The sequence below is a fragment of the Panicum virgatum genome, chromosome 5N, assembly GCF_016808335.1.
Source record: "Panicum virgatum strain AP13 chromosome 5N, P.virgatum_v5, whole genome shotgun sequence".
NCBI classification, from domain to species: Eukaryota; Viridiplantae; Streptophyta; class Magnoliopsida; order Poales; family Poaceae; genus Panicum; species Panicum virgatum.
The window spans coordinates 16,233,078-16,294,412 of record NC_053149.1 but is presented as its reverse complement, the minus strand read 5'-3'; the positions used below and the strand labels follow the sequence as shown (position 1 = coordinate 16,294,412).

General features: G+C 44.8%; 2 protein-coding genes, 1 long non-coding RNA gene, 1 other non-coding gene and 1 pseudogene across 18 annotated transcripts; 1 reads left to right on the top strand and 4 right to left on the bottom strand.

Moving 5' to 3' along the window:
* Positions 1 to 3,696: 3,696 nt before the first annotated feature.
* Positions 3,697 to 3,769, bottom strand: TRNAR-ACG. Its single transcript has one exon. It is a non-coding gene; the product is annotated as a tRNA-Arg (tRNA).
* Positions 3,770 to 6,702: 2,933 nt separating this feature from the next.
* LOC120676315 (tubulin beta-5 chain) lies at positions 6,703 to 11,111 on the bottom strand. Its single transcript, XM_039957551.1, has 4 exons — positions 10,981 to 11,111; positions 9,954 to 10,369; positions 8,179 to 8,448; positions 6,703 to 7,632 (listed from the first exon to the last, which is right to left on the bottom strand). Exons 2-4 carry the CDS (start codon positions 10,345 to 10,347, stop codon positions 6,959 to 6,961), a joined length of 1,338 nt encoding a protein of 445 aa, XP_039813485.1. The 5' UTR covers positions 10,348 to 10,369; positions 10,981 to 11,111; the 3' UTR covers positions 6,703 to 6,958.
* Positions 11,112 to 16,180: 5,069 nt separating this feature from the next.
* LOC120674608 lies at positions 16,181 to 28,548 on the bottom strand (annotated as a pseudogene).
* Positions 28,549 to 37,229: 8,681 nt separating this feature from the next.
* LOC120672706 lies at positions 37,230 to 47,709 on the bottom strand. Of its 5 annotated transcripts, XR_005674256.1 has the most exons (9): positions 47,049 to 47,704; positions 46,493 to 46,624; positions 46,164 to 46,206; positions 45,840 to 45,925; positions 45,711 to 45,755; positions 45,567 to 45,615; positions 45,340 to 45,497; positions 39,616 to 39,899; positions 37,230 to 37,489 (listed from the first exon to the last, which is right to left on the bottom strand). XR_005674256.1 is itself a non-coding variant. In XM_039953245.1 (7 exons), the coding sequence occupies exons 1-7, from the start codon at positions 47,219 to 47,221 to the stop codon at positions 45,414 to 45,416; spliced, it is 612 nt and encodes a 203-aa protein (XP_039809179.1). In that variant the 5' UTR covers positions 47,222 to 47,452; the 3' UTR covers positions 44,927 to 45,413. The 5 variants fall into 5 exon arrangements, 2 of the variants coding, with proteins under 2 accessions (XP_039809179.1, XP_039809178.1); XR_005674255.1 differs by having other exon boundaries at positions 37,230 to 39,899; XR_005674257.1 differs by lacking the exons at positions 37,230 to 37,489; positions 39,616 to 39,899 and adding an exon at positions 42,375 to 42,607.
* Positions 47,710 to 49,800: 2,091 nt separating this feature from the next.
* On the top strand, positions 49,801 to 59,256 carry LOC120676081. Of its 11 annotated transcripts, XR_005675651.1 has the most exons (12): positions 49,813 to 50,113; positions 50,206 to 50,262; positions 50,353 to 50,386; positions 50,501 to 50,534; positions 51,051 to 51,115; positions 51,624 to 51,717; positions 51,824 to 51,863; positions 51,952 to 52,019; positions 54,011 to 54,383; positions 54,465 to 54,706; positions 58,693 to 58,802; positions 58,989 to 59,256. It is a non-coding gene; the product is annotated as an uncharacterized LOC120676081 (long non-coding RNA). The 11 variants fall into 11 exon arrangements; XR_005675653.1 differs by having other exon boundaries at positions 49,804 to 50,113; positions 50,504 to 50,534; positions 51,051 to 51,717; XR_005675649.1 differs by having other exon boundaries at positions 49,805 to 50,113; positions 51,051 to 51,717.
* The last annotated feature ends 2,079 nt before the right edge of the window (positions 59,257 to 61,335 follow it).

Genomic DNA, 61,335 nt, shown 5'->3' with positions numbered 1-61,335 from the left:
CTTTTCCCCCTGTCTTCTCCCTCCTCTTCTCTCCTTTTTCCCCCTGTCTTCTCCCTCCTCTTCTCTCTCGAGTCCTTCTCCCTCCCTTCTCTCCTCTCTGTATCTCTCGAGGAAGCGGCCGCCAGCGGCCCGTCGTGTGGTACCCTCGGCGCGTGGCGCCCCTGGCCGGCCGCGGCAACGCTGCGGGCTGGTGCCGCTTGGCCACGGCGGCCGAGACGCTCGTGCCTCGCGGGCTCAGCCACGGCGGTGGAGATCCGCGCGGGCATGGCAGCCAGGATGCAGCGACGGCCCGATGGAGACGTGCGGCGGATGCGGCCCGGCCCCGGCGGCGGAGGCGTGCGCGGGCGGCGACCTAGCTGTTGATGGAGGATCTCTCGGATCTTGGCAGCCGCGGCCACCCGGGTGCTGCAAGGCCGACGCCGCCGGCGCCGGGGGCTTCGTTGCCGTCCTCTTCTAAAGTCTCCGTGCAAGTCTACACCGTCCGGAGCTCAGCTTCCGGTGGTGGATCTCGAGCTCATGTTGTTGCCCCGGCGATACTGCACGAGTCTAGCGGCAAGCTCGTTCATGTGATTGTAATTATTTTGTGATTTTTGTGGTTCATGTATTCTTGTGAAATCTGTAACTGGTTCATTGATTCATGTGATTGTGAATTTTTTGTGATTCATGTGATTGTGATTTTTTTTGTAATTCTTGTGATTGTGGCATGCGCCTTGTGGAAAAGAAAATGAGAAAAGGGGGGGAGCTACGGGTGATGCGGTGAGGGAGGAGTTTGTACTGGTCGGTGTTATCGACCGGTACAGACACTCCATTTAGTACCAGTCGCTCCGATCGGTACTAAATGTTTGTGTATTTAGTACCGATGGATGGGTACCGGGTGAGCGACCCGTACTAACCAGAGGTTCCTACCCGGTACTAGTGTGGATTTTTCTAGCATTGGAAATTAAGTCTGAGTATACCCTTCCTTGGAGAATCAAGATTCAAGAATGATGTGACTGTGATGCTCATGGTACCGTGATGTGCATATCATGTTGCAGTACGAGAAAGCCGCGTCCATCCTGCGCAATCATGACCCACCGATCCTTCTGGCTAAGATTGATGCCAGCGACGGGAAAAATAAGGATTTCATTACAGAAGTACCGCATTTCTGGGTACCCAACTATCAAGCTCCTAAGGAACAAAGGGAGCAGGATGCAATTATATTTAGGCGCGAGGGATGCAGAGACCATAGTGAAGTATCTGAAGAATCGAGTGGGCCCAGCGTCTGCTGAAATCAAGCCGGCAGATGATGCTCCGAGTTCCATAACTGATAACCATGGCAAGGGCAAGGCTACTGCAAGTTCTCCTCGGCATCCCAAGCCCTCCTAGGCTGTTCCTACACCTCCATTTTGGCTCATATATTACTTCCCTCAAACTCAAATTTGAGCTGACTCGTGAACTGTTGTTTGGAATCTCGTTGGGCAGGCAATTCTTTTCCTGAGATCCCCTGATGATAGAATTAGAGAGTTCAAGGATCAAATTTATCAAGCTATAAAGCAATATAGTCAAAAGAACATTGGTTTTACAATGGTGGATGTTTCTGGCCCACAAGTCGCTCTCCAGGTTTTCTTAAAAAAACTTGAACTGATTATTCTTCTTACTTCCTACAGTTTATTCATCTAGTTACTTTCCTAATTCAAAACATAATCCAATTAATGTATATGGTGCATATATTGCAGTATTTTAAGCTTAAGGAAAGTGAAGTGCCCCTCATCTATTATCTTATTATTTGGTCAACAAACGGAGCCTCCACGTTCACTCTCAAGGCCTAGAAATTCCCACGTTAATCAGAGAAAATAGAAAAATAAAATTACTCACCACTGTCATTATAATAAAAATTAGCCTAAAATACCCCTGTGCCTAATTAATAATCACCCGCCAATGCCATTATGAAAAATTAAATATAAAATACCATTTAGCTACATATCAGTTACAAACATATATTATTAATAAAAACTAAAGCTAACAACAATCAATCAAAATAAAATGAAAACAAGTATAATTATATGCATATTATTAAAGCTCGACAAATCAAGTAGATCATATTTGAATTGTTTTAACCAAAAATAATACATAATTTACGATAATGAACATGGTGATATATGATAAAAAAATAGTATAATCTTTAAGTAAGGATACAATGACATGCAAATTTTTGAATTTTCAATACTAGCCGCGCAAATGCGCAGACTATACGCCTAATTTTCATAAAAGCATCTACCGCAACATACATGAAACCAAATGTTGAGCCTGATCAAATCTTACCCTGGTTCAAAGAGTATATGGTAAGACCTAGTCCTTGAATGATGCCGTGCCCACTTCCTGCTGTTATCATCATTTCTATGGAGCATCAAAAGTAATTACTCCATGTGGGAATTTACCTGACCTTGACATGTGCCCCTTTTTTATGTAGGATGGTACCTTGGAACCATATCATACGTCGGCTCCAGTTCCAGAAGCTACTGATCAACCTGTTGAGAAAGTTGCTGACAATAATCTTAATGATGTTATTTTCAATTATGCTAACAAAGGTTCGCTCCTCATACTACAATTGGTTGTTTAAAGAAATTTTAGTCTCACACATAATATTCTATTGCAGTTCTGCTTGAGTTGAGGGAAAGGATGAAGTGGACATGCAAGACCCTGGTAGCAACGATTATGGAGGTCTTTACTAAGCATGGGTGAAATCTACTAACAAGCCTTGTGCTTGAGTCTAATTTTCCGCCGTGTTTGCTTTCGCTTAATTGAGCCATTTGTTGGCACTTTTTCTACAATCTATTGCTGAGTGTTGTAGTAATGAATGATCGACTGCATGCTTTATGAAAAGACTGGAATAATTTTCCTTTATGTTAAAAAGGTTCTGCTTGAGTCCTATACACCTTTGTCTTGTGTGAGGTCTATTGCTGGCTCCAATCTCGGACAAAGCTGCAACTTCGTTGCAAAAGGATGAATATGTGATCGTAGCAAATATGGTAGTTCTACTTTATAAAAGCGGTTCACAAATTACAGTAAACATGGAGTGAATGTATGCTCTGCAGTTAATCTTCTACAGCGAGCCTACCAGGAGTCGATATCAAATAAGGTTGGCATAAGGGTTAATAGTATACAAATAACAAATGTGTTTCTTTATGTTCAGGATTTTGACAAACATGCACTAGAAAAGTTTTTTAGAGCTTGTGGTTACCCAACGCCCTTGGAGGCTTGGACACTTATACCACCAATAAATAAATATCTCACACCGCAAGAGTGCTGCTATCAAAGTGAAATTCACATAATCACATGTGGCATTTATATAACCGTTTCTATCATATTAAAGGAATTGAAATTCCTCTAATTTTTACACTGTAAGAATGTTTGATTATTTTTATCATATGAGTGTTTTTTATATTATTTTTTCAGATCAATTATGTGTACCTCTAGTATCTTTTAAGGGATCATTCTATTATATGAAGCTAAGGACTAAAAAAAAGCAGGGTTATCTTGTTGTGCATGCTTTCCAGGGTTATTAGGATAAAAAAAACTTTAACTATCCTCTCTTGTAACTTCCTAGATTATTGACCTAATCACTGTCAGTTGCAATTGTTCAAATTGTAGGGAAAATGAAAAAAAAATGTTCAAATTGTGGGGAAAATGAAAAAAAAATAAAGGGAAAAAATATAACGACTCCGCTGGGGATCGAACCCAGAATCTCTGGTTCCGTAGACCAGCGCCTTATCCATTGGGCCACGGAGTCAACTGTACATTTTAATTACCAGGGCCATATAGAGTTAATCAGGCCCATAACCAGGATAGGACGCATGGGCATATGGCAGTATTTTTGCCATGTCGCCCCACTACCTGACGAAACCTTTGGGCGCGAACGTCGACGAATGCAGGTAATAATGTAAGTCTTTTTCTCTGTCTGTAAAAAAGAAAATTACATGCTAAGGATTGCGAAGTTGCTACAGTGTTTGCACCGTTGTAGTTGAATCTGCTTGGGTTTAGAACTATATATTGTCATTTTTCTAGTGGAGGTTTTTGTTTTTGCATGTTACTAGCAAAGATGCTCCAATTAACTCTGCATCCCAGAATTAGCTATTACAATGTCAAATTTGTTTTTCTCAAATATGTAGGAGAGTTGCGTATCTTTGTATTAAGAAGAGAAGTCATGAAATACAAAACGACGCGTGGTCAAAGCTCACGCCAACTCACGCAGACACATTAGCACCTTAGTGCAAAGAGAAAACAAAAGCCCATTCCAGATCAACACCGTACCCAAGTGGATTGCTCCCGCCTTAGACAACCTAAACACCCAGCGTCGGCCTCAATGTCGCAGATAAACACCGAGTGGATTTATGTCAAATTGAACTTCAAGGTCATCACTCCAGTAGCAGATAACATTGCATCCCAAATTAGCTATCGCAATGTCGAATGGGACTTCATGCGGTCGTTGCTCGAGTAAAAATTATCTAGCAACCTCTGCAACCAGCTAATTAATAGATACATTAACAAACTCATACACAATGACAAGTAAACGGCATTGACCTTAGTTGTTGGATGTAAATAATTGTGACATTGCATAATTGTGCCAATAGACTCTCGGTTCTCGTACAATTGTTAAAAGAGGTAAAGAACATGTTGCCATGCTATGCCCCGAGCGTAGCAAAAAAAAAAACAATCGTTAACATTTTGCACCACTCCATTCGTCACAATACCCCAATTTTCACGGCTCATGCACATAAAGTCCACATTCCTCTACTTTCCACGCCGGAATTTCTAGCTCCCTAATATTTGTTATGGTCCTTGAGACTTAGTATCAATTTAATTAGGATAAAACTGGGCCAAGCCCAACTAAATCTACAGAAAGTGATCGATTGAAGCCATCTGTGTATCGATAATTACATGAACTGATTGGAGCACATTTTAAGATGTATTTGATTCCACCTCAAAGAAAAACGTATTAGAATCCACAGCGTTCCACTCAAAAAAAAGAAAGAATCCACTTCTTTTCATTTATTTCTAGAAGTTGTCCCGTATTTTGATAATTCAGATTAGATTTCCTGCCGTTCTCGGAATATAAAAACGGGATTTTGAAAATAAAATTTGGAACTCGGAATCACTAATACGCTTCCCAGCCGTCACCGTCTCGAACGCCGGAGTGGAGTTCGACCCGGATTCGAGTCGTCGAGCGAGGCCCCGATATAGTTGGATCCCCCCGACTCCAACCTTCCCTGTCTGGCCGTCTCCCAGTCCCACTCTCCCGGCATCCCAGAAAACCGTAGCCTCGCGGGCACTCGCGTGACCGCGTCGCCGTCGCATCCACTGCAATCGCGATCCCCTCCGATCTTGATCTCGCCACCGACGAAGATGGCCGCTGACTGGACCCCGCTCCTGCGCGCCTTCGCCTTAACGATCGACGGCGCCATCGCCGCCTTGGCGGCGCACGACGGCCCCGTGGAGGAGCGCGGGCGCGGGCGCGGGCGCGACGCGGCGAAGAGGGAGGAGGCCGACGCGGCGCGCGGGTGGTCGTCCGCGGTTGCGGAGCGCGGCCTCGCCCTGCGCCGCCGGGGAGGCTCCACGTCCTGCTCCCGCCCCCACGCCGGCTTGGTCGTGCGCGAAGAGGCCGCCGCGCCTGGTGCGGCGCTCGGAGCCGGAGCGAAAGCCGCTGTGGCGGCGGCGGAGAAGCCACTGGTTGATCCGGGCGTCGCGTTCTTCTGCCTCACCGTCCTCTAGTTAGGCTGTGCCATGTTTGTGTCTGGACAAAAGTGTCACTCGGTTGCAGAGACTCCGAGTTCTGATTCTTTTATCTTTTTTAGATTTATTATGGAGCCAGATTATGGGCGAGTGATTCATACTTATGTACTTGGTAGGTTCGTCATTGTCTACTTGAAATTTAGTGGTTGTAATCGGTTCATGCGACAGATAAGTCAAAGCAATGGAGCGAAGTTTATAGTATATTTCAGCTGTGACCTTGTCTAATATTATGTATCGGAATTTGTTATTGCAAACCATCAATTTTGTAGATGGAAGTGGAACAAGAGAAACCATCTATTCCAACATCTTAAAGTACCTTGAACATTGCAACACGAAGATTGGATAAACATGTCCTCGTAATTCAGTTGATGCAACATCCACAAAATCACCAGCTGCATACCCACAAGCAGTCGAATCTGTCATATTTCCAATGTTTTGAATAACGAAGTCGTATTGATTCATGTATCCCATTCCAATCTGAGATATGCATCAAAACCTGATTTTAGGTCTGGTAACCATGTTATTGTTGTGAGAAAAGTTCACGTTCCAAAAGGTAGGAAATCTGCAGTGATTGGATAGTCCAGGAGTGTGCGATACAAGGTACGCAGTGGAACAGAAAGAATATGCTTTAGTTCTTAAGTCAGGGTATCACTTCTAAGCTCCACTCTCAAGGCGTGCATAGATTTGTAGCAAGGCAACATGCAATCGGAAGCTTCCCAGTCCACACGGCGCAACGGCTGTCTGCCATTACGGTGCCCATAGCTTACGCAGCCAAGAGATAATAATCAAGAGCAGGCAGGTCCAAACGATGGGATTGAGGTTCCCGAACCTGCCAGCCGTTCATTGGCCCGGCCAGTATTGTCCGGGCACAAGCTCCATATCTGTTCTTGGCTTCGTATCACACAAACAAGCGAAGGAATGGGAAGACCCATAAAACAAACAAGCAAGCAGATACAACAATCCAATACTCCTCCCATATACGCGATGGCATATCAAGCAGTGCAGGCGAACATGTCTTTCTGGTGGTGAAAGAGAATAAGCGGTAGCATGCAGCATGCTACCACCACGGAGGTACTTACTACATACTCAGCATAACATACGCAAATAACAGTAACCAAACATAGGCAAGCTCCAGCTTAAAGCAAACCAGGATCTGGTGGGTACAACATGGGGCAGGGTCCAGACCACCTTACTCGTCCTGGATCACCTCCTCGTCCTCATAGTCGCCCTCCTCGTCCGCAGTGGCGTCCTGGTACTGCTGGTACTCGGACACCAGGTCATTCATGTTGCTCTCAGCCTCAGTGAACTCCATCTCATCCATGCCCTCACCGGTGTACCAATGCAAGAAAGCCTTCCTCCTGAACATAGCAGTGAACTGCTCGCTCACACGGCGGAACATCTCCTGGATGGAGGTGGAGTTGCCGATGAAGGTGGAGGCCATGGAGAGGCCACACGGTGGGATGTCACAGACGCTGGACTTGACATTGTTTGGGATCCACTCCACGAAGTAGGAAGAGTTCTTGTTCTGGACATTGATCATCTGCTCGTCCACCTCCTTGGTGCTCATCTTGCCACGGAACATGGCAGAGGCTGTGAGGTAGCGGCCATGGCGCGGGTCAGCAGCACACATCATGTTCTTGGCATCCCACATCTGCTGGGTCAGCTCAGGGACAGTGAGGGCACGGTACTGCTGCGAGCCACGCGAGGTGAGTGGCGCAAAGCCGACCATGAAGAAGTGGAGACGAGGGAAGGGAATCAAGTTGACTGCAAGCTTGCGAAGGTCAGAGTTCAGCTGTCCTGGGAACCGGAGGCAGCAAGTGACACCGCTCATTGTCGCACTGATCAAGTGATTCAGGTCTCCAACTGTTCAGAAACAAAGCAAGTCAGAAAAAGGAACAATAACTTCAACATAACAGCTAATATATGTTCCAAAAAGACCAGAATGACTCTTGAAGGGCACAAATATAATCACAAAACAAGTAATGGCATGTGTCTAAACAGGTGTAAAGACATATTATCTGACAAGCACCATTAACTATATACTTAAGATCTTATTCTATCAGTGTAGAAACACTGTTAGATTAAGCTGTATGCCAAGGTACTATCTATAATTTGACAAACAAGTACATGATTTCTATGTGAGAAAGATATCAAAGATGAAGTAATGAGTTGGCATATGACAAGTGCGAGACACATTAACTGAACATCAACTTTTCTTTTTGTACGGGCGGCCATATTTATCAATCTGCTAATCAGGCACATAACACAGTAACATCAACAGATCTACCAGTACAAAATACAAGAGCTAATTTGAGTTACCAAGTACAACTACATCAAAAGCACAAAACTATCTAACAAGGCTAGCACATTTTGGATCAGATAATTAAGCTTGAGTATAAATCAACTTACAGCTAGGAGTGGTTAGCTTCAGAGTGCGGAAACAAATGTCATAAAGAGCCTCATTGTCAAGAACCATGCACTCATCCGCATTCTCCACCAACTGATGCACAGACAATGTTGCATTGTATGGCTCAACAACAGTATCTGACACCTTAGGCGAAGGGAAGACAGAAAATGTGAGCATCATCCTATCAGGGTACTCCTCCCTGATCTTTGAGATAAGAAGAGTGCCCATTCCAGATCCAGTGCCTCCTCCAAGGGAATGGCACACTTGGAAGCCTGATCAAAGCAAATCAAAGAAATCCATGAGTTGCAACATTCACAGTCTAGATGCAAATAAACTACACAATCAAGATGCAAACAAACTACAAATTCTAGATGCAAATATAGTTATACTGAAAGCTTCAGGCAATCAAATTTTATCTTCTTTTATCTCAATCAAAGAAGAGGAATGTGTGGAACAATATACTGCAGACACCAATCACCCATATCTAAACCATTAAACAGTCATTAAAATACAAAAGAAACCAAACCACAAACATCAGTAAAACCACATCAAGTAATATGTATATAAAAACACTAGGCAAACACCATGCTACTCCATGGAACTTCACTTAATTTTGCAGTTAAACCCCAAAATTAACATTAAGGAAGAGGCTCATGTGACCGCACTTAACAGTACTAGACTATATCAATGATGGGTAACAGTAAAAATAGATCATGCAAAACATAAGGCTGAATACTAGATGTACCATACTTTACAATACAGACAAAAGAGGCGTGTAAACAATTGGAATCAACATTATATAAGAATACTACAGCTCATCAGATGCAAAAACGCACTAGGCAATAAAAAAGAACTAATCAGGTTGGCGCGCTACGCGCGCCTATATCAAAAACGTGGACCTAAAATATTAATAGAAAGATATTATCCGTTACTATGTTCGAAGCAACATCATATCGATGTATTGAGTTAGATCTAAAAATTAAAAATTACAGTAAAGCGGCATAGTAGTTTTGTGTCTGAGAGCGCGCCAATCTCAAGCATTGTAGTACAGAGGTACAGGTAATTTTTCCTTAGGAATTTTTTTTGTGCCAGTAGGTATAGTTTAATTACTTTAGTAGGAAAAAAAAGTAAGATTAGAAATGAATGAACATTTTAATTATATTTTGTGGATTTACGGAGGGAAATCAAAACCCAAGAAGAAATACAACTACCACATGTAAATGTAGTATAGAAAATTTAGTTATTATTTTTGTATGTAGAAAATAGTTAAATATATTTTGTATTGTCAAATAATGGAAAAAAAATATTTTTTATAATAAAGAGACTAACTTAATAGAATCGTGGGTCCCACGTGGGTCCCGCATAAATAGGATATGGGCCCCACATGGATCCCGCATGAATAGTACGTGGGCCTCACATGGGGTCCCGCCTGAATAGTCACGTGGGTCCCACGTGAATAGCATGTGGGACCCGCATGAACAGTGCTCAGGCCCCACGTGGGGCCACGACTCATGAGGAGGCCCCAAATCTTGGCCCTTTATTATATGTACTTAATAAAAAAGAATATACAGTACTACATATAGAAAGCCAGAATACTTAAAAGCTAAATGATCACATAATCACGCCTTCCAAAAAGCAACAAACAGCATCGAACCTAAAAGTGCTCCCATCAGATCTAACAAGCATCAATGCAAATTACACAGGCATAATTAACAGTGAGATTTCAGGTCAAAAGGTAATAGCAGTAAGCATTCCACTATGCTGAAAAGAGATTAACCTTGGAGACAATCGCAGTTCTCAGCCTCCTTCCTCACGACGTCAAGCACGGAGTCGATAAGCTCAGCTCCCTCAGTGTAGTGGCCCTTGGCCCAGTTGTTCCCAGCACCAGACTGACCGAAGACGAAGTTGTCGGGGCGGAAGATCTGGCCGTAGGGCCCGGTGCGGACGCTGTCCATGGTACCGGGCTCGAGGTCCATGAGCACGGCGCGCGGCACGAAGCGGCCGCATGAGGCCTCATTGTAGTAGACGTTGACGCGCTCGAGCTGGAGATCGGAGGTGCCGACGTAGCGGCCGGTGGGGTCGATGCCGTGCTCGTCGCACACCACCTCCCAGAACTTGGAGCCGATCTGGTTGCCGCACTGGCCGCCCTGGATGTGGAGGATCTCCCTCATGGCTGGATCTCAAGGTAGGTAGCTGCAGGTGGGAGGGGAGCAGAGGGATATGTGGTTAGTGGCGAGAAAACGATGGAGACATTACTCCGAAATGAGACTGGAGGACCAGATCTGAAGACCAATCACTAGCTCAAGCACCAAATCAAACAGATCCGGCCGCAAAATGCGATGAAATTGAAAAAAAAATAAAACAAATCTTGAGTCGCAGAAACTTCAAACCCCTATCGATAGCATCTCAGAGCAAGTGCAGAGCAGACTTAGATCTATCAGAAATTTCAAGGTAATATCTCAGCGAAGCACCTCCCTATGAGCAAAGCCCCTAAAAAATCCCAAGTAAGAATCGAGAACTTAAATCCCCATCCGAGAGATATATGATTCAAAAACCAAACGTCAAAACAAATCTGGAGCGCTGCAGATCTATGCAAAAGTAGCCGCTCCAGCCGCGAAGCGAACCGCAAAACCCACCAAAATCCAGCCCCCAAATTCAAACGCGCACCAAAATGGAATCTACAGATATCCCCAAATCTGCTACCACCAGCCAGAAAAACCCACGGGAACACTGACAACAACCCGATATCTCACAGAAATCCGGCGCTCGGAACAAAAAATGGGCAAGGATTTCGAAGCATTTACCAGACCGAAGCGAGGGGGCCGTCCGGGATGGGGGGGGGGGGGGTGGCGAGGGGTGTGGTAAATGAAATGGGCCTGTAGCCTAGAAAGGGAGCGGTTTTATAGTGGGCGCGGGGGATAGGGCGGCGGATCGGACGGCCCAGCCGCGTTCACTCCAACGCCGCGCCTCGGCCGCTCAGGGCCGTCCGATCGCTTCCATCAACGGCCGGCCGCGTCGGGTTCGAAAACGGCCCGTTGGGCGCTTGTATTTTGAAAATTTTCGGGTGTCCGCCTGCGGGCCGGTTGAAATGACGCGGTTGCCCCCCGGGGACGGAACGGAGGTTGCGGTGTGACGTAACTGCCCCGGGTGCGTCTCGGCGTTTGTTTGCATTTTGAATTTGCGGCATCTATCCAGGATTGCACCGTTTGGAATAACAGTTTCGCTACGGGGCACAAGAATGGTTGTGTGTGTGTCTAGGATTTGAAATGGCTTATATCAATCATTTCAAATTATGGCTCTGAGTTATTTTTATATATTAAGTTTGACACTGAAAATAATATGAATAGATGTGTCTTGAAATAAAGTTAAGTATAAGAATATGCTTTTATTTTGTTTCAAAAAATAATTAAAAATACTAGTTAAACTTATATTTTGGAGACCATGTCAGTGTGCAATGAGTATATTTTAACTTACTGACATTTGAAAATCCAACTACATTTTTATCACTACTGTACTCATGCTAATTTCCTCATAATGTATTGAGTTCCATATCTTAGCTTACTTTTTAGCTAAAAATCAACCATATTAGGACACACTTAATTGCAAATTTATAGCATGCCAATGTACACATAAAGTTTTAGAGCGTTGAATCCACAAACAACTGTAGCATCACTGTAGCAAATTATGCATTAATTAGGTTCATTAGATTCGTCTCGCGAAAAAACACCCAGCTGTCAAAAAATATTTATAAACAGATTTTATTTAATACTATAAAATAGTAAGATTTCTTTTGATGTGACAGAGAGTTCTGAAAAAAGTTTGGTTCCAAAACACCCCTTTATATCCGCGCCGCAGCATGCAGCCTTTTGGCCGGAGAGATGCTCGCCATCCGGTGCGTGGACGGAACGTACGTACGTATCGTATGCCGCTGCTGCGGGCAGTGGATGTGTATCGTGATTCGTGCGGCAGTAGTACTCTACTGGCGTGTGATCCTGCACGACGCGCCGTGCCGCCTCTACCGTACCTGGCCGTAGCCGCCGGGTGCCTCTGCCGCCACGGCGCATGCATGCACGGGAAGCCAGCCCCACGCCGTCCCGCCCGGAGCGTCCTGCCACGCATGTGACTCGGGTCATCATGCCCACTGCGCACGTACGTCCAGGCTCCGGCCGCGCGCTGCCACTGCTCCGGTCGCGGTCGCGGCTCTCAGGTCTCGCTCGAGCAGCGAACAAACCGCCGGGTGGGGTGGGGAGGAACAGCCCCTGAGGTTGGGAGGGGCATGCTCCGTGGTCGTGGTGTGGTTGGAGGAGCAGAGAAGGTCGAGCGGGCACCCAAAGTCCCAAATGCGGATCGGGATGACAGGGGCGAGCCACCAACCGGGGTCGCGTGAGCATCTCTGAACAAGCTGTATAACGTTCTTGCTCTTCGATTTTTCTGGTCGTCTATGGGCCTCGGCCTTTTATGGAGAAGCTTCCAAATCCCACGAGGCTGCGTTCTTGAGAGCTTGCGTTCGTGTGTTGTGAAGTGGAGGGGATTTGAGTGCTCGATGTTGCAGCTCGCGTCCCCGCGGGCGAGCTCCGCTGCCGCGGCGCACCCCCGTGCGGGCCGGCGGAGTGGGCATGCGTGGCCGGCCGGGGCAGAGCTTCCACGGGGCGGCGGCGCACCCCGACGCAGACCGCGCGGAGCAGCCAAACGAGAATGCACGGACGGCAGTGACGACGTCTCGGCACGACTGGGGGCGAAGCTCGCCTTCGCGGCCAAGGTGGCGGAGCTTCCTTGCGCCGGAGGCCGGAGCGCTCGAACACGCGGAGAGGAGATTGGGAGGTGACCGCTCACCGCAAGCAGGAAGAGGTGATGCTACTTTAGGAAACCAAGCAACCAAACACAAACTTGTATAAACCAAGCTTATCTAAGTCATGCAACCAAACACGGCACATTGCATCCTCAAAGCCAGGCTTGAGCTAGCCAGATTTAAAATTGTAGCCAGGCTAGAGTTAGTTCGATGACCAAACAGACCCTAAGCGCACAGCTCTCGATGCTAATCTAATCCAAAGTAGGTGGTGTGGTGGGGCGATTAAGAACCCGCTGATGGGGATTTTTCTCGCTCCCTGATGGCACCGTTCGGTAGACCTAATTAGTTGCCTCGTCCTTTTCCCCTGAAGAAGATGAGACCGACAGATTCTTTTTTCTTGTTGGCGGAAAAACAACCTCCCACCAGCCGTCGCAAAAGGGACCTGCGTTCCAACAATCTGAAACTGAGTGTGTGAATGTGATGCCCGCCGCCGGCGATGCATGGGGCACTTCGGCATTTATAAATAAGGTGATCAATGAGGCATCGGAAAAGCATCGCTGGTTTGTTCCGATGGTCCTGATTGATCTGTTGTTAGACAGTCGGGAGAGGGGACCCTATATATCTCTCGGCGATGCTCCGATGGAGATCCGGGATCCGGATGCACGCACCGGAGTGGAAGCACATGTCCCCGGTGCCTGCTTGCCTTTGCTTATCCTGTGTGTGGGTTGGGTTGGGACTTGAGATGCCACCTAACACGAGCTTACTAGTATGCAAGAAGCGGGCAAGCAGGCCAAGGATTGGCCACCTGAACATGATTGAACTGCAAATTGTTGCTCCATCCCTTCAGAGTTTACGCCAACTTGAAGCCGCAGAGGCACAGAGCAGGCACCACACGGCCACACCCACACCACACTCAGGACAGGCAGGATGCCGGTATCCCGACCTGAAAGGATACGATTTTTACGCCGTCGCATGCGAAGGTGCGGCGGCGCATCCAGGGCAATCCGCGCGTCATTTTCCTGGGGTTCCGTCCTGTCGCAGGCTCGCAGCTGCATCCTTTCTTGTGCTCAAAGTTGGATCCCCACGCACCCTGTTCAAGTGGGAGGAAATCGTGCTGCTAAGAAACGCCCGGCGCCAAACTCTGGTTGGGAAACCTCCTCAGCGCACACCTGCAGAGCTGCTATTGCATAATCGTCGCTGGTTCTTCTATGATCAATCTGCCGGAATCGCTCAGCCTCTTTCCAGCTGGGTTTTCTTTCTTTCTTTACCCGGCAGAGGTTGCTTCTGCCAGTGAAAATGTGCACGCACCAAAGCCACCAACCACATCTGCCGCAGTTTCTTCAGGCACCCGTAAACCCCGCAAAAAAAAAGTTGAATCCAATATTTCGATATATGTATAGAGTATTAAATGAAGTCTATTTATAAAACTTTTTACATAGATGGGCTGTAAATCGCGAGACGAATCTAATGAGCCTACTTAATCCATGATTTTGCAACAGTGATGCTACAGTAATCATCCGCTAATTATGAATTAATCATGGATTAATTAACATCATTAGATTTGTCTCGCGATTTACAGCCCATCTGTACAAAAAATTTGTAAATAGATTTCATTTAGTACTTCAAATTAGCAAGATTCCATCACAAAATTTTTTTACAAAAACATTTAAACACGGCCTGAGACACACTCAAGACTTACACTTTCTACATCTGTCCCGTAGGAGAGGCATCGCGTGCTCTGGATCCGGTTGCAATACCATTGCTCTGAACATATCTCAAAACAAAAAAGAAGACGTTAAATTTTGCGTCTGAATTCTGAACTATACAGGAAAACTCTAGTCACACGGGCCAAAAGAAAACCCACACATTAGCTATATGCATACCTGACAGCTTTTCTTGTTGCAGCTGTTCATGATTACTTTGTGCCTTGGAGGCTTGGACTTAATGAGTACGGTCCTGTTTAATTCAAGCGCAAAATTTTTTTGCGTTGGAATTTTACTAATTTGAAGTATTAAATGAAGTCTATTTATAAAACTTTTTGCATAGATGAGTTGTAAATCGCAAAACGAATATAATGATGCTAATTAATTCATAATTAGCGGATGGTTACTGTAGCATCACTGTTGCAAATTATGGATTAAGTAGGCTCATTAGATTCGTCTCGCGATTTATAGCCCATCTATGCAAAAGATTTTGTAAATAGACTTCATTTAGTACTCTATGCATGTGTCAAAACATTCGATGTGATGGTTTTTTTGTGTTTACGGGGTTTATGTGGTGGGAACTAAACAGGACAAACATTGAATTGCTACCGAATTAAATAGTACGAAAAATATTCAATTGCTACAGAATTAGAGAGTACAGACTAGGGCGCGTTTAGTTCCCAAAAATTTTCACCTCCCCTTTAAACACATGTATGAAGCACTAAATGTAATTAAATAACAAAACTAATTACACAGTTTGAATGTACATGACGAGACGAATCTTTTAAGCCTAATTAGTGTATGATTAGCCATAAGTGCTACAGTAACCAATATGTGCTAATGATGCGGTCAAAGGCCTCAAAAGATTCGCCTCGCGGTTTCCAAGTGAGTTCTGAAATTAGTTTTTTAATTAGTGTCCGAAAAATCCTCCCGACATCTGGTCAAAGGGATGATGTGACAATCAAAAATTTTTGGTTTTGCAACTAAACGCACCCTAATGAGTACTCGTACTTCGGACAAAAAGAATCATACCGGTTTCAGCCTCCCATGATTTAGTGTCTGCAGGGATCGTAGTTGGGGCATTGCTATCGACGTGGTCCACAGCATCGATGGCATATCCAAAACTATCCCCATGAGCTGAATGCTTAGCCAACTAAATACTTTCCCCTCACCAAACCAATAAAACATCCAGGTATACAAGACCTTAAAGTTATAGCTTGTTCGGCACATAGTTCATGACAGAAGCAGAACTCCAAAATGGTTATCTACTTATCTTCAGTGGCATAACCTACTGCAGTCAACAACAGACACATTTGACTACACAGCTTCAAGGTCACATAATCTATACAAAAGATCACACAATGGCTGATCCTGACGCATCCTAAGATAAATGTCATCACATGTTTTGCAAAGTAGGAGCAAATCATCCTGTTTCCTTGGACCCCTTTGACCGCTTTGAGGACGCATCAATCTTTACTGGGAAAAAAAAGTAATGTGCCAAAACAACAAAGGCTACCTCTGCTTTTGGTGACAAACAACAGCACTACAAGACGAATCTGAGTCAACTAACCATAAATCCATATTTTTCAAGTTGCTTTTGAACTGAATTTGAAGCCATACTGTGAGCCCAGAAAAGTACATTACTTTGACCTTCTGATGTAAATTTACTTGAGGTATTAGGCCCTAATTCAATAACTCTGATCCCCTCATCCAGTTTTCTCAGTCTAGCACGAACACTGCTTGCCAACACTTCAGTCAGTATACGAACAAAACTCTTCTGTTTCAGGGAAGCAGAAAAATCACTAGAAGTACACATCATTTCAAATCTTAACATAGTAGTTCACACCATGCTTTTTTCGACTCTAGTTAGCTCCTTATAAATGTTAAGTGTAGTAATGTATATAGTAGTACATAGTATCTTTATATTTAGTCCATCAGGCCCATGGCCCAAGTGTCATGCTGTACACATAGATATGTATACTAGAATTCCATATTAAATAGAGTCGAGAATGATATTCGCATCCTCCAGATCTTTCTAGCATGGTATCATAGCTAGGTCTTCCGCTGTCGCCGCCGCCGCCGTCACCATCGCCGTCATAGTCCTGGCCGCCGGCGTGTGTCTTCTGCATCGCTGTTTTCTACGTATCATTTTTTCGCCCCCAGCTCTTCTGCATCCGGAAGCCGTCATCCCACCCTGCCGACATTGCGGCTGCCCATCCCAGTTGCCGTCGCGGCTTTTGCCTTGCATCCTAGTTGTCGTCGCGTCCATTCTTCTGGGCGCATCTCAGCCTCTCCTGCGGGCAGCCTCTCAGGCTCCCCTAGCGGGTACTCTGCTGCTCCATAATCAGAGTTTTTTTTGGAATTGCATCCATATCTATTTGGGGGAAAACAGAGACATTAGCTGCTGCTTTAAGTTCTGAATATGGGTTCAACTCCTGCTGCATCTAGCTCTACTATGCCACCAATTACTTTTGCTGCACCAGTGCTGGATATCAAATTGAGTGGTCAGAACTATCGTGAATGGGCTTATTCTTTTAAAATGCTTCTTCGTGGGTTACCTACCACTGCTGATTTAGCTTCACATCTTACTGATCCTCCACCAAATGCTACTGATCCAGAAGCAAAAGATTGGAGGTTTGCTGATGATCGTATAATGGCTATCATGGCTATGAGTGTTGATCCCACCATCAGGTTTTGTCTTGAGGATCTCACAACAGCCAAAGAAATGTGGGATTTTCTCAAAGAGAGATATCAGCAAAGCAGCTCTGCTCTCCGCTACTCCACTCTAAAACAACTCCATCATCTGCAACAACAAGATATGTCAGTTGAGTATCATGCTGCATTCATTAAGTTATCAAGCCAGTTGGATTCCATGGTGCCGAAATCTAATCCAGCATGCAAGGATTGTGTTGCTAGGGATAAGTATGAGCAGCAGAATAAGATGTTTCATTTTGTGATGGGCCTTCGCTCAGAGTTTGAACCTATTCATGCTCGGCTTCTTGGGCGTTCTACTTTACCTACAATGACTGAGGCACTTTCAGCTGTAATTGCTGAGGAAACACGTCTTCGCACTATAGATGCTCCTTCCTTTGTTCCTCAGCACTCGGTCCTAGCAACACCCAATCAATATGTTGTTATGGACAACTCTCTTATCTCAAAAGAGAAGGCTAAATGCAAGCATTGTGGTGGCAAAACTCACTCCGAAGAGCGTTGTTTCAAGAAATATCCTCATCTCTTGAAGGAGTTTCGAGCAAAACGTGTATCTCTAGAACCCATAATCCTTTCGATCTTGTTCATTCTGATGTGTGGGATCCTGCTCCTTTTGCTTCAAAAGGTGGTCATAGATATTATGTTATATTTATTGATGACTACTCTCGCTATACATGGATCTACTTTATGAAGCATCGATCACAGTTATTATCTATATATCAATCCTTTATTCGTATGATTCATACTAAATTTTCGTCTACTATTCGGATTTTTCGTTCTGATTCAGGGGGGAATACTTGTCAAATTCTTTTCGTCAACTACTTGCATCTGAAGGCACTCTTGCCCAATTATCATGTCTTGGTGCTCATGCATAAAATGGTGTCGCTAAGCGGAAACATCGTCATATTATTGAAACAGCTCGTACTCTTTTGATTTCATCATTTGTGCCCCCTCACTTTTGGGCAGAGGCTATCTCTACTGCAGTCTATTTAATCAATCTTCAATCCTCATCTCATCTTCAAGGCAAGTGTCCTGGAGAAGTTCTCCATGGGTCCCATGCTGCTTATGATCATCTTCGTGTTTTTGGCTGCACATGCTATGTTCTTCTTCCTTCTCATGAGCGCACCAAACTAACTGCCCAGTTAGTTGAATGTGTTTTTCTGGGATATAGTCTTGAGCATAAGGGGTACCATTGTTATGATCCTTCTGCTCGTCGTATTCGTATTTCTCGTGATGTCACCTTTGTTGAGTCTCGTCCTTATTTTTACTCATCCATCTCAAAGTCACCACCTTCCAATGAGTCTCTTTATTTTCTTTCTTTACCTGCTATCTACATAGATTCAACAAACTTTTCACCACCTACTCCATCTATGGATTCTATCACACCTTCACCAAACATTCAAGCTTCCTCCGATCTTCCTGCTTCTTCACAACCTATTCCTCCACGTCCTCCTATTCATTTTCATTATAGTTGTCGTCTTCGTGTTCCTTCAAATAGTGAGCCATCTTCCACTCTTCCTAATTCTCAGGCCAGTACCATTGATCCCCTCGCTCCTAGTTCTCTATCCAATCCAGTCCCACATTACAATCTTAGAAACCGAGCAACAATTCATGCACCCAACAGGTTTGGTTTTCTCACTACTGGTGCTATTATTAGTGAACCATCTTCTTATAAATAGGCTGTTGGTATTCCAGCTTGGGAGCAGACTATGTCTGAAGAGCTTGTAGCTTTGCAACGCACTGGTACTTGGGAGCTTGTTCCCTTACCTGCACATGTTGTTCCTATCATATGTAAATGGGTGTACAAAATTAAAACCAAAGCTGATGGTTCAATTGAACAATACAAAGCTCGCCTAGTTGCTCGAGGTTTTCAGCAGTCCTATGGACGTGATTATGAGGAGACTTTTGCTCCAGTTGCTCATATGACTACTGGCCGAGCTCTCATTGCTGTGGCTGCTATCCACTCATGGATTATCTCTCAACTAGATGTCAAGAATGCCTTTCTTCATGGCGATTTACATAAAGAAGTTTATATGCAGCCACCCCCAGGTGTTACAGTACCTGATGGATATGTCTGTTGCCTTCGCCGCGCTCTTTATGGCTTAAAGCAGGCACCTCGAGCTTGGTTTGAACGATTTGCTTTGGTTGTTAAGGCAGCTGGTTTTACTCCCAGTGATCATGATCCTGCTCTATTTGTACATGTTTCTAAGCATGGACGTACATTACTCCTACTTTATGTCGATGATATGCTGATCACTGGTGATGACACTGAATATATTGCCTTTGTAAGGATCACCGGGGTGTCCGACCCTAGAGGGGGAGGGGTGAATAGGGTCGCTAATCGCTTTTTAACCTAGGGCTCAAACTACTTGCATAAGATAAACCTAACACGTCCTATACATGCTAGTTATAACTAAGGTTTATCTTTGCTACTCTCTACTTACCCCAAAATACTTGCAACCTATAGCCAATCCTAAACAAACTAACTAGGAAAGTAAAGGTACGCAAGATAAAGTAAATGCGGAAACGTAATATGGTAAGTAAAGAGGTAAGTGCAAGAGGGATGCAAACTCCCAAGTAGACACGGTCATGTAACGTGGTTCGGCACAAACGCCTACGTCCACGGGACACCGAGGCTCTTCCGATCACCGTCTTGCACTACGCCACCAAGGCGATGCCGGCAAGCAAAGGCAAGTGCCCACAAGACACCGAGTCTCGTGCACCGCCACCGTCTCTCTCGGTCACCCAGCCGAAAACCACTACGGAGCTTCTCCACCAAGGAGGGGGTCTCCTCTTCCCCCGCACAAAGTGTCGTTGCCACTTCACACCAAGTCGGAGGGTCACACGACGGATCACAAGGATTGCTTGCCGCAGCAAGACTTCTCTCAAGGGAGCTCTCGCAAGAACTAATCCTTATTACAAGCACTAAACACTCTCACAAGTGTGCTTAAGCCTATATGATGTACAATGAAGCTCTAAGGTGGTTGGAGATGATCTTTCGCTCTTGTATACTTCCTTGGTCTCCAGCAACCTCAAATGAGCCGTGAGGTGGCATATATATAGCCCACACACCACAAACTAGCCGTTGGAAAAAGGCTGACAAAAAGCGCTATCACCGGTTAAACCGATGCTCCCGTTTTTGTCATCACCGGTTTAACCGGTGAGTGCATTTTCCAACTAGCCGTTATACTTCAACGGCTACCTCAATCAACCGACGTAATCAACCGATGCAGCGTCGGTTTAACCGGTGAGTGTAGTTGCTGAAAAACTAACTCTCTGGACAACTGCACCGACGTTCACCAATATCTTCAGCGTCGGTTCAACCGGTGTAAAACCCTAGCCTGGTGTGCTCCAAGTCAATGCACCGACGTATGCAATTTCTTCAGCGCCGGTTCAACTGGTGTAAAACCCTAGCCCGCAGGCCTTCTCTGTGATTGCACCGGTGAGTTCATTTTGCCCTACGTCGGTTCAACCGGTGATAGCAAAATGCCTCTGTTTTGATTTCTTTGACTTGTATTTCTTCACGGTCTCTTCCATTCTTGTCCTTTGGACCGAAGAGGTTTCAGGGCGCTGCCCTGAGACCCGCGAGGGGCGGCTCCCCCTCGACCCTCGTCCGCTAATCGGTTGAACCTAAAAGATGTCATCTTAGCCTAAAAGCCTGAGAATGGTCATCTTAACAATCATATTAGTCCAAGTGTTGTGTTGTTTATATCAATCACCAAAACATTATATTGAAATATGGCATGAGTGGCCATTTTCGCTAGTCTTTGTAAAGGAACGCCTTAGTGAGCAGTTCATGATGTCAGATTTGGGTCCCTTGAGCTACTTCCTTGGCATAGAAGTCACATCGACTTCTCGTGGCTTTTATCTATCCCAGCACAAATATCTCCAAGATTTGATAGTTCGTTCTGGTTTGACTGATACTTAGACTGCAGCAACACCTATGGAGCTTAATCTTCAGCTACGATTAAATGATGGTACACCACTTCCTGATCCTTCTAGATATCGTCACATAATTGGCAGTCTTGTCTATCTTACTATCACAAGACCAGATATTGCTCATGTTGTACATATTCTTAGCCAATTTGTTAGTGCGCCCACCTCAGTTCATTATGTGCATTTGCTTCGTGTTCTGAGGTATTTGCGGGGGACAACATCACAATGGCTATTCTATGCAAAATCCAGTCCAGTTCAGCTGCATGCTTATTCTGATTCCACATGGGTAAGTGATCCTATGGATCGCCGCTCTATCACTGGTTACTGCATCTTCATTGGTACTTCTCCCATTGCATGGAAATCAAAGAAACAAAGTGCAGTATCACGTTCTAGTGCTGAAGCAGAGCTTAGGGCTCTTGCTAGTACAACTGCTGAGGTAATTTGGATTAGATGGTTGCTGGCTGATCATGGAGTTTCATGTGATGCCTCTACACCACTTATGTGTGATAACACCAGTGCTATTCATATAGCAAATAATCCAGTCAAGCATGAGCTGACCAAGCATATTGGTGTTGATGCAGCTTTTATTCGTTCTCATTGCCAAAATTCCACTATAGATCTCAAATATGTTCCATCAGAACTTCAAGTGGCAGATTTTTTCACCAAGGCTCAAACAAAGGAACAACATCGTTTCTACATTTCCAAACTCAATGTATCTGATTTTTAATATATTTCACCTTGAGTTTGAGGGGGGGGTGTTAAGTGTAGTAATGTATATAGTAGTACATAGTATCTTTATATTTAGTCCATCAGGCCCATGGCCCAAGTGTCCTATTGTACACATAGATATGTATACTAGAATTCCATCTGAATAGAGTTGAGAATGATATTCGCATCTTCCAGATCTTTCTAGCAATAAATACCAACCCTACATCTGCGGTAAAGAAGTCAGCTGATTGATCTGATGGTTCGATCAACGTAGTGCCAAGTGAAATCATAGTCCTGTTTAGCAGCCATAGATTATAGCCTAGGTCCAAGCAAGCTTTTATCACATAAGATTTAATCGATGTTTGCTTAGCAAAATCATCAGAGCCCACAAAACCACTCATTTTGATGCTCTGAAGAAATCCAGCACCATTAATGATGGGATATCCTCTATGAGCAATATCATCCAGAAACTCTGAATCATCACCAAGGAAAATGTACTTCTGTATGTCTACCTTGTCAAGATGGCAAATCAAGTTTCTTGCAAATCTCTCTTCTACTGAGTACAAACTTATAAGTACAACAATACTTTTTAGTTGCACCGATTTGAGCACAGAAACAAGTTCACTAAATTTTCTAACAACTCTTCCTGGAAGAACTTCATCAAAGCAAAAGTCATACCACCTTCGCTTCTTTAGAGGATGCAATTCCCATACATTGAAATCAAGATTCTTCCCGTCCAACAAAGTAGAATCTGGCCAAACACTTTTCCCATAGTTCACAACTGCATCCCTATGAGAGACTGTAAGCATCTAGGCCATCTAGGTTTGTTTCGGTGATTAATGACAATCATTATTGTGACTAATGAGTTTGTGCAGCTTAATAGATCATTATCGCTCATTTGGTCATATGTCAAAAGAGGCCCCTAAATTTCGTTATTCAAAAAGGCGATCTCGGTATTCAACTCAAATATATAACAAGACTAAGGATCTTTCTAGTCCTAAGTGTCGTAAGGTTGAGAAGGACACTTAGGTTAGTATATGTTTTATAGTTTTGTAGTGATCGCACTATTAAGAGGGGTTAAGGTCAAGTAACTTGAGCATGGACATGGTCATTTGAAAATGGATGCACACTATGGTCACTCAGGTTCCTAGAAGTTCAAATAAGTGGTTTTCAACTTATATCTCAAGAATATTTGGATTTCACTCAAGACTCAAATCAGAAAAGGCAAAATCAGAAAAAGTCTATACACCGGTTTAACCGACGCTTCCACTTTTCTATACGTCGGTTTAAACGCAGTCAGCAGAGTCTGGACAGGTTCTACACACCGGTTAAACCGATGTTGTTTGAATTAACGTCGGTGCATTAGTCCAGAGTTGGTTTTTCCAGGGCATTTCAAGTTCAATACACCGGTTAAACCGACGCTGTTTGAAATGAGACGTCGGTGCAATTGACCAGTGAGATGGTTTTTCCAGGGATTTCAGAAGTTGTACTCACCGGTTAAACCGACGATGGATTTGAGTTAACGTCGGTGCAGTTGTCCAGAGACTTGGTTTTTCAGTTGATCAGTGGACAACTACACTCACCGGTTAAACCGATGATACGTCGGTTAATCTGCCTAAGTTGTAACGGCTAGTTTTCAGAATGGACAGTTTACATTCATCGGTTAAACCGACGCTGAATTTTGGAGGTACGTCGGATTAACCGGCGCTACGCAGTTTTCTGGCAGCTTTTCTCCAACGGCTCTATTCGTGTGAGCTGCCTATATATACCCCTCCAATGGGTCATTTTGCACTCTCTTGACACCAGGCAACATTCATACACTCATATATTGTTGAGAGCCATCTTGAGCTTCATCTTCCACACATTTGTTCATTCAATCATTCAAGAAGCAAGACTAAGGACTTGAGTAGAGAGAAGCTTGTGTGCATCCGTTCTTGGTGATCGGTTCTTGCTCAAGTGAAGGCCCTAGCTTGTTACTCTTGGTGATTGGCAGCACCTAGGCGATCTTGGTGATTGAAGGTGTTTTCTTCTGGAGCTTGCCAACGATTGTGGGAGCCCGAAGAAGTTTGTACGTGGCTTGAGCTCCACCACGCCGGGATGGTGAACGGAGACTCTTAGTGAGCGCCCTTGTCTCGGTGACTTGGGAGGTGACAAGACTCTTAGTGAGTGTCACAACGTGGATTAGGGGTGTGTGCCAACACATCAACACCATGGGAAAAAATCCGGTTGTCTCTTGCCCACTCTTTACTTTCAAGCACTTACTTTCATGCAATTATTTATGTGCTTGACCTTAGAGATCATAGCTTAGCTCTACCTTGCTTAGTTTCTTATCTAGTTGTATCTTCATAAGCTTGTGTAGTTTGCTTAGCTAGCCGGTTGGTGAATTGAGCCTTACTAGTATTGCATAGGTTAAGGTTGCTTTACTTTGTTTTAGAAATTTGAAAAAGGCCCAATTCACCCCCCTCTTGGTCCATCGATCCTTACAGAGACACTGAGGGCCCTTTCCTTCAAGAAGTTTGTGTAGATATCTATACCTATTACTAAAGCGAATAAGGTTTCCACCTAATTTTTTGGTTTGATGCGTTGGTTTGATCCGTCTATGTTATTGACAGGTGGGCCTTAGTCCATCTCGTATGCGAGTCGGACCAACCCCCTCCGTCCACGACTCGATCACGTAGATTCCTACAAATTAACACATGAACACCAATATGTATCCAATACTTATACCAACATTGTCCGTAGCAACGCACGGGCATAATTACCTATTGAAGTATATCCACGTGAGTGCACAAATTTGATGAACCAAGGGATTCTCTCACGCATCCTTTTATATAATCCTGTAGTTTTCTGCAAAGGTTGGAGTGAATAACAGCATCAGTCAAGCTAACAAATCTGGACACAACAAGAACTTCACATAACATCTAAGCGAGAAACATGCTAAGACTTCTCTTACTTACGCACACTAAAAAGTTGACGAGTTACATAAATCATTCCATTACCACCAACTGAAGAAGCACATAGACATTACATAAGAAAAAAAAGAAAGCTTCCATGCCTTGAAGAAGTCTCGAGCCTTCGGCTTTGTGTTCATCGTACCATAGTCGAAATTCTTTCCACGATTTTGGAAAGAGAAGTTGGCCCCAGGTACCTACCATTTGAGGATCAATGGTGGTCACCCTAGAATGATGAGTGATTGAGAACATCGTGTAAATTTAATGTCTCTTGGCTCATGATGTGCAGGCAAAGGATGCGACGTGGCGGTCGACGGATGCGGTCAAGGGAGCGAAGGGATCCATGTGTTATCCACATCCCTCCACACTTACTCTCTCCCTCTCTCATTGACGAGTGGGCCCCACTTGTCATCATTTTCTTCATCCCACACTGCTCTCTCTCTCTCTCTCAGGTGCGCAGTGTGGCGGCAGCGGCCCGCCCGCGGCGGACCTCGCATTCGTAATGAAGGCTTATAGCAGCGGCGGTGGCTCGCCCGCGTTGGGAGCCCCTGAGTGTGGCGGTACGCGTGGTCCCAGCCGAGCGAGCTCCCAACGGGGAGGCCATGGTGCAGTGGCAAACGCGTGGCCCCGACGGGGAGGCCATGGAGCGGCGGCGGCGCTCGGCCTCGTTGGGGAGGCCTCGGCGCGGCCCTAACGGGGAGCCTCGCATGGCCCTGGCAGATGTGGTGGCGAAGGAGGAGAATTGCGGCAGAGGAGAACGTGGTGGAGGAGCCAGCGGTGGAGCAGAGGAGAACGTAGGAGAAGGGAGGGTGGAGAAGGGGAAAAGAAGAAAGAACAAAACGGTACGCTCCATAATTGATTGCAGACAGATAATTTTCGCGAACTTACCGATATCATTGTTGATGCAAATCTCGGTCAAAACACGAGAGCACTCGAACGTGCGAGTCGCAAATGGACCGAAGAGCGGCAAGGCCACACAGACCGGTTAGACCTGTTTCTAGGGTTTCGCTGGAATCGGTCGTCTCGAGGGATAAGTATCACACTTACGTGGTGAAGAGCAGCAAGGTTTACGAGCAAACCAGCAAAGGATAACCAACGCGCTTACGTGATGAAGAACGACTAGTTTATGAGCAAACTAGCAAAGGTCGTCGAAGCTCTCGCCTGGGAGGGACCCAGTCAGGGCGTGAACATCGCCGGACGTGCCCTAGGTCAACCAGCAAGCTTAGGACGCCATCAATGGCCGTGGAGATCACGATGGACAGCAAGAGAGATTGGAAAAGACTAGGGTTTAGAGGTAAAAAGTAGATGCATAATGTTTTGTTCGATTGGGTGTGTCTCGGCCATAGCCCTTTATATTTATAGGGTGGAAAGGTCTGTACCCGTGGGAGGTCAAAAATATGTTACAAACCGACCTAAAATCAAATTACAACTCTAATTCAGACTAATCTGCTAAAAACCGGTCAGACCGGTCACCAAATCCGGTCAGGCTGGACTCCTCGTGCTGCACAGCAGCCAAGAACGGTCAGACCGGTCCCCAAATCCGGTCAGACCGGTTTTGCCCAGATAGGCGAACTTTCTGGCGCCATAACTCCTACACCCGGACTCCGAATTAGGCAATCCATATATCCGTTTTGATCGTCTCGATGAGGGCTTCGTCTTGGTGCATTAAAACCCATGATTTGACCTCATCTTGATGCCTTTTTGTGCCCATCTTTGTCTCATTGATGAAATTATATCCAGAATACCCCAAAACGATCTCCATATCCTGCACAATGGTCATATATGCCAAACTTGCAAAATAATAAGAGTTAATATTGAATTGGCTATTTTGGCCTTTATCTTGCCTACTTCAGGTCATGCCAATTTTAAGTGTCAACATATGCCCCCCTGTTTCTTGGTAAAGTTTGCGTACCAAGAAACATCTCTTTTGGCCAAAATCATAGAAGACCGATGACTAATACTAGTACATCATCTATGTTTTTATTCTAAAACCAATAAAACTTCATCGGCCATGTTACTTGGTACTAACCAGGATAACTATATCATCTTTGCTGTTTTCATTTGCACATGATGAGTGAGATACAAGCCCGAGTACACACCACCTCGGCTATGAATACTTGATGCAATGGCTAGAACCATCTTCACCACATATGCCTAAATCGTCCAAATCATTATGAAAACAATCGGTCTTTGCAATGCTCCTCAACTTAGCATAAAGTAACCCAACATAACACCTTCGGCATCTTGATGGCATAACTCATCATCAAAATATAATTGAATGTAAAATGCCAAACTTTCAGCTAGAACTCTGTAGATAATCAATAAAAGATTTTCTCCAAACACTAACCTCGGCTGCATTATGATTTTGGGCCACCATAGCCGACTTAGTGTTTTCCACAGGAAAAATTGGCTAAACCGGTTCCACAAGCGGTCAGACCGGTCATGGAATCCGGTCAGATCGGTCTCAAAAACCGGTTGGACCGGTTTGTCCAGAGAGTGCACCTTGGTATCAACAAACATCGGACTTTTGATGTGAAATTGATCTTTTCTAATCATATAGCTAGATGTTTGATGTGTCAAAATATTTGCTCCGTTATCAACATGTCTAGGTATATGGTAAATGACAAATTCATCAAAGCAAGATATCACATCTAGACATTCTCATGATAATCCTTTTGTGATCCAAATAAGCATCAGTTCAGCTTAAGTACTTGCTGCATCCATCAATATTGAATCACCAAACGCTTTTGCCTATTTCACACCTATGGATCACAAGATTTCTAGCTCGAATACAAAACTTCATATTCGGCCTAAATATTGGTGTAAAATGTTTAAATCGGCTATACGTCTCAAAATAGCATCTTTGATGAAACAAAAACAGCACCAGTGCCTTGAGAACTCTTTCAAGCCGATCCAAAAAAAGTACCAAATCCATAGGGGAAAATGCTCATTTTAGTAATACCTTGCCCCCCGAGCATTAAAACAATTAAGTGATATCTTATCGGGAAGCTTAACACTTTAGAACGATGATCAAAGACATTCATCGGCCGTATGTGTTGCCAAGGATGATACAAATTATCGTCCACAGTAAATTCATCCATAAGAATATGTATAGCTGAAATAGTGTAGAGAGACATATAAAATCCAGAATAAAAACCATCTCCAGGAACTAAATATTTCGGCTTTTGAAATTAATCAATAGGCATAACAATTTGGTGATAACCCTCCTTGATATAAAGATCCACATGGCGTCCAAGGATCAAAATAAGAGCATGAGGGATAACCAAACATATTCATGGATGAATTCCAATACACAGGCGTATATGGCATTTGTGAATCAAATGGATAATGTACTGACCTTATATTTGAAGATTGTCTCTTGGACCTTCTATTCTTCTTTAATTGCATTGCACCTTCTGTGCAAACATCATCTTCGTCTTGAGTTTGAATGTTTCCTTTAGGAACCCACACCATGCCTTTTTCTTTCAGCTCCTGGGCACTAAGTCTCTGGAGCTTCTTCTTTTGCCAACCTGATGAGCCGAGTAAATACCTCGGCTGTGCTTGGGCTTTGGACATCGACACCTTCTTCTTGATTTTCGGCTCTTTTAACTTCTTTTGCCCAGATTTGGTATTTGGAATATCAACAGCTGAATTTTCCTTTTCATTGCCATTAATAGCCGAAGTCTTTAACACATTAATCAGCTTTTCAGCAATTATATTCAGATCTGAACTTGTAGCTTTGCGACCATCTTTTTTCACTACATAAATCTGCTTGACAACTTTTTTCTTCTCTTGAACTCTAGAACGATACTTTGGCTTAAATCGGTCATTCTCAACGCACGGCTGCCCTGCATATGATGGTTCGATTGGTGCTGCATACTCTACATGATATGGTCTAAAATATGAAGGAGTATGTGCCCATGGATCATCCCATCCCCATGATGAATGGTGATGAAAACTAGCGGGATGTAGAGCATTTGGAATTGGCATCGATGGCCTCGAAGGAGAATATGGTGCTGCTGAATGAAAGTTTTTCCTTTGCCAATTCCAACTCCCAGAATTATGCTTAGGAGGTAATCTTGATGATTTAACATCATTTGACCGATTATCACGTTTGGCATCATTCTCTTTTAGGTATTTAGCCAGAAGTTCATCAAAACTTAGCTTCAGCTTCTTGCCCTTGTGCTTATTATGGTCTTTAGCTCCATTTATCTTAAGACGCTCTGATTTCAATATTTCTGGGCGTCCCTGATTAGAACCGGTCTGACCGGTTGAGCAAACCGGTCTGACCTGTCTTGTCAGCACAGCATGAGTAATCGGTTCTTGTTCCGATTGTGAAGAACCTGTTTGTCCCCCAATATTTTCTAGATTTTTATTAAGCTCATCGTCCTTCGAAACATCTTCAATTTGGACGATGTCTTCTATATCACTTGAGGGCTTAGAATCTTCCTCCTCACCAATATTTTTCTTGTTACATGGACTGGCCGATGTTGGCCAATTTTGTAACTTTTTATCATCAAGACCAATTGATTTCAATTGGTCATTCTCTTGTTCATGAGCAAATTTCAATCGTTCGGAGTTAATGGCCGATTATATAATTTGGTGAAACATATTGCAATTCTGAATAATGTGATCAAATGAATTATGCAACTTGCAATAATCTCGCTCCTTTGCATCAAGAGATGACAGCAAGACTTTGTGACCAAAAGGTTTAATAAAAATTTTCTCCAACAATATATCAAATAAATCATCACACAAAGTCAAATCAAAGGTATATTTTATTTTCTCTAACCGGCGCTTTTGTGGAGAAGGTTTTAAGGCTGAGCAAACGAATGGTTCAGATTTCGGCTATACCTTTCCTTGTGCTTCTCACATCCGATACTTTAGAGCTTATCACTATATCATCATCGGATTTCACAATGCTTTTCGGTTTTGGTTTCTTGTTTTTAATCCCAGAATGACCACAAGTAAACTATGTAGAGAAAAATTTTGGCAACGATGACGGAGCGAGTCTAAATGCCAACATATTACTATTATCGGCCTTTCTAATTTTCACAATGCACTGGCCGACACTATCTGGAATTATTTTGTTGCTAGCAAATAAATTACCTTCCTCAATCGATCTTCTAGGATTATTCACAATCATATCTCTAGTAGATGTATCGACTGAAATTATATGATCCAATCTGGAATTGGGTAAATTACTTGAAAAACGTACCTTGTCAAATATGCTGGAGAGGCGAGGAACCTTTATGTGGATGATATCATGCCTTTCCTCCCGATGACCACCTGCAGCACTTCCTGTAGGAACCGGTCTGACCGGTCGACTTGACCCGGTCTGACCGGTTGTTCCAGCACGACTGGACAACTCTGAATGTTGGCCCGTCAATATCTTGTCATTGCTCCTGAGATAATGGCCTCTAGTATCTTGATGTATATCACCGACCAAACTCAGTTCAGTCATAAATTATTGCTCACTATTGCACTTGACAAGGCTACTTACATATATGGGTCTTTTAGCTTCCGAAAAGTCTAGCATAGCTGTTTTATTGAGTTTGGCAGGTTTTTGTACAGCTAGACTTTTCTCTTTTAATACAATAGATTCGGGACGATCTTTATTCAATTCGGTTCTCACCATAACCGAATTGCTACCCATATCGGAATTATTCTTTCTTCCACTATCAACCGATGATGTAACCGACTTTGTAGCTGCAAATCTCATTTCCTTGAATATATCCTCAATGGATGGTAATTCCATTACTCGAACAAATCCTTGCTCTGTTTCTTGGAAACAAGATTTATACAATCTTATTTGTGTTTCTGCAAATTTGCTAAGCTTCTCCTCAAATTTCTTATCCTTGTTAAATTTTTTAATCACATCATTCTTAAGCTCAGCATGTTCTGCATCCCACAAAGTATTTGGCTTTTGTAATATAGTAGAAACACTATTCGATACAGTCTTTTGTGCAAAATCACAAGCATGAACTTTCGGTAACGAAGAATGAGTAGTACCGAAACTATGTGACGATGCATGAGATGAAACACATGAAGAATTAACCTGTGGAGATGAATGTGATCTTGCTGAATTCTCATTAATTCAGCTATAAGTATTGGAAACATCTGGAACCGAAGTATGAGTATTAGTATTTGTATATGGTGCTGAATTTATACATGCATCTTCCACTCTAATATATAATGGTTGAGAATAATTGGCCGGATATCTAAAATCAGCATGGTCAATTTTCTCATTCATCGGCATGCTTTGAGTCAAATATTCTAAATTTGTTGCCGATGAATAAGCATATGAAACACCTTGCTGAAAAGTATTAAAATCATTAGCACATGATGTCTCATAAAGATTGGCCGAACTCACTATGTTAGTTTGGCCTTGATAATTGTTCATCGGCATGTGAACTTGTTCTGCTACCGATGTATGAAAATATGTATGTTGTATGTTGCTAGTAGCATCAAAATTCAGATTATGCATATTATTTGGCATGGGCTATTGCAAGCAATTTTCAAAATTATAAGCAGCATAATTAAAACCATCTGAATAATTACTAGCCGATGCAATATATATACCACTATTATGACTAGCAACATCAACATGAGAATTTATGGTACTAGCAAAATAATCAGTAGAAATATATGATGTACTTGCATGTTGTACCTCAGATGTGGTGTAGTAATATTGTTGCGGTGCATATGAATAACCCGCCATGTATACTTCTTAGTAGGTCTTAATGCTTCTGGTCTTGTAATCAATAAATCCAGATATATTTGATAATCCAAGCAATCAATAACTAACACTTTGCCTTTTCTTTTGATCTTTGATATGTAGCAGGAAGCAAAGTAGAGTGCAATCGTCTTGAGCAGCCTGATGTAATACCACAATTACATTTGCAATCGGTCTAAAGAGACCAGATGCAATAATAAGGGCGAACCAAAATAGTAGATCAATTAACACAGGACAGGGTAGAAAAATTCGGTTGCTTCAATAACCAGAATTATCGTCCCCAGCGGAGTCGCCAAAATGTGTTGATGCAAATCTCAGTCAACACACGAGAGCACTCGAACGTGCGAGTCGCAAACGGACCGAAGAGCGGCAAGGCCACACGGACCGGTTAGACCGGTTTCTAGGGTTTCGCTGGAATCGTTCGTCTCGAGGGATAAGTATCACACTTACGTGGTGAAGAGCAGCAAGGTTTACGAGCAAACCAGCAAAGGATAACCAACGCGCTTACGTGACGAAGAACGATTAGTTTATGAGCAAACTAGCAAAGGCCGTCGAAGCTCTCGCCTGGGAGGGACCCCATCAGGGCGTGAACATCGCCGGACGTGCCCTAGGTCGACCAGCAAGCTTAGGATGCCACCAATGGCCGTGGAGATCATGATGGACAACAAGAGAGATTGGAAAAGACTAGGGTTTAGAGGTAAAAAGTAGATGCATAATATTTTGTTCGATTGGGTGTGTCTCAATCGGCCATAACCCTTTATATTTATAGGGTGGGAATGTCTGTACCCGTGGGAGGTCAAAAATATGTTACAAACCGACCTAGAATCAAATTACAACTCTAATTCGGACTAATCTGCTAAAAATCGGTCAGATCGGTCACCAAATCCGGTCAGACCGGACTCCTCGTGCTGCACAGCAACCAAAACCGGTCAGACCGGTCCCCAAATCCGGTCAGATCGGTTTTGCCCAGATAGGCGAACTTCCTGGCGCCATAACTCCTACACCCGGACTCCGAATTAGGCGATCCATATGTCCGTTTCGATCGTCTCGACGAGGGCTTCGTCTTGGTGCATTAAAACCCATGATTTGACCTCATCTTGATGCCTTTTTGTTCCCATCTTTGTCTCATTCATGAAATTATATCCAGAATATCCCAAAACGATCTCCATATCCTGCACAATGGTCATATATGCCAAACTTGCAAAATAATAAGAGTTAATATTGAATTGGTTATTTTGGCATTTATCTTGCCTACTTCAGGTCATACCAATTTTGAGTGTCAACAATCACAGCAGGCCACAACACCTCCTCCCCCTGCTTTGAAAAATAAACTACACAAAAGCTGTTTTTTCTAAAAGCAACTTGACCACAACACCCTCGTTTGGTCGGTTATTGGGCTTTGGCTCAAATCCACAACCCAAAAAGCCCAAACAAACATACCCATAGATAAGCATGGCTAGAGGAGGGGTTAGCTTTTGAAACTCTAATTCATTCGCTACTTTAATATTTATGATTTTCGAATTAGAGTTTGTGCTAATTTTTTTGAGAATGGAGGCCCTAATGTTGTCCTTCGGGATCGAAGATTTGAGTCCTTCATTTTAGTTCCCTGCGTTTTTTCTTTTTCTGTGGTTTTTTGGTGTATTTTTTTTGCGATTTTCGATTCACGAGTTGTACGCGATCTTTTTGTAAAATTCTTTTTGGATCCGTTTGGTTTAGTAGTTTTGGATCTATGGCTCAAATTTTATTTCGTTTCGCTGTGATTTGAGTAAGTATTTTGTGTTTGAATTTTCGGTCTTGTTCTTGGCTTTTCCTTTCGTGCGAAAGGTCGGGCGGTTGAGTTGGCAAGCCCGGCCCGGTAGCGTCGCGCTTCCAGCAGGTCCTGAGTTCGAATCTCATCAGAAGTGAATTTCAGGATGCTTGGAGAAAAAAAACTCACTCGCTGTGCTTACCGCAAGGCTTGGCCCTCTCGGACATGGGCCAGGATTCGGGGGTTTCCCTACCCAGTTAGCCGGTTAGACTTTCTTTTAATGAAAAAACAGTGGGTCCATTTCACACCCCCATTTAGAGTTTTTTTTTGGCTTTTCCTTTCGTGTGTGTTCAGGCGAGCAAGCAGCGCCCGCGTGGCGTACGTCGGCGCACGGAACGAGGGGACGCCATGTGCTCGCACTCGCAGACGTGTCGCATCCCTGACACCGGGACTTCGCCAGCCGGAGCTGATGGCGGGCGGCGCATGGAGCGCAGCGCGCGACGGCGCTTGACGCGGAGGCACTCGCGTTCCTGGCTCGGAGGCGTAGCCAGTCGGAGCTCGGCGAGCAGGCTGGCACAGCGGCCCGTGGCAGGCCCATCAGGAGGGGCCAGGTAAGCGGCCTATGTGGGGGGGGGGGGGGGGGGGGGGGGCGTGGCTCGCGGCCCAAAGCCAGCAGGCCACCAGGGCAGCAGGCGCTGCAAGCAGGCGAGGGCATGCGAGCCAGCAGCCCACGCGTGTCTGAATTTTCCGATTTCAGGTTCCATATAAAGTCCGGAACGGAACGGAACCGACTCCTCCGGTCCTCCCTATTTCATGCCCATATATATCTACCTCGTCTCTCGCCGCCTCGATCGCACGCAACGCAACCACCGACGTCCAGATCGCGCGCGCGACATGGCGCTCGCTCCCCGTCTCGCAAGCAACCGCCGACCACACGGCGGCATGGCTCTGCCGGCGTTGCTGGAGGAGCTCGTGGAAGAGATCCTCCTCCGCATCCCGCCGGACGAGCCGGCGCACCTCATCCGCGCCGCCCTCGTCTGCAAGGACTGGTGCCGCGTCGTCTCCGACGGCGGGTTTCGCCGCCGCTACCGCCGGTTCCACCGAACGCCTCCCCTGCTGGGCTACTTCGACAAGGATTACCAGGCAGGCCCCAAATTCGTCCCAACCACTAGTTTCTCACCGCCGCCGCTGCCTGCCGACAAATACTCCGATCGGGTCCTTGACTGCCGCCACGGCCGTGTGCTGATTGACATTAGCGGCGACCTACCAGGCTTGGTCGTCTGGGACCTCATCGCCGGCACCGGGCAGCGCCTGAGCGTTCCCACTTATCATCCGCACCTGGACCTGTGCGATTTCACTGGGGCTGTGCTGTGCGCCCGCCATGGCTGCGACCACCTCGACTGCCGCGACGGTCCGTTCCTCGTGGTCTTTGTGGGGGCGCACCACGACAAAGACGACGACACGGACAATGAAACGCACACATCGGGCGTGTACTCGTCAGAGACGGGAGCATGGAGCGCCCAAACCCCCAGTATCTATGACGATATTTTGTTGTGCGGACACTGCCTTCTCATAGGAGACGCGCTCTACGTCCCCCTTGCGTCCGGGTCCCTTGATGAAAAGATCCTCAAGTATGACTTGGGGGAGCATGGGCTGTCTGTGGTCGACACACCGCCAATAATGTTTGGCGCGGCTGTTCCCATGGATATCGATGGAGGGTTAGGGTTCGTCGAATACAATCACAGCTACATTTATACGTGGTCACGGCAAGCGGATGTTGTGAATGGGGTTGGAGGATGGGTGCCACACAATGTTGCGGAGCTCGAGATGCATCAATGGAACACCCCATGCCTTCCCCAACGTGACATGATTAGCTTCGCAGAGGGAACAAATACTATTTTGTTCAGTTTAAATAATTATATAGACCAGGGAGTCTTCACACTTGACCTCAAGTCAAGGCAGGTGAGGAAGGTCGGCGAAACATGTGGCAAATGCACTGCCATCTTACCTTGTATGAGCTTCTACACTCCAGGTACCACTTGTGCTAACTTCTGTACGTAATTAACTTCTGCACCTTGCACATGCATATCTTCATCGTTGTGATCTACAGTATATAATTAATTTTATTCAAACATATATAGGACAAGAACAATGCAAGTAACAATTCATTTAGTAGCTAGTAGCATAAATGTATGAGCGATGGCACCCATGTGCTCGATCTTGAGCCAACACCCAATGGGATTGGGCAACACTAGAAGCTTGCAGTTTCATATATATGCACCAAGTTACTCACACAAATCTTTAATCCTAGAGGCCTACACTGTACTGCACCACTTCTATATGTTATGAGTAGCTAGTCATGATCCATGAATATTCAATCAGATGAGCAAGCAAAATGTGATAATCATGCATGATTTTTTAAGTAAGAGGATTAATATATGTAATCGAAAGCTTGTGATATCATATATGTAACCAAGATAACTATATTATCGAAAGCTTGGAAATATGATAGATATCTATAGGAACTTAACGTGTGTGTGTGTGTGTGTGTAGAGAGAGAGAGAGAGAGAGAGAGAGAGAGAGAGAGAGAGAGAGAGAGAGAGAGAGAGAGAGATTATTCTTTTACTCACTTGGTGTGCACAAACACCAAGCTAGTTCTTATAATCGTCCAGAAGTACCTATCTCAAACATATGCAAACATCAATTGAGTTATGCCAATTTTCTGCATTTTGTCTTTGCAGATCTTGCTAAGGGCAAACTGTCACCGCAATGAATAAGATGCAACAATCTATCCCTTGTTAGTGTGCTATTGTTGACTTCTTAATGATTAGAGTGTTTTGCCTCAGATATGTTAAAAGAGTAGGTCATCATGTGGTCAATATGTCTTGTTTTGAGTTTTCCTGTTTAAATAAGAAAAGAGTTGGCCATGTGTGATCATACTCATCTTAGTGTTTAACCATGCAGTTTTTAAGTATCAATCTGGCAGGTATCAAGATCAATTAGTATGTTTCTTCTTTCAATCTTTTCATGATCATGTCTGAGAACTATGTGTCCGTTTTACATATTTGTGTGAAGGCTCATTTCATGTTCGTGAAGACTGGCCCACATGGAATTGATAGGCTGAATCTTCTATTATCTTCAACGACAAATCTTTAGTCCAATTCCTATTTGCAACAATGAATCTTCTCTTGTAGGAATTGATAATCATTCAAAATCAGAACCCGACCTATTTGCACAAAAATTCAATCTTTCAACATTATCCCATTTTCACTCTCTCAATATATATATATGACTCCGCTAATGGGTACCCTAGGTACTGAATAATATTCAGTACCCGAGCCCACCGCTGGTGCGCGCCCGAATGTTCTCAGGTGCGTCCGATTTTTTTTTCACACGCCTCTCCGGTCTAGTTTATTTGACCCGGTCTCCAGTGAGCCAACCTCCCAGTTTTCTGGTTTTTTTCCTACGCGCCCACAACATGCTCTGGTTTTCTTGCTTTGGGCTGTACGTGAGGATTTTTTTTTAGGGCAGGCTGTACGTGAGGCTGACCAGTGACCACGAATCACATCTCGCGATGCTACCCGGACATATCCATGTATACGATAATACCACTTTTATAAGTTTTATTCATGAACTGTTTCCGCAAACGGCTTGATGAAAATTTTGTGCACAACACAATATCTTTGTTGAATGTTTCATCCCAGCAGAATTGTGTGGTTTTCGCTAGTTCATTGTCCATGCTTAAACTGATTAACATGACTGTACGCAATCATATAAAGTGAGTACCATTTTGCCTTTTCATTAACCCTATTTTTATATTTTTTCTGTTTCATTTTGCACAGCAGCCGGCCTTCTCTTCTCTTACAGCAGGGGTCACTCAGATACATTCTCCCAAGTAGTTACTAACCCAAAAAAAAAAATCTATATATGGCAGCAACATATCTAGCCAAACAATCATCTCGTGTTTCCATTCCATGCAACAGCAACATGTGGCGACGTGGCATGTTCTGTGCTGAAGGCAGAACGGGCATGATCTGCATCATATGGCATTGACATCAACTAATTAATTTATGAATCAATTAAAGATAAGGTAGAAGAATACAGTAAGAACATTTGAGATAAGCTAGCACTCTAAAATCAGCTGCAGACCCCCAAAAAATAGCATACGCTAAATGTATTGGAGTTCCATCAGTTTCAGTAGAGTTTGTAAGATGAACAATATTTGAAGAAGCAAATTTGTCGAGAGAGAGGCATGGAATCAAGGTACACAAAAATACTAGATGCATTCAGTTAATCAGTTACTACTGAAACTCATATTTGGACTGGAGAAGCACTGACAACAGGTATCGCTCACCAAAGCTTGGGAAGATGACCTGAATAGAAAATGATGTCAAGATCTCATATTTGGACTAGGAAGCTCACATTAGGATGCAAATGTGAATTATGGCAATGAGATAATATCTAAACTGCTACATGTAAAATCTTCCCTTTCACTTACTGGAACATTTCAATTTCATATTTCATTGTTTTTTTTAACAGAATTTCATATTTCATTGTTTGCCACACAAGAATTGAGATGGCATAATCAGTTAGTGCTAGCAATTCACAGGGAGGTAACACTTATAACAAAAAGTTTCCAGCATTTTCAGGCCTCTTAGCCGGTCTAACGGTTGCAGCCGCAGCAGCACCAGAAGAGATCCAACCTACAAAAAGATGATATCATCAACGGCCAAGGCATGCCATATGGGTGATCCATAAGTTTGTAACCCTTGGCAGCAGCCATAAAGGCCAGTCCAATTCCTGTGTTGCCGCTAGTTGGTTCAATCAGCACACTCTGGCCGCAATTGACATGGGAAGCAAAATATTAATAGATCCAATATTAACATTCAGAAATTCAAAAGAATCTAGATTTAAAAGCAGTTTACTGAAAGTTGTGAAAACCCCATAATTGAATTCCCTTGCCTCTATGGGGATTCAGTTAAACTAATTCCAAAAAAAGAAAGCAACAAATTTTAATCTTATAAATGGTCAGGTGATGCTAGCACCAATCAAGCTAAACAATGGCTTCTGTTTAGTCCTAGATTAATTCAAAATGCATTTTTATTAGATGGCATTAACAATAACATATTCGGCACAAGCAATAATCATTAGGTCATTTCAGCTGCAGAATAATGCTTATGGGATTCTCCATCGAGTACTAGGACAGCTATGCTATTGTAGGATGGAGGGAGAGCTATCCAATCATTCTTAAGTTATAAACTTATAATCATGCAATCGGATGAAAAAAAGACAAAGATCGCCTCCCACTCCTCTAAAAGATATGTAAAGCTTGTTTCTTGTACTTAAATAGATACTGATCAAAGCACTGAAACGTTTGAAGACTAGTCACGCCAATTTATTTATTTTGACTTCACCATATGGATAGATCATTCCTTCCCCAGACCCCACTCACGTGGGAGCTACCAGCACTGGGTCTGTCCCACCATATGGATAGATATAGATCAGAAGCAAATACTTTTAGCTGAAGCATCTGCATTGACTAAGGCAGTACTAGGCACAAAAGAATGCAGAATAAATTAATTCTGTAGTCAATTCCACAAAAATAACAACCACCAGATATGGAACATGCAGATCAGCACATTAGATAATTTTCTTATGCAGACTAGATCCGTTAAAAACGAAAAATGGCAGCAAGCACATGCTTCTGGGTTTGATGGTATATAGGACTTAGTATTCCTATTGAACATATATGTCTGAACTATGTGACTTTAGACTGCTGAAGGCATGATAATCTAGCTAGCAATTATAATTCCATCTGACAAACCTTCTGTAAAGAGCAATCCAATCTTAACAATAGTACCACTGCACGAGACATCTAAATTAAACAAAGCAACATAGATTACTAGGCGCCACCTCACCTGCAAGATGTCCTGAGCAAATCATTCAACATGTAAAAATCAGAAACCATAATTCTGTAATAACAGGGATTACATTCCTAACGTTCAATATGTACAATTTGAGAAGAAGAAATAGTGACAGCATTTCAGAAAACTTAAAAAAAAAATCTGTTGTGGCAAAGCATGAAACCAATACTCTGAACAAATAGCAATCAATAAAAAGTTAATCCCAAGAAACAATGGATCTATAGGTAAACCGATACCTCTGCAAGATTCTTCCCTGTGACCATGCCAATGCAAGCAGCAAGGTACTGGCATATAATTACAGTGAAGTTGAAAATGAGAGCCAGCAGCACAAGGTCAAATCCAAACCGAGAACCAGCTTCAACTGCTGCCACCCACTTCCCGAGATCAATGTACCCCATTGATATCAGGAGTGCTGGTCCAAGGGCATGGAAAAGATTAGGCACACCGCCTCTGGCATCCATTGATCCCCCACCCTGCTGAACATCCGTGACATCCATGGCACGGCAAAAAGAATGCCTTCCTGCACAGCAGCAGATCAGTGGGAAACCGTACCAGTAAACTGACAAGCAAACTGACGCAAACTCTGGTCAGGGGCGGACCCAGCACAGGACATGGTACACCCGGTAATTCTTGCAAACGAAATCGAAGTTAGGAGGAAATATATTGCAACTGGATTCAGATCCGAATACAAAGAGTTTTGCTAGGGTTTGGGGTGCTCCGTCTCGCACAGCAGAAGGAAAGAGAAGGGGACGGGCATACCTGGAGGATGCGCTCGTCGCCGGCAAAGGGCTGGGCGAAGACAGGACAAATGGCGCCGCCGCTCGTCCAGTCGTCGCTGCTGGAGGCCGGAGCCGCGCTCGCCTCGGGGGCAGCAGCCTCGCACGCACGGGCTACCATCGGGACGGCAGGAGGGTGGTGCGGGGGGGGGGGGGGGGGGGGGGGGGCAAGGGCACTCGGCGCTGGGGCTCGCCGGGTCGGCACGGGACGAGAAATCGACCCGTCGCTCAAAACGGCGGCCGGCGCAGGGACTCACCGAGGCGGGCGGCGCAGAGCCTCGCAGGGGCAGCTGGAGGAGAAGAACAGGAGATCGAACGCACCAGAGAGTAGACGCTACAGCTCGGCGGGCAGGGAATCGCTCGGGCCGGCGGGAGCAGGAGCTACAGCTCGCCGGGCGGCACGGACGCCGGCGGCGCAGGGAACCGCGCGGGCCGGCGACGGAGGGCGGGGCGAGCGCAGGGGGACACGGGGGCCGACAGCCGGCGCAGGGAATCGTGGAGCCGCGCCGCATCTGCAAGCTGGGGAGGGGGGGGTCAAACAACCGCTCGGCCGTGGGGGAGAAAAAACCGGGCGCGGGGGAGCAGAACGGTGCGAGCGGTCGGCTCGGGTCCGGGGTCGAGCGCGGCGCAGGGTTCGGTCAAACCGGTCCGGACCGGTTCGGTTCCGGCTGATTTGAAACCGACCCAAATTTGAATTTGAATTTAAGAAAATGAAAAATTCTCAAAAAAATTCTAAAAATACTTCAAGTTGCGATGAATCTAATGGTGTCAAATTTTTTCAAATATTCATTCATTTAGTATACTTTGCGAGCATTTGAATTTAAATAAAAAAACGTGTATACAAAAGTGTACAAATACAATATAAAACATGTAAAAGTAGTAAAAAAAGGGTTGAAGGATTCATTTAGACTAAAACATGTTATACAAACATTTATTTAGTATACTTTGCGGGCATTTAAATTTAAATAAAAAAAGAAAAAAATTGAATTTGGCCGGTTACCACTCAAACCGATCGGTTACCACTCAACCGATCTAACTGGTTGGCTAACCGATGGGAACCGGTTGAACTGTTGCTTTTGGTTTGAAATTTGAATTTGGCCGATTTTTTCCAGTAACCGGTCAAACCGGTTCGGTATACTGTAACCGGTGGGCGACGGTTTGATCCCACCGTTCGGTAAAAAAACCCTGGCGCGGTGTGGGTTCGGGTCAATACCCAAGCTACTATCTAGTACTACTATATATATGCCCTTCAAAAATGGCGCAAATCCTTGAATCAGTCACTTTCTTAGGTCCTGTTTGGATACTCTAACTTGGTTAGAAGTTAGAGTTAATTTCTAACTCTAAACTAACTCTAACCAAAGTAATGTTTGGATGCAAAGGTTAGAGTTAGATTAAAAACACTTTTACAATCATTTAGCTCTTTTAAAGCCTCTTTAAAATGTGGGGCCCACCACTCTAACCCAAATAAGGACTCCTTAGAGCATTTTCAAGAGCTCTTGTACCTTGGATGAGTTGGCTAAAAAAGAAAAAGAAGACAAAAAAACTCACATCCAACAAAAACTCTATCTACCTTGTCTTCTATTCTCGTTTTCTATCCAGAGGTTGCCGCTGGCCATCTTTGCCTAGCGCTGAGCGCTAACCATCTCTTTTTGGATTTTGGAGAAGCTATTGGATTTAAAATCTCGGCCGCGAGTAAATTACGGGCCACCGCTGGCCCATCATTCCTCTCCCATTCCCTCCGCCCCTCCCCCGTCGCGCGCTCTCTCTCCCTCTCCCATCTCTCCGCCCCTCTCTCTCCGGCCATCCCCGCACCGGCCTCTCCAGCGGCGCGCGCGGAGGCCGACCGCGTTCTCCTCTCGACCGCAGCGCTCGGCTGGCCGGCGGTGAAGCCCCCCGCGTGGCCACGGCGGTGGGCGCGGAGGCCGGGAGCGCCCCCATCACCGGGCGGGCGTGGAGCAGGGGCCCCGCCCCCGGCGGCAGGCCTCGCGGGTGGATCCGGGAGCGCGGTCGAGGCTCGGCTCGGGGAGGCCGGATCCAAGGGCGAGGGCGCCGGGCAGCACGCAGGACGGCCCCTCCCTCCCTCCCCCGGCGCTGGTGGCGGCGAGGCGCGGGTGGCCGAGTGGGCGCGGGCGGCCGGCGCGAGCGGCCTGCGCGCGGCAGCGGCCCGCCCCCGCTCCCTCCGGCGGCGGCCGGGCCGCGGCGGGGCGGAGCAGAGCAGAGCAGCAGCCACGACGGGGCGCGGAGCAGCGGCCGCGGCGGGGATTCCGTCGTGATTCCGTCGCCATCGCGACCACCTGGCGTTTGCATCTACTCTGTTTCTCAAGGTAAGGTGGCCCGCCCCATCCGCTTGCTTCTACCCCTCCGCGGTCGCACCTGGCCTGCTCCATCCGCCCACTACGGTCATCACCGTCGCCCTTCGGTCGTACGTCGCGCCGCCGTCGCCTTCTCACGCCTGCCCACGGAACACTGTGTCATGTTACAATGTCTCCGTCGCCATCTCATTGTTGTCTTGCTGATAAGGTGAGTCGATCGAGGTTCCTGCTAACATGAAATTGTTCTGCTGGTTGGGTGCGGAAGGCGTCGGCATGGCCCCTGGGTCTGGCCATTAGGTCCTGCGCGCTTCTCCAGAACAGGATGCTGGTTGATCCTACATTCCTCTTCAAAATCGGGACGGAGGTCGGTTCGGCTGTTTGTTTTCACCAGTACTGTGCATTGATATTGATGATTGTTTCTCGGTATGGATTTGATCATGTGTTCCGTGGGATATGTTGCAGATAGTTATCGACACGTGTTGCGCGACATTTGCAGAGGTTCAGAAGAGAGGGGAGGAGTTTTGATCAGAGTTTGAGTTGTACGCAGCGGATATGTTGGTAGGAGTAGTTGTTAATGTAGCTTTAGTTGGCATGTTGGCACCATATGCTTGATTCGATGGTGGATCTGCCTCAGAAGGTCTCCTTGGGCGTGTTAGGCATGCTTATGATGCCCTCCCAAGCAGGTGAGTCCTGAACAATAACTAATTTATGCACATGGTTATTTACTTGGCATACCTTGGATTTTCATTCCCAAAAACATTCTAAAACCTTGGAAATCTGCGTTTAAGATTTTTTTTGGGGGTGAAAGTTTGCTTATAAATAATTGATTTCGAAATTATCATAAATCATGTCAGTTGAAGTTTAGTTTCCATCTTGTAGCTTATTTCTGCTGTTCAAGCGTGGACCGTGGAGTACATTTTGTTATTTTAGGCAGGAACACAAGAGCCTTCAGAATATCGAGCCTCTTATGGCCAAGTGCCTATATTATTTTTTCTACAACCTCCAAATTAATGCATGACTTGTAGTAATGTAGTTTCACCACTATCATATGATGACAATGCCGTTCATTTTTTTTCTCATTAGTGCACTCCACCATTCATTTAAGTAATGCTCACAGGAGTTAATTCTTGCAGTGTTTTTGAAGCTGAAAGGCCAGGATGCAAATTTTCTATACAACAATGGATTGGGACATACTTTTTTAAGGTAACTCTTTGTTTGGTGCAATACTTGGTTTACTTGCTAACTTTCACCAGAAATGTTAGCAACTATCTGTTTCTTCTAATACTTGAGGTATTTGCTGTGAGAACAGGGAGCTTTATATGGCTGTGTTGGATTCTTTTGTGGTATTGTGGGACAAGGGATTGCTAATTTGATAATGACTGCCAAAAGGTAATTTTATTCTCCTTGTACTATATTTGCTATCATGAAAATTCTTATCATGTTTATATTTTTGCTGTCTCATCTTGTTGTTCTATTTAACAAACATATGTGGTCCAGTTTTTTTTACTCTTTCAATTTTTTTTTCTGGAAAAGGAGCATACTTGAGTTGCATCCTGCCTTGTGGCATTTGCTTGCATGACCTATAGTAAAGTCTATGCATTATAATGCTCATTCCTGGTTGCCTAATCAGTGTTTATCTATTACCCGCTTGTTTTTCAGTTACTCAATTATCAGGTGATAGCTATATAGTCTGTTTGTACAGACATGTTGGGTGGTTCATTGGCTTGTTTCAGCATTGTTTGCTTGAGCTTTGTGGACACTTCTAGACCATTGGCTTTTGGGATCTCCAAAGCCAACAGCCTCCAAAAGCCAGAAGCTAGAAGCACCCTGCCACGAGCTTTCCAGCTTTTGGCTTTTGGGGGCATTCAGATTTTGGACATCCGAAAACTAGAAGTAGATCCTATAGCAATACTGCAGTACCCAATGTTGAAGAAACTCAGCATCGGCTGGCTCACGTTCAAGGCATTCGACCTTGGCTGCGTGTCCTGAGCCCCTCCGCAGCGGATCCACTGCATCTGCTCCAGCCACCGATTACATTGTGGGAGGAATTATTGAACGGCGTATGCAGGGTGTTCCCCTGAATTATTTGAATTTCGGTTCCTATTGAGGATTTTTTGGTGTTACATGGTGCTTTGTGGCTAGACGGTACTGCCAATTGTTGAGTGGTAGAATCAAGTTTTTAGTAGGCTCCGCTTGACCGATCCCCTAGCTGCAGGTGATTTTTCATGATCTCTGAATTTCTGATGGCTTGGTTTTGCTTTCATGGTTTTAAGGGCGCCGATTACTTGATGCAGCTGCTTTATCTCAACTAGTAAGGTGCCCGTGCTAACGCCACGGGTAAATTTTAAACGCACACTAAACAACACATGATCCATAGTCCAAACTGAGAAATATTTGCTTCACACAAAGAACACATGATCTTAAGAAATGCTAGACAAAAAGCATAAAACATCTAGACAAAGAGCAATCAAATCTCTTTATTTGGGTCGAAGAGCAGTTTCTAGTCAGGGATTTCAACACATTCTTAAGGTTTCTAGTTCATTAGTTCAAAGGTCACTTGTTTGGCTGAGATGAACCCTGAATGTTCTGACAGTTGAAAGGCCAACCCAGTTTATACAATCAATTCTTGCATAGGCAACCTCACTGACCACGAACAAAATATGTCTACAGATTCTAGGTTGAAAGAAATAAGGCATATTAGTGGAAAAATAATCTCCCATCTCTCGTAAACATTCTATAAAACATCTAGAGTGCATGTTAGAATCCATCCATATCTTGGCATAGATTATTGTAATATGGAACAGGTAATGGCGTAATCTGATGTTTATCACGAAGAAAACATGGTGACTTCACAAGGATAATTGTGTATTACCTGGAATCCACCGTAAAGCTGGATTGCAGATAAGTAAGGGACGTAGTAATGAACAACGTCAACACGGCAACCATTCAGAACAAGAGGTACAGCAGTGCCGTATGCGCTGCACTCCCTGAATGCTTGGAGGAGTATCTGCCATTACCTTGGAGGAGCAGCTGGGCACAACCAAACATATAAACTAATTATATAGATATCTCTCAGAAAAAAATGAGCCAAGGACTTACAAAAGCTTTAATGCAGGCCTGAGAGCAGTCATTTAATATATGCAACATCCTGCAAATAAGCAATTTGAGTATTAAATCGCAAGTTTGCTGCACGTTTTAACTTGTTGCATCAAAATTTGAAGAGGAAAAGATAGGAGAGCTCACTTGAATTCTGAGCAACCTTGAACATTCACATCTAGCAGCAGCTTGCTGATGAAGGAAAATTCAAATAGAAGTTCAGATAGCCATGAGAATGCAAGAGCTTGTAAAGAGATACTGTATTGTGTAGATTACCATTGCTCATCAATGTTGTCACTCATGCAAGGAACCTTATTTTGGTGCAGTAGTGCTTCCTTGAGGCCTGCATTGAACAGTACTGACTCAAAAACAGGCAGATGTTATTGTGACGCGAGAACCAAATTGGAGATGTAGCTCAAACAAGATGCATTTTGGACTTCACAATACGGAAGCAATAGGTAACAATAGCAATTAGCATGTGGCACTGTATCCTCTGCTGCTCTTTTTTTTTAGGGAAATCTGCTACTCTATTTGGATAATGCACTCTCTTTCTTAACAAAGAAAAGGCAAAAAACAAATTCAGATGGGAACAGGGGTTACCAAGATGGCCATGCGCACTCGAAAATCCACTACTGACATGTACCTGAAATAAATTCAAGCAGGTATAGGTATAGGGAGATCAACTTTCTAGACAACACAAATTAGCAAAGAGCTATCTGAAGCACTTGAGAAATCCAACATTAATCATGTAGAACATCAATGATGGAGCAAGCACAACTCTTGTAGAGCAAAGTATGCAGAAATAAATGTATAGCTTCAATAAAATAAACAGATAATGTAGCAAGCATTGCAGCACGCTTGTAATTTCAGAACAACTAATATGCCATGGAAGGAAGAGAGGCGAGGGAAGGGGGGTTGGTCCGCCGTACCTGTACTTGTGCATGCCCTGGTGCGTCTGGAGCTCGGCCTGGAGCTTGGTCTTGCATGTGTCGAGCGGGTAGAGCACGATGGTGCTCACGAGCGCGCCGATTGCCCCCGACGTGGCCTCCGTGAGGCTCTCCCTGTCCACGGGGAAGAACATGAGAGCTAGCAAAGCTTCGAATCAAAATTACTTTCCCAAATCACAACGAATTGAAGCAAAACTTGGGCCATAGATTCACTGCCCGAAGGACAAACGGATCCACGAAGAATCTCACGAAAAGCTCAAGCATCCATCACGAAATTTTGCAGTCAACAGAAACCCTACGAAGAAGTCGGTTTTGGGGAAAACTCCAAATCCAAGCCGAATCCGTGAGAGATTTGAGAGATGATCAAGCCAAAGCTGCCCACAAATGTCCTAGCAACAATTTCGTCAAACAAATCTCGCGGGATTTGGCCTCCAACGTGAAGAACGAAAAATCCCCAAAAATACTTCCGAAAATCCCGAAAAAGATGGTTGGCGTGACGGCGGCGGAGGCCGAGGCCGCAGCCGGCGTGCGTTCGTACCGTCCATCGATGCAGGGGCCTTGAGCTCCGCCCTCGCCGTTCGTACCGTCGGCGGCTTCCCCGGCACCGAGCAGCGGGAGGTCGAGCGGAGCATGGGTGTGCGTGGGAAAGCTCCGCCCGCGCCAGGGCGGCGGCGCCTGGGCCGGACCTCGCCCGAGCCTGCTGCTGCTCATCCCGCCGGCGCGCGGAGCTCTAGGGTTTGGCGCGTCGGGGCCTGCTGCTGCTCATCCCGCCTGCGCGCGGAGCTCCGGCGGCCGGAGGGAGGCGCGGCGGCGGCCGGATCCGCGGCACGCTGCGAGTCGGCGGAGGTCAGCTCCGCGGCTCGGCGCGTGTGGCGGACGCGGCAGGGTGGAGGGCGGCGTGCCCCGGACGCTGCAGGGTGAGGGTTGGGGTCTTGGGGAGTTTTGATTGTTTTTCGTTTTGATTTTCATTAAACGGCGCCGGTGGGATTCAAACCCCGCCGGCGGGGATGACATTGCGTCGGGGGAGGCTTCAACGCGCGCAGGCTTCAACGCGGATCCTTAAAACATCCGCCGTCGGATGGCGTTGAAGCCTGGTAAGAAGCGACGTGAGCCATAGATCTTGATAGAGTAAAAATCATGGGTACGTTTTTTCGGGTGCACCAAGTTGCGGCTCCTCGGCGTGGGAGGATTCGCGGTGTGGCTGTAGCAAAGAAAACTTCGTCCTTATAGGATGGAAACATGTAAAAGGTGGTTTCTAACAACTTCTGTTTTCTCTTTTGATGGAATCTTCATCGGTGGTTCGAGCAGCACAGGCGATCATCACTTCTGAGCAGCACAAGAAGGAAGAGCTACAGGAGTACTGGTTGGTGCTGCTTGGTGAAAACAAGAACTAAAGATAATTGAACTCCCATGTAACCTTTCCCTCCTCTAATGTGGGTGTGGGTTGAAATTAAGTTCGTGACTTTAATTCAGAATAAAGTACGATTGAATGGATTTTTTCCCAGAACATACTCTTAGTTGTCTAAATTTTGGCATTTGATTGGATACGGATAAAGGAATGTATTCTGAACTTTTATGCTGTCACATAGAGCTAAAGGGCAGCTAGATAATTAAGGTCCGTCAAGGACAGGCTATCACCTATTCCATAGTGAGAATATACACTTAATTCTATGTATTTTGGCGTTGTTGATTATTTTGCTTACATGTTGATATCAATCGACTTATAAAATGATATATGTATTGTTGTGAATATTTTTGTTGCCCGTAGTAATGCACGGGCATGAAGCTAGTATATCTAAAAAGTGACGGGCATCATTCTTTTATTTAAGGTCCGTCAAGGACAGGCTATCACCTATTCCATAGTGAGAATATACACTTAATTCTATGTATTTTGGCGTTGTTGATTATTTTGCTTACATGTTGATATCAATCGACTTATAATATGATATATGTATTGTTGTGAATATTTTTGTTGCCCGTAGCAACGCACGGGCATGAAGCTAGTATATCTAAAAGGTGGCGGGCATCATTTTTTATGCGCTAAAATAAATATTTATAGCGGGAATAAAAATCAAAAAAATATTTGCAAGTCGCGCGATTTTTTTGCGCGAATATGCACGCGTGCGATTTTTTCTGGCGTTACTAGGATTCGAACTCAGAACCTTAGTTTCGCGCATACTCTTTCCTAGCACTAGGCTACACCATCACATGTGATCAGCAATGAGATAGTTTACTTTTACCATCACTTTCTAATGTCTTATATAATCTATTTCACAGCTATAACGATCTCAAATAAAAAACTTTTCAACTACAAAGTAGTAGATCTGGTAGCGAGCTACAACTTTCTTATATATATTTTTTTCCATCTGGGATCATTTGAAAATTTGAAATTCAAAATTTAAACCATATATTTGGGTGCCAAAACAACCTCAATTGAAAAAATTTTGAACTACAAAGTTGTAGATATGGTTGAGGCCTACAATTTTTATATAGATCAATTTTTGATTTGAGGAAATTTGAATTTTTCAAAAATATCATGTTCAAATATTAATAAAAATCACAAAAGTGACGCGCCTTGATGTTGCACGTCACTTATGTCATCACAAAAGTGACAGGGTTTAATATTGCCCGCCACCTTTTACTTATCAAAGTCCGTCGCCTATACTAACTTTATAGGTGACGTGCTTTAATGTTGCCCGTCACCTATATTAAATTTATAGGTGACGGACCATAAATGTGGCATGTCACCTATAATAAAGGTGACGTGCTTTGATGTTGCACGTCACCTATGTCATTATAAATGTGACGGATAACGTTTTAGAGAGGTCACCAAGAGGTAAAAGGCGACGTGCATCATTTTCGCGCGTCACCCAGATAACAAAAGTGATGTACAACAACAACATGTCACTTTTGTGCATGTCACTATAGGTCATTTTTTACATAGTGAAAGTACTAAACGAAATCTATTTGCAAAATCTTTTTCTGGACGGGTGTAACTTTTCGCAACGAATCTAATGATGGTAATTAATCGATGATTGGCTACAGTGATGCTATAGTAACCATCCTCTAACCATGCGGTCAAAAGCCTCATTAGATTCGTCTCGCGAAGTAGCACAAGGATTGTGGAGTTAATTTTATAAATTGTCTTTATTTTATACTTCTAATTATTAGTCAAAGTTTGTGCTACGTGTGCAGGGACGAAACCAAACAGGGCCCACCTTGCGCCTGCACACTCCTCTGCTGCTTTGAATCTGCCCCCTCTCCTGGCCCACCTCCTAGCAGCATGGGCATGGGGCGCTGCCACGGCCGGCGGAGAGGCGCCGCCGCAGCCCGCGCGGTGACTACACCGCCGCCGAAGACCGAGCGCCCCGCCCCGCCCTCTCTCCCGACCCACCTCTCAGCAGGATGGGGCGCCGCACGGCCGGTGGACAGCCACCGCTGGGCCCGCCCCACCCGCGCGCGGCTGCTCCCGCGTTGGCGCGTGGCTCTCCCCTCGCCAGAATCCAAGTCACTGAATCTGAATCCATTACGAACCCTACCTTTTGATTCCCCATATCCCTTCCTCCTCCCGTTTCCCCGTCGCAAACTCCTGCGTGCACATCTGTGAGCTCCAGCTCTTTGCACACTCCTCGTTGTGCTGCTTTGAATCTGCCGAGCCACGACCTGATCCGCCATTTCTTGCTCTTCCGATGCAGGTGCAGAGGCGGCCATGGATTCGGTGACCTAGGTCTAGGAACACCCATTGCAGGAAGGTGGCCCAACTTATTTTGATTTGCATCCCTCCTTTGCTTGATCTCATGCCATGACTATTGTGCATCTAATTCTCTTATATGTGCCTGCAGTGAGCTTGTTGAATTACATCAGCAGGATCTCAGGGTGAGTTTTACCCTTCTCTAGGCCATTTGGATTGTTTATGTTCACTGCTCGTTGTGCTTTGCATCAGTAGCAAGACATAGTGATTACATCTCGTGCTTTTTCTTATTCCTGCAGCAGCCTTCTTGGATTTCAGCAACAGCATCTCAGGGTGAGTTTGTCCCTCCTTTTTTCCTTGTCATGTGTTATTGGGCATCTGATGAGATAACTAATTTCATTCAAGTTCTTGCTTTAGTATCCAATAAGTAGGGATTGTACTGCTCATTTAGTCTCATTGGGTAACCAGGTTGGTCAATATACGCAACTTAAAAATATCAAGCTCATGAAAAATAATGTCAAGTCTCATGAAATTAACTTGATTGGTAGATAAAATCTGTGATTATATCGCATTGAATCAGAGGTACTTTCTTATGCATTGAAGCTAACAATAGTTTCAAAGATGAAAGAGTAGATATTGTCCCAAAGATATGTCAAAATAGCCCATAGGTTGTTGCTTAAGAATATAGTAATGTACTCCTGGTTGGGTCAACATGTCCTCTTTTCTTATCATGGCTATCTCAGCTAACTCACTGTGAGAAACTAAGAAAGAACTTTTCTTTCTTGTTCCCTCTGAAGAGGTTTGATCCATGTGATGTTTTTCAGTAAATGCATATCATTTACTTTTCAGAGCTGGGTAGCTGACTGGTGAATAGCAAGAGAAAATGTTAACTTATCTGAATTTTGCCATGCTAGGTAACTTCTGCAAAGTGCTAACCATGATTGCTTTTGCCAAGTGCTAATTTAGGTAGAGGGAATGATCATTGGTCAATGGTTTTTGATTTTGCTTATGTCATAGTACTTGCAAGTTTACCACGCTTAAATTTTTCAATTGTTCAATCTATCACAGTAGAAAATTACTGAATTGCAGCTAGCTGCTATTCATGATTGAAATACACTAGCTTGAAATAAACCAGCATGCATGTGCACTATTTGTTGTGCCTCTTGGCGCCAGTAGTGGTGGAGCACCCATTGGCTGTGTTGGAGACTCTTGATGGACTTAAATTTAGATGGTTGCTTGCTGATTTACACCATAATTTCCCTTAATGTTGAAAATATAATGGGATCCATGGACAGTGTGGAACCTTTAAATTTCTGAATCGCAGGAAGTGCCATCAAATGGCTCCATGAAGTTTCATCTGTTTGGATATAGGTTAGAGTCAATAGGTTGAATTTCTAATTCAAATTTATTCTGCAAAACAAGGTTTTGCATTCATGATAAGCAGATAGAGCAAGCCTATGAGGACTTGCTGAATTCGTCAAAGCAGACTTTGGCTAGCATGACGGAACTACCGGAGGTTCGATTAGTTCCATATATTATTTTTTCCCCTTCAATGCTATGGTATATGCTCAATATGATTAAAGGATTTCTTAGGGTATTTAACACTTGAAAAATACCTACAGGCTTTGCTGGAGAGTAACCAGCCTGTAAAGGATGCCGATGGTTTGCTACTCTCCATCCAGTTCTTGTTGTACCGACAAAACTGTGGTATCTCATCTATACTTGTTCATAATTCTTGAATTGGTTCCAGAATGACGAGTGGTATGCCTCCAATGGACAGAATGACGAGTGGTCAGAAGTACAGAGATTGCAGACAAGGTAAATTTGTGTTAAAAAGTAACTAGCTAACCATCAGTGCTTGAAAAGGACTTCAATGTGCTATGGAATTATTTACAGTTGCTTGCACCTTTTTGAGTAACCACTTTTTCTTTTTTTCTTTTTACAATGCCATTACCATTAAAACTGTGAATTTCGAATGCATATCAGGTCCTGGTAGTTAATTTCTTTTATAGTTTTATGTGTAATTAAAATCTGCTCTACCCTCCTAATACAACTTCTATTTAGATTTTTTGAAACCAAACTTTGTATTAGAGTATATTTGGGATATCTCTATAATAGGTAGGTTAGGATTGTATCCGGACTCTACCATACCATAGGAGGCTTGTCCTCCAAGTCATGTATCCCAATATATACCGGTCTAGGCCTTAATGCAATACAATCAATCCACACATTATACAGAATTCTATTCTCCTATATGGTATCACAACGCTGTATCTTTTCTTCGCTCGATCAGAGATCGGGGTCGAGTCGTCCACCGCCCCGTCGACTTCACGCCTCTACTTCGACGTCGGCGTCGACTTCACCAGCCATTACCTTGACTATGACTGTGTGGCATGGCAAGATGGACGGCGCCCTAGGGGACGCCCGTCTGCACCGCCTACCTCGCTGTTTCGTCCGCGCGTCGTCCTGCACCGGCTCGTCGTCGCCTCCACCGACCGGGAAGCCTTCACCGACTTCACTCACCGTTGTCTCGCCTCACGCTACTAGGTCTAATCAGCCGACGTGCGTGATCCACCCGGCGTCGAGTGGGCCCCTTCATTGAGTACGGAGGGGTGCCGCTACGCCGCCTCTTCGGGCAGCAGTGGCGCCACCCGTGGTCTCCTTCGCCATTGCATCCTCATTGCCGCCGACCACGTCCACGACCTCGTCGTCGACTATGTGTCGTTGCGTCCTGCGGATGGTCTTCGTCAAGCTGTTCGAGTTCTTCACCGACTTCTACGACCGCCGCCGCCGCGACCACTACTCCAAGCAAGCTGGCCTTTGGGCTAGTGCTTGGCTGCTCTATCTCTACGCTTCATCCAGCACGACCTCGTCGCCACCACCATCGTCTCTACTTCACCTATTTCGTCTACTTTGACAACTGCGGGCTGCTTCGGCTTCTTCTTCCTCGCCGTTTTGCACCGCAACTGTCGTCGAGACCTTCTCTGCTGGTCTCCTACATTCTGCGACTTGGTTGTGTGCTCTCCCTTGCACGTCTAGTATTGGCACCATCGCCACGTGCCTTCGTCCCCGACATGCTACTGGGTTTGGCAAACCCAGTACTCGCCTCGGCCTTGGCGGTTTGATGGCGTCATCTTCGCTTCGTCCTCGACTCATCACCGTCTTCGTCTACGGCGCCTCCGCGCCACCATTTTTTGGTGCCCCCTTGCGCGCCAGCGGCTTCATGTGCGGCTACCTCGACAGCTACGTCGACCACGGCTACCCTACACATGGCATCCTTGACCATGGCTATTCACCCTCGTCTCGGCTTCCTCGACATCGGCACAAAGGGCTATCATCCGCATGAGGCTTCGCCAGTTTTTCTCCAGTCACAACATTCGTTCTGCACCGACGTAATGTCTGCAGGGGATGTTAGTCCGTTGGTTCCTATCTTCGGCTTCTTCTCCAGTCTCAAAGTTTGCAGTACTCCCACTGTGACGGTAGGGAGATATTACAGTATATTTGGGATATCTCTATAATAGGTACGTTAGGATTATATTCGGACTCTATCATACCCATAGGAGGCTTGCCGTCCAAGTCATGTACCCCAATATATATCGGCCTAGGCCTCAATGCAATACAATCACGGCCTAGGCCTCAATGCAATACAATCAATCCACACATTATACAAAATTCTATTCTCCTACACTCTGATATGGCCAGAGTGTGGAAAAAGTAGTGGCCAACATACTGCCACTCATGCAATATTTTTTGTGTAAAATAACTACCAGGGAACGGGAGGCTTCTGACGGTTTTTTTTTGCCCGTCAGGAACCCAACGCCCAGAGGTCCAAAAATTCCCCACCCATGTGCCAGCCGGACAGGAACCCACGAATTGCTCTAGAAAACCTATATCCTCTCCCCTCACCCCCTACTCTCCCCATCACAGCGGTTCCTGCGCAGCCAGCGCAGGCAAGAGCGCCCGCTTCCTCTTCTCCCAACCCACGCTTCCCCTGCTGCCGCCGCTGTAGTTGATCCCAAATCCGCCACCCATCATTGGCCCCTTCTGCTTGCTGCTGCGGCGTAGTTCTCTTTCCATGGCCACCGTCCCGCAACATCCGCACCCCTTTTGTGCAGATCCAAGCTCAAGCAGGCAACCCCTCATTGGATTTCGGCGCCACTCGTATGGATCGAGCAGATGCAGGTACTACCGTCATCCCCACATCATTTTCAAGTAGCTGACATGAATCCCCAAACTATTCTCAAGTGGCTAACATATGAATAGATCTCTCCAAGAGGCCAACGATCCCTGGTTCAATTTTGGCCATGGTCATAAAGCAGATCCTTCCTGTCCGGCCCCTCTTATCTTGTGGTTATTGCAATCGTGAAATCAAGTGGCATCCTTCAACGCCCTCTTCTTCTGTAAGGGTCTGTGCAAGGAGTCCCTTGAATTTCCTTTGATTCATGGATACATGGAATTCGCTAGGTAAAAAGGAACTACTGATTTGAAGTCGTCCTGTTTGCATTGTAAGTGTAATAGTGTCACTGTAACCTTGAAGAAGTTCATGTATATTAACTGTACATTTTTCTTGAAAGAATATATGCAAGACTAAATATCGATATGTGAGTATGTGACATGTTTAGGGTAAAGATTCAGATACCGGATGAAATAGAACACACAAGAATTTGTGATGCCTTAGTTGAGATATTACTAAATGTTCATAGTTGTATGTTATTATTTTGACTGCATTAAAACATAGGAGTCATTCTGGTTGAGAATTTGCTAAATATTCAGTGTTAATTGTGAATGTACACTGGCTTGTTTACGACAACAACAACATAGCCTTTTTTCTCAAACAAGTTGGGGTAGGCTAGAGATTAAACCCGAAAGAAATAAGTTCAAGGTTCAGGCACATTGATAGCTAGTCTACAAGCGCTCCTATCCAAAACTATCTCTTTAGAGATATTCCAATCCTTAAGGTCTCTCTTAACCGACTCATCCCACGTCAGTTTAGGTCTACCTCTACCCCTCTTTACATTATCGACCCGCTCAAGAACCCCATTACGCACCGGCGCCTCAGGAGGCCTTTGTTGGACATGTCCAAACCATCTCAGCCGATGCTGGGTAAGTTTCTCCTCAATTGGTGCCACCCCGACCCTATCCCGAATAACTTCGTTCCGGACTCTATCCCTCCTTGTGTGCCCGCAAAACCACCGCAACATCCGCATCTCTGCTACACTCAGTTGCTGGACATGTCGCCTTTTTGTAGGCCAACATTCAGCACCGTATAACATCGCCGGACGAATTGCTGCCCTATAGAATTTGCCTTTTAGCTTTTGTGGCACCCTCTTGTCACAAAGGATGCCAGAAGCTTGCCGCCATTTCAACCAGCCAGCTGAAATTCTATGCCTAACATCTTCATCAATGTCGCCATTTTTTTGTAGCACCGATCCTAAATACCGAGAAGTATTCTTCTGGACCACGACCACCACTTGCCCATCTAGACTAACATCTCCCCCCTCATGCCTAGTCGCGCTGAAATCGCACATCATGTACTCGGTCTTGGTCATACTAAGTCTGAACCCTTTCGACTCTAACGTGCGTCTCCACAGCTCTAACTTCCTATTAACCCCTGCCCTACTCTCGTCAACTAGCACCACATCATCAGCAAAGAGCATACACCAAGGGATCCCACCTTGTATATCCCTTGTGACCTCATCCATCACTAAAGTAAATAACTAAGGGCTCAATGCTGACCCCTGGTGTATGCCTATGTTAATAGGAAAGTCAGTGGTGTTGCCATTACATGTCCGGACAAATGTCGTCGCATCCTTGTACATATCCTTAATGAGAGTAATGTACTTAGTTGGGACTTTGTGCTTCTCCAAGGCCCACCACATGACATTTCTCGGTACTTTGTCATATGCCTTCTCAAGGTCAATGAAGACCATGTGCAAGTCCTTCTTCTGCTCCCTATATCTCTCCATCAATTGTCGTATTAAGAAAATCGCCTCCATGGTTGACCTTCCAGGCATGAACCCAAATTGGTTTTGGGTCACACTTGTCACTCTTCTTAGGCGATGCTCGATAACCCTCTCCCAAAACTTTATCGTATGGCTCATCAGCTTAATCCCACGATAGTTAGTACAACTTTGAACATCGCCCTTGTTTTTGAAGATAGGTACTAATATACTTCTCTTCCATTCTTCTGGCATCATGCTTGACCGAAAAATGAGATTAAAAAGCTTAGTTAACCATACTATTGCTCTATCTCCTAGGCATCTCCACACCTCAATGGGGATACCATCATGGCTCATCACTTTACATCCCTTCATCCTCTTCAAAGCCTCCCCGATCTCTACCTCCTGAATTCTCCTCACAAAACGTCTGTTGGTATCGTCAAAAGAGCCATCTAACTCAAGGGTAGGGCCCTCACTCTCCCCATTAAACAACTTGTCGAAGTACTCTCTCCATCTATCTATGATCTCCTCATCCTTCACTAGCAGTCGATCTGTCCCATCCTTAATGCATTTGATTTGGTTGATGTCCCTTGTCTTCCGCTCGCGGATCCTAGCCATCCTATAAATGTCCTTCTCCCCTTCGTGCCTAGCCGCTGATACAGGTCATCATACGCCTTACCCTTTGATACACTCACAGCTCGTTTTGCAACCTTCTTCGCTAATTTATAGCCCTCGATGTTGGCTGCACTCTTGTCAAGGTGGAGACGCTTGAACAGCCCTTTGCACCTCGTCGTTCCACCACCAGGTGTTTTTCCCCTCCTGTTTGCCACCCCTACTCACGCCAAACACCTCTGAGGCCACCTTCCGAACACATGTTGCCATCTTTAGCCACATGTCATCTGCGTCTTCTCCTTCTTCCCAAGGCCCCTCACCTAGCATCCTTTCCTTAAACGCTTGTGCCGCTTTCCCTCTAAACTTCCACCACTTTGTTTTTGCAATCTTGGCACGTTTGTCCCGGTGGACACGTACCCGAAGACGAAAGTCCGCCACCACAAGCTTGTGTTGAGGGACAACACACTCCCCAGGTATCACCTTACAATCTAAGTAATCATGTCTATCCTCCCTCCTAGCAAGGATAAAGTCGATCTGGCTCGAGTGTTGTCCACTACGAAACGTCACAAGATGGGATTCTCTCTTCTTAAACACGGTATCCGCTATCAACAAGTCGTAGGCTAACGCGAAGTTCAACACATCCTCCCCCTCTTGACTCCTGCTACCATACCCAAAACCCCTTGCACTCGCTCGAACCCTACATTAGTCGCACCCACATGGCCATTGAGATCTTCTCCTATGAAGAGTTTTTTGCTGGTAGTCACGGTACTAACTATGCTATCTAGATCTTCCCAGAACTGCATCTTGGTGCTCTCAATAAAGCCTACCTGAGGGGCATAGGCACTGATCACATTCAAAACCGAATCTCCAACTACCAACCGGATTAGGATAATCCGGTCGCCTTGCCTTCTAACCTCTACGACTCCATCCTTAAGGCTCCTATCAATCAAGATGCCTACACCATTCCTACCCGGAGTTGCTCCCGTGTACCAAAGTTTGAAGCCAGTATCCTCAACCTCCTTCGCCTTCTGGCCCTTCCATTTAGTCTCCTGAACGCATAGAATATTTACACGCCTCCTAATTGCTGCATCAACTAGTTCTCGCAACTTACCCGTTAGGGACCCTACGTTCCAGCTACCTATACGAATCCTAGTTGGTTCGGTTAGCTTCCTTACCCTTCGCACCCATCGAGGGAAGTGCGAAGACCCTTGCCCATTTTTCACTACACCCGGGCGTAGATGTAGCGCGCCATTCAGGTGACGACCCGACCCTTGCTCACTTATCATCGTACCCAGGTCACGATACGACGCGCCCTTGGGGGGATGGCGACCCGGCCCTTGCCCATTTATCACCACACCCGGGTTCCGATGTAGCGCGTTGCTAAGAGGGTTACGCCCCAACGAGTTTCTTGTGGGTTTCAAATCCATTAGAGTGGCTATTTTTTATGCTGGTTTGCCAAAACCTAACGCAACCCTCCTCCTTTACCCGGGCTTGGGACCGGCTATGCTGAGACGACTCAGGAGAGAGAGTCTTCCAGTCAGCATAGGCGGAGTTGTACACTGGCTTGTTTGATTACCATTATCCTTTTTGATATAGTAATATGGTTTTGTAGGCTGAAAGATAGAAATAACTAGTGCTACTTCATAGATTACATGATGCATGCTCTTTATGGATCATCAGTTATTTTCCTTATTGCAAAATTGCCAAATCAATTCATGATTTCAATTTGACATTTTGGTGAAGGAAAAAAAAAGACTATTGGACTAGTAACCTTTTGGATATAATTTGATACAAAATGTAAGATTTGACTGTATGATGCTGACTGCTGAATTATACTAAGATCATGGAGATAACAAGCTCGAGTGTACTTCATTTCACACACTCTCTTCACCTTTTATGTTGCGACATACTCAACTGATTGGTTGTAATTTTATTTACAGTGCTGCTGCTGCTGCTAGCTAGCTAGCTACTAAATTATCTAAAACACTGCATACTATGTGATTTAGGGAAAAGGCTGCCTAGGGAAAGGTACCTTGCTGAAATCTGGAAGGTGAATGACTCTATTATATCCTGCTATTTCATTATTTAGCTTGTGTTACAAAGCTGCATTAGTGTTACAAAACTGCTTGTTGTGTGTGTTACAAAACTGCTATTTCATTATCATGCACATTGTCTGACTTATCCTGATTGAATTGGAAAAATTGTGCCTCTCGTAATATACTACTTTCACATGCAGGTCTTGTCCCTGACTTATCTGAAGGCGTGCGTGTGAACTGGGGTTAACCAGTTCCGTTCCTTGGAGGTTAAGCAGATGCACCGATGCAGCACCACAAGTCTGTGAAATCTGGTTCAGGCAACTTTTGGATTTTCTTATGTTGCACAGCCTTTGTTCAAAAAGAATAGTGTAACTGTTCACTGGGACAGATTTCTACTTGTACATACTTCATTTATGTGCTTTAGTTGACTACAATTACTCCGAAATCCCATGAAGAGTTTTTGCCACCTGTAGCAGTGCAAGAGCAATCAACTATAACAAATAATTCGTATAAAATTTTTCTGTCACCCGTAGCAACGCACGGGCAATCAACTAGTAGGTAAAAAATCCCTGTTTCGAATCACTTCACATCCTTAAATATCGAAATTTCTCATTTACTAGTTGAATGTCCGTGTTGCTAGGAGTAACAAAAAAAAGTTTAATAGGTTCTCCCATGTGTCATATTAAACTGGCAGTTTATAGAGTGCATTCTTGCTTGGGAGAGTCTCCCTCGGATTCTTTTCATGTACTTCAACAACATAATACAACCCCAGTAATGATATTTCCACTCAGTCATATGCAACTCGCTGGAATTCCGCAATTTCACTGTGAACAACGACGCGAGGTTTATTCTGCGGGAGGATCCGGTTCAGAAAGAGCCCCCTTTTCTGAATCGGGAACATTATGGTCAGATGGTGGATAGTGGGGCGCCTTTTGCCAGGCCGTCTTGGGAGAATAATCCTCTGCTGGACCAGATCGACGGCAACGTACTCAAGCATTAGAGCCATGGACCAGTTCCTGGTGCTTGGTGCTCAGGGAAGAAGCGGTGGTTCAGTGATCCATGTTCCCAGTGGGCGACGTGAACATTGTGAGACAAGGCCCCCAAACTGTGAAGTTGCACCAATATCGGACTTCAGAACGAAGAAGCAAAGTCTAGCGGCAACACATGCAGGCGGTACAAGCATTGATGTCGGTGGCCTCATCCCATGGTTGAAATCTTTGAGCTATTCCATTTTCCACCATGGGCTCTTCCACTCTGCTGAATAAAACATGTTCTGTCATGTCTTTGCAATAAAATTTCAGGCACTCTGAGGGGTGCCATAGTTTTCTCAAAAAAAAAAACTCTGTTGAATAAATAACCGCTACCTGCCTGAACAGTAACAAGCACTCCTAGCACCTGAATACTGACACAGCCATGCAGGGGCGGATCCAACGTGGGGGCAGGGGGGCTTCAGCCCCCTACCCCCATGTTGTCCATTGGAGCCCCCATAAGCCCCCCTCCCCCCAAGAAAATTTTGGCATAGTGAAGAGGAGGAAGAAGGAGAAGAGAGGAAGAAGAAGGGAAAGAGAGAAGAGAGAAGGAAGAAGAAGAAAATGAGCCCCCCTCAGTTTAAGTTCTGGCTCCGCCACTGCAGCCACGGAGGATTGCACTTCCCTGAACTTTTATGTGGCAACTATAGTATCATCTTAGCATTGGTTTCTCTCTATATTGTTTTAGAACGTTCCATTTGAGCATTACTGGAATTAAGCTTTATACAACCCTATTTAGAGCTGCTGTTCATTTGCATGATAGGCCCTCATAGTTTGTGGTATTGATGTGTGGGAGTAGGGATTATAGGTTGACATGATCACTTGACTACCATTTATATTTCTTTTTTCTGTTTTTCAGGAATGAGATTATGATGGGTTGCTATGTCTTGATCATTTTGGCTGTCTTAATTTATACTGTGTCTGGTACAATTTTTGCTTGCTTATATTAACACTTGGCCTTTTCTCAAGAGTGAGATCTGTGATCTGAGTTTACCTTCAAGAATTTATTCTCAAATCACCAAGTTACATTAGTTCAGGCTTATCATATTTACTAATATAAGGATGCAATGAACTACTGAGCAACTTATTTTCACGTTTTTATGCCTTATTTTCACGTATTGCTACACCTCCACTTATTTTCACGTTTTTATGCCTTATTTTCACATATTGCTACACCTACACTTATTTTCACATTTTTTTCTATCTTATTTTCACATCCTTTTATTATCCATGTGTGGGTCTCATCAAAATCAAATTCCAACCCGTTTATAGACAAACAAAAGATTAGACTAAGGGGAAAGATATAAGAATGAAGAGTTCACGAGCAAAGTGTCCGTCCTTTTCACTTCTCGGGTGTTTGATCACGGCTGTTTATTGTTGCAAAGAGATGTTGCAGTGGAATAATCCAACATCAGCAAGTGTTGCATTTTTACACAATTGCATATCCAATAAAAAAAAGTAAGGTACTACCCTATGTGATTGCCATGCACGGAGGTGACTTTCATATGGTTTCAATTTG

Bases quoted from the DNA above. Each gene is read 5' to 3' on its own strand.
- LOC120676315 (XM_039957551.1), bottom strand. From the start codon at position 10,347: ATGAGGGAGATCCTCCACATCCAGGGCGGCCAGTGCGGCAACCAGATC. The intron at 8,449-9,953 runs GTTAATCTCTTT...TGCTTTGATCAG, and splicing joins GAACTGCGATTGTCTCCAAG to GCTTCCAAGTGTGCCATTCC. The intron at 7,633-8,178 runs GTAAGTTGATTT...GTTTCTGAACAG, and splicing joins GAAGCTAACCACTCCTAGCT to TTGGAGACCTGAATCACTTG.
- LOC120672706 (XM_039953244.1), bottom strand. From the start codon at position 47,221: ATGAGCAGCAGCAGGCTCGGGCGAGGTCCGGCCCAGGCGCCGCCGCCC. The intron at 45,616-45,710 runs GTGAGCTCTCCT...GCTTATTTGCAG, and splicing joins CAAGGTTGCTCAGAATTCAA to GATGTTGCATATATTAAATG. The intron at 45,521-45,566 runs GTAAGTCCTTGG...CTATATAATTAG, and splicing joins AGGCCTGCATTAAAGCTTTT to TTTATATGTTTGGTTGTGCC.